Genomic DNA, 60,948 nt, shown 5'->3' with positions numbered 1-60,948 from the left:
TCTGTCACCCAGGCTGGAGAGCAGTGGTGCGACCACACCTCCTGGGCTCAATGGGTTCTCCCACCTCAGCCTCCTGAGTAGCTGGGACTATAGGCTTGCACCACCACATCAGGCTAATTTTTTTGTTTTTGCCATGTTGCCCAGGTTGGTCTTGAACTCCTGAGCTCAATTGATCCGCTCATCTCAGCTTCCCAAAGTGCTGGGATTACAGGCATGAGACACCACGCCCAGCCAAGTTTCTTCTTTTTATATTAAAACTTTTAAAAAAATATTTTACTAAATTACCTTTTCTAAAGTCAATTAAGAAGATGTCAACAAATAAGACCATCTAATCTATTATTACATTGTACTACTCCAGTCTTATTCCATACTCAGAGACCATTTCAACTGCCTATAGAATTAAATGTATACTTTTCTCTCTATGGCCTTTAGGACAATAGTTTCTAAACTTTTGGATTTCATGTACTTGTAATATTGTAAAATAAAGTTAGGAAACTCATATATGTTTGCAAATATTTTATTTTCCTAAGTAAGGCCACTAACGAAAACAGATACCATCTAACAGAATTATCATTCCACTTAAACAGTGTTAACTCAAAAAAGTAAGGACTCACTGCTTTAATATTTCTTCAGTTCTAAAATTCTATTTTAAATGCTGATTGTATAGAAGTGATAGTTGCCTCTCCACATTCCTCTATAGTAATTGCTACCATATTTAGCAGAGTGCTAAATACATAGGTAGTGCCCACAAAATATTTTGAAACTGATATTCTAGTTGTTTTAGACTCACATGATATTGGATAGGTAGCAGTAGCTATTCAATAAAGGTTTATAGAAATGGTCAGTGAATAAATGAATGAATGTTCATTGTAAGTATATCCAGAGAGCTTGGACACTGATTCCCAGCACTTTGACCAGGTAGATACCATTACCAAAGCATGAAGATTGGATTCTTCTCTATATCTGTCTCTGTGTTGCTGTAAATAAAACAGCCACATTCAATGGAAATACGAATTTTGATTACAAATGGTTGTGTTTCTGCTATTAGCTCATTTTATATAGATAATTTTTAGTAAGTACAGAGATTTTCCAATTAAATTTTTATTCTTGTACTTGAATGTGAACTGACTGGTAAATTTGTAAGCAGTTTTGATATTTTTCATCTATTCCATTCTTTCCCCTAAGTACAATAATCTTTTCTTTTTCCAACACTTTGCCATTAAAAAGTTGATTTAAAAAGGTAACTTCTTAGGGAAATGATCCATGTGTTTAAATGTTTCCCGGTTGTGCTTTGATTTACAGGCTGCATGTTTCTATTGATTGTTACATTGGACACAAGTGACTTAGCTCATTATTCTTTTATTGAAAGCTATAGCAATTAAAAGCAAGAAATTGCAAATGGACCTAGGTCTCAGTCCAATTAAAAAAAAATTGTAACAGTAGTACCAGCTTACTGAGAATATTTTTGTTTGTTTGTTTGGAGACAGGGTCTTGCTTTGCCGCTCAGGCCAGAGTGCAGTGACATGATCATAGCTCACTGTGAGACAGCCAAGTATAAAGTGGTCCACGGAGAACTTTTGACTGGCCTGTGCACCCAGAGAATGGGGTAGAGCCCTGGGATGTTCGTGCCCTTTGCATGGGGGAGGAGTCTGGCCTCTGCTATTCCTGTGTGGTAACCTGGGATTCAGTCTGTGAGGCAGGAAGCCAGCCAGCAGGACTCTTGCTTTTCTGAGAGTCCCTGTTTCCTTTTTTTTTCCTTTTCACCCAATAAATCCTGCCTTTCTCACCCTTCAAAGTGTCTGAGAACCTAATCTTTCCTGGTTGTGTGACAAGAACCCTAAGGAGAAAGTCCTATGACAACTGCAACTTGAACTCCAGGGCTCAAAGGATCATCCCAACTCAGCCTCCTGAGTAGCTGGGATTATAGGCACCAGTCACTGTGCCCATACTTAAAAAACAAAACAAAACAGTCTGTGCAATATGGTGAAACTCATCTCTACAAAAAATACAAAAAATTAGCCAGGCGTGATGGCAGGGTGTCTGTAGCCCCAGCTACTCAAGAGGCTGAGGTGGGAGGATTGCTTGAGCCTGGGAGGTGGCAGTTGCAATGAGCAAAGATTGTGCCACTGCACTTCAGCCTGAGTGACAGAGTGAGACCCTGTCTCAAAAAAACAAAAACAAAAATAAGATCAATCTACGTTCACTTTTAGGTATTTGCTTTTTAAAAAATTTGCTTATATCTGAATACCTTCATGCCTTCCATTTTCTAAAAAAAGTAAAATTTATTTGCTTTCAGTTCCCAACCCATTTTCTGTCATTATAAAAATACTACATTCTCATTAAATGTAAATATAAAATGTTTGGAAAATGTTTGGAAAGTACTGAAAAGTAAGTGTGAAGAACTAGAAAAAATTCACCCACGGTCTCCTCAAACTAGAAGCTACTATTGTTGTCATCATTTCTATTTGGTCTTTTTATTTTTAAATCCAATTTCCTGCCCTCCATTCCTGTTTACATCATAGAGCACATATAATTTTGTATCTTGCCTTTTTCACTTAACATTTCATTAGAAGCATTTTGGCTTGTCATTAAAAAATATTTGTACAAGCCAGGTATGGTGGCTTGTGCCTATAATCCCAGTACTTTGGGAGGCAGAGGTGGAAGGATTGCTTGAATCCAGGAGTTCAAGACCAGCCTGGGCAACATAGCAAGACCTTGTCTCTACAAAAAAATTAAAAACAAAAAAATTTGCCCTGCATGGTGGCATGTAGCTATAGACCTAGCTACTTGGGAGGCTGAGGCAGGAGGATCCTTTGAGCCCAGGAGTTACAGGCTGCAGTGAGCTGTGATCATGTCACTGCACTCCAGCATGAATGACAGAGCGAGACCCTGTCTCTTAAAAAATTATATATCTATAACATATATATATATAATTATGCATGCATTTATATATATATACACAAATATATGTTTTATATATATATATATATATAAATGCATGCATAATTTTTTTTTTTTTTTGAAACGGAGTCTTGCTCTGTTGCCCAGGCTGGAGTCTTACCATGTTGGCCAGGCTGTTCTCGAACTCCTGGCCTCAAGTGACCCACCCACCTCGGCCATCCAAAGTGCTGAGATTACAGGCGTGACCCACCACACCTGGCCAATGCATGCATAATTTTTAATAGCTGCAAAATACTTCATTCTTTGCATTACCATAATTTGCTTTAACATTCCTTTTGTTGGACTTAGATCATTTCTGGCATTTTGCTATTATTAACATCTTTGGCACATTTTTGGGGGTAGTCAGCATTTTGCGTCACTTTCTAAGGATAGACTCCCAGAAGTGGTAGTACTGGGTCAAAGGGTGAGATTGTTCACAAGGCTCTTGATTCATATTAACCATATTGCTTTTGGCTGGGCATAGTGGCTCACATCTGTAATCCTAGCACTTTGGGAGGCCGAGGGAGGTGAGTTGCTCGAACTCAGGAGTTCGAGACCAGCCTGGGTAACATAGCAAGACCTCATCTCTACTTAAGAAAAAAATATATATATATTGGCCGGCTGCGGTGATTCACGCCTGTCATCCCAGCACTTTGGGAGGCTGAGGTGGGTGGATCATCTGGGGTCGGGAGTTCAAGACTAGCCTGGCTAACATGGTGAAACCCCATCTCTACTGAAAATACAAAATTAGCTGGGCATGGTGATCCATGCCTGTAACCCCAGCTACTCAGGATGCTGAGGCAGGAGAATGGCTTGAACCCGGGAGGCGGAGGTTGCAGTGAGCCAAGCTTGTGCCATTGCACTCCAGCCTGGGTGACAGTGTGAGACTCTGTCTCAAAAAAAAAAGAAAAAAATTAGCCAGGCATGGTGGCACACCCCTGTAGTCCCAGCCACTTGGGAGGCTGAAGCAGGAGGATCACTTGTACCCTGGAGGTCGAGACTGCCGTGAGCTGTGATCATGCCACTGCACTCCTGCCTTGGTGACAGAGCAAAACCCTGTCTCAAAACAAACAAATTGCTCTCCAAAAAGTACTAATTTACTTTGCAAAATGAAGTGAATATAAGTGTCCAACTTTTTGCACCATGGCCAGCATTAAGAATTAAAATAAATTTAAATCTGTACTAATTTGAATTTTGGAGATAGTATTTTATCATTTTAAAATATTTTAGGGCCAGGTGCGGTGGCTCATGCCTGTAATCCCAGCACTTTGGGAGGCTGAGGCAGGTGGATCACTTGAGGTCAGGAGTTCGAGACCAGCCTTACCAACATGGTGAAACCCTGTCTCTACTAAAACTACAAAATTAGCTGGGTGTGGTGGCGCATGCCTGTAGTCTCAGCTACTTGGGAGGCTGAGGCAGGAGAATCGCTTGAACCCAGGAGGTGGAGGCTGCAGTGAACCAAGATGGCACCACTGTACTCCAGCCTGGGCAACAAAACGAAACTCTGTGTCCAAAAAAAAAAAAAAAATATATATAGATAGATAGATAGATACACACACACACACACACACACACACACACAGAGATCATTCTCTTCCTCTTTCTGTAGTGACCCATATACTTTATATTTGATTAAGTTCCCTACATAGAATCTAGCACATATAGGAAGAAAGCTAACAGATTTAGCATCTGAGGTCTTTGAATGCAAATAGTTTGTCTAACCGTGAGATATGTAGTTGGCTTATAGTAATGGTGGTAATTTTGTAGCTAGAATAGAGTTCTCACCTATGAGATTGCAAACATTGCTAAATTATATCAATTTAGTATCTCTCTAGTTCTGTCTCTATGAAACAGAAATGGGAATATAGGGGTTTACAAATGTAAAAGTAATCTGAAATGGTACTACCAGGAAAATCTTGCATAAACTCCTACAATACAGAAGCTAGCAAAAGAAAGCTTCATTGTGAAGTAAAGAACAAGGAGTTTTATTTAAATGGTTGAAAAACATTTCCATTCAATTTTAATGTCTTAAATGATACATCCTACTGTTAATAGCAGTAATCCCCCTGGTGAGTAATATTCTTGTTAAAGTCATAATAGATCTCCATTCACTAATTTAACAGCTTGAAGGTACACTTTTCAGACAGTAGAATGGTAATTAATCTTTGCAGCAATATTTCTTCAATAACTTCCGAGAAAGCAGGATTTTTTTTTTTTTTGACACGGAGTCTCACTCTGTCGCTCAGGCTGGAGTGCAGTGGCGCAATTGCGGATCACTGCAACCTCCGTCTCCCGGGTTCAAGCGATTCTCCTGCCTTAGACTCCCGAGTAGCTGGGACTAAAGGCACGTGCCACCATGCCTAGCTGATTTTTTTTTTTTTTTTGTATTTTTAGTAGAGACGGGGTTTCACCGTGTTAGCCAGGATGGTCTCGATCTCCTGACCTCATGATCTGCCCGCCTCGGCCTCCCAAAGTGCTGGGATTACAGGTGTGAGCCACCGTGCCCAGCCTGGATTTTTTTTTTGAGACGGAGTTTCACTCTTTTTGCCCAGGCTGGAGTGCAATGGCGTGATCTCGGCTCACCGCGACCTCCACCTCCCGGGTTCAAGCGATTCTCCTGCCTCAGCCTCCCGCGTAGCTAGGATTACAGGCATGCACCACCACCCCGGCTAATTTTGTATTTTTAGTAGAGACGGGGTTTCTCCCTGTTGGTCAGGCTGGTCTCGAACTCCCGACCTCAGGTGATTCACCCGCCTCAGCTTCCCAAAGTGCTGCGATTACAGGCGTGAGCCACCGCACCCAGTGAAAGCAGGATTTTTATTAATTTACCATTACAGCTGGTGAATATGTTAAACTATTTAGAATAAGTTAATTTAATTTAATTAATTTATTTTAGAAATGGGGTCTTGCCATGTTGCCCAGGTTGGTCTCAAACTCCTGGCTTCAAGCTATCCTTCTACCCTGGCCTCCCAAAGTGCTGGGATTACAGGTGTGAGGCACTGTGCCTGGCTGATTTACTTATTTTTTTAGAGATGGGGTTTCACTATGTTGCTCAGGTTGGACTCAAGTGATCTTCCTGCCTCAGCATCCTGAGTAGCTGAGAATGCAGGCACATACCACCATGTCTGGCCTAGAAGAACTTTAACATTAATTTTATTTTATTTTATTTTTATTTTTTATTCTTTTTAGTCTTAGCATTTACTTTCCCCACCCCCCATTCTTGGAATACCCTTTAGTTCTATGGGAAATGGCACTGATGGAGAGAAGGCGGGCATTACCTTCATGAAAGGGCTGTAAGAGCTGCCTGGGAAGAAGGCGTGCCTTGGGGAACTAGGAAGATGCCGTCAGTGTGGGTGGGCAAGAGGACAGCCGGTCGTCCCGCCGTCAGCCCAGTAGCTTCCAGAGGCAGGTGCCCAGGTGCTACTGGAGCCCCTCATAGGGGTAGGGGTAGGGACTGCACCTCCTCCAGGCACTTGTCGTAGGCCTCCTGGTACTCCTTGTGGGGCTTGACCATTATCACACAGGTGGGGCACTTGGAGCCTGCGGCTGCACCCAGGTTCATCTTAGAGGGATAGAGACATAGGCCAGATTTCGGTCCTCACACATGACTGGAAGATGGCAGTATACCTCAATGGGCAGTGTGTCTTCTGCCAAAACCATGATCCCTTTTTCTCCTTTGTTGACAAATTTCTGAACCTCTTTCACCCCGCGCCGAAGCTGCTTCTGCTTCATGGCTTTCTTGATGCATTTGTAGAGGTTCCGCGTGAGGCGGCGAGAAGCCAGGGGCTGCACGATGGGGTTCTGGTTAACCAGCAGCTCCTGGTAGGTGCGCTCCCCGGAGCACGCCTCCTCCTGAGCCTCGGGCCCATCGAATCTACCTTTATTTTGGTCATCGCAGCAGCCGCGGAAACCTAGTCCCAAGGAGGCCGAAGAACTTTAACATTTCTATAAAGAAATTATTTTCTCTATAATGGTAAATTCTAACTTTGGCCCATGGAAATTATATGTTTTCTACATGTCATACTATGCCTTTCATTGAAAATTTGTCAAAATGTTGTTCTGATATTTAGCAAAGTTTTATTTATTTATTTATTTTGAGATGGAGTTTCGCTCTTGTTGCCCAGGCTGGATGGAGTGCGATGGCGCCATCTCAGCTTACTGCAACCTCTGCCTCGCAGGGTGAAGCGATTTTCCTGCCTCAGCCTCCCGAGTAGCTGGGATTACAGGCATGCGCCACCAAGGCCGGCTAATTTTTTGTATTTGGTAGAGTCAGGGTTTCACCATGTTGGCCAGGCTGGTCTCGAACTCCTGATCTCAGGTGATCCACCCGCCTCAGCTTCCCAAACTGCTGGGATTACAGGCGTGAGCCACCACGCCCGGCCCAAAGTGTTTTAATATAATAACAATCTAACTTAAATTCCATAGTCAGTAATCTCAGTTACAATCTAAGAACACATTTTTATCAAATAAAAATTTCATGTATTAGACCAGGCACGGTGGTTCATGCCTGTAATCCAAGCACTTTGAGAGGCTGAGGCAGGTGGATCACCTGAGGACTTGAGTTCGAAACCAGCCTGGCTAACAGGGTGAAACCCTGTCTCTACTAAAAATACAAAAAAATTAGCCGGGTATGGTGGCGGGCGCTTGTAGTCCCAGCTACTCAGGAGGCTGACTCAGGAGAATGGCTTGAACCCGGGAGGCAGAGGTTGGAATGAGCCGAGATTGCACCACTGCACTTCAGCTTGTGTGACAAAGTGAGACTCTGTCTCAAAAAAAAAAAACCCAAAAAACAAAAGAAACAAAAAAAAAAAAAAAGAAAAAAAATTCATGTGTTAGACTACAGAAGTACATTATCTGAACTGGGTCTTTATGAGTTTACATTCATTTCTCATTTTCACTGAAAGGTCTTAATATAAATATAGTCTATAGATATTTTCCGAATTCAGCAATTGTTGTTATTCCTTTTGAAAGAGAAACAGAGGTTAAGTGCCTTGCTAGGGTCATAGAGCTAAGAGGAAGTTACCAAGATTGCTGATTCAATCCTTAGTCATTAGACCAACTGTTAGTATATAATGATATATAACAATTGTTAACCTTTTGCAGCCTTTGAAAAACACACATGTGCATAGGAAAGGGAGCATGTTCTAAAATCAATACAAAGCTAAACCAAGATTTGATTAAGGAAGAGCTCATTAAAAAGGAAGCATTGATAACTACAGTATTTTTCATTGTTATCCCAGTGTGCTTACAAAGTATTACCTTATGATAAATACATATCATAATTTTCTTTTCCTTTTCAAAATGCAAAATGGATTTTTTTTCCTTTTATTTTAAGTTCAGGGGTACATGTGCAGGTTTGTTATATAGGTAAATGTGTGTCATGTGGGTTTGTTGTGCAGATTATTTCATCACCCAGGTGATTAAGCCTATTACCCTAAGTTATTTTTCCTGATCCTCTCCCTCCTCCCACCCTCTACCCTCTGATAGGCCCCAGTGTGTGTTGTTCCCCACAATGTGTCCATGTGTTTTCATCATTTAGCTCCAACTTATAAGCGAGAACATGCAGTATTTGGTTTTCTGTTCCTGTGTTAGTTTGCTAAGGATAATGGCCTCCAGCTTCATCCATGTCCCTGCAAAGGACATGATCTTTTTTTTATGGCTGCATAGTATTCCATGGTGTATATATACCACATTTTCTTTATCCAGTCTATCACTGATGAGCATTTAGGTTGATTCCATGTCTTTGCTATTGTGAATAGTGTTGCAATAAACATACACACACATGTGTCTTTGTAATAGAATGACTTGTATTACTTTGGGTATATTCCCAGTAATGGGATTGCTGGGTCAAATGGTATTTCTGTCTTTTTTTTTTTAAATGTTTCTTTTTATTTATTTATTTATTTATTTATTTATTTATTTATTTTTATTGATTATTCTTGGGTGTTTCTCGCAGAGGGGGATTTGGCAGGGTCATAGGACAATAGTGGAGGGAAGGTCAGCAGATAAACAAGTGAACAAAGGTCTCTGGTTTTCCTAGGCAGAGGACCCTGCGGCCTTCCGCCGTGTTTGTGTCCCTGGGTACTTGAGATTAGGGAGTGGTGATGACTCTTAATGAGCATGCTGCCTTCAAGCATCTGTTTAACAAAGCACATCTTGCACCGCCCTTAATCCATTTAACCCTGAGTGGACACAGCACATGATTCAGAGAGCACAGGGTTGGGGGTAAGGTCACAGATCAACAGGATAAGAATTTTTCTTAGTACAGAACAAAATGAAAAGTCTCCCATGTCTACCTCTTTCTACACAGACACAGCAACCATCCGATTCCTCAATCTTTTCCCCACCTTTCCCCCTTTCTATTCCACAAAACCGCCATTGTCATCATGGCCCGTTCTCAATGAGCTGTTGGGTACACCTCCCAGACGGGGTGGTGGCCGGGCAGAGGGGCTCCTCACTTCCCAGTAGGGGCGGCTGGGCAGAGGCGCCCCTCACCTCCCGGATGGGGCGGCTGGCCGGGCAGGGGGCTGACCCCCCCACCTCCCTCCCGGACGGGCGGCTGGCCGGGCAGAGGGGCTCCTCACTTCCCAGTAGGGGCGGCCGGGCAGAGGCACCCCTCACCTCCCGGACGGGGCAGCTGGCCGGGCGGCGGGCTGACCCCCCCCACCTCCCTCCCGGACGGAGCGGCTGGCCGGGCAGGGGGCTGATCCCCCCACCTCCCTCCCGGACGGGGTGGCTGGCCGGGTGGGGGGCTGACCCCCCCACCTCCCTCCCGGACGGGGCGGCTGGCCAGGCAGAGGGGTTCCTCACTTCCCAGTAGGGGCGGCCGGGCAGAGGCGCCCCTCGCCTCCCAGAAGGGGCAGCTGGCCGGGCGGGGGGGCTGACCCCCCCACCTCCCTCCCAGACGGGGTGGCTGGCCGGGCAGGGGGCTGACCCCCCCACCTCCCTCCCTGACGGGGCGGCTGGCCGGGCAGAGGGGCTCCTCACTTCCCAGTAGAGGCGGCAGGGCAGAGGCGCCCCTCACCTCCCGGATGGGGCGGCTGGCCGGGCGGGGGGCTGACCCCCCCACCTCCCTCCTGGACGGGGCGGCTGGTCTGGCGGGGGCTGACCCCCACCTCCCTCCCGGACGGGGTGGCTGCTGGGCGGAGACGCTCCTCACTTCCCAGACGGGGTGACTGCCGGGCGGAGGGGCTCCTCACTTCTCAGATGGGCGGTTGCCAGGCGGAGGGTCTCCTCACTTCTCAGACGGGGCGGCCGGGCAGAGACGCTCCTCACCTCCCAGACGGGGTCGCGGCCGGGTAGAGGCGCTCCTCACATCCCAGGCGGGGCGGCGGGGCAGAGGCTCTCCCCACATCTCAGACGATGGGCGGCCGGGCAGAGACGCTCCTCACTTCCTAGATGGGATGGCGACCGGGAAGAGGCGCTCGTCACTTCCTAGATGGGATGGCGGCCGGGCAGAGACGCTCCTCACTTTCCAGACTGGGCAGCCAGGCAGAGGGGCTCCTCACGTCCCAGGTGATGGGCGGCCAGGCAGAGACGCTCCTCCCTTCCCAGACGGGGTGGCGGCCGGGCAGAGGCTGCAATCTCGGCACTTTGGGAGGCCAAGGCAGGCGGCTGGGAGGTGGAGGTTGTAGCGAGCCGAGATCACGCCACTGCACTCCAGCCTGGGCACCATTGAGCATTGAGTGAACCAGACTCCGTCTGCAATCCCGGCACCCCGGGAGGCCGAGGCTGGCGGATCACTCGCGGCTAGGAGCTGGAGACCAGCCCGGCCAACACAGCGAAACCCCGTCTCCACCAAAAAAATACGAAAACCAGTGAGGCGTGGCGTCGCGTGCCTGCAATTGCAGGCACTGGGCAGGCTGAGGCAGGAGAATCAGGCAGGGAGGTTGCAGTGAGCCGAGATGGCAGCAGTACAGTCCAGCTTCGGCTCGGCATCGGGAGAGGGAGAGGGAGAGGGAGAGGGAGAGGGAGAGGGTTTTCTATGTTTCTTACAGCGGTATTTCTGTCTTTAAGTCTTTGAGGAACACTGTCTTCCACAATAGTTGAACTAATTTACACTCCCACTAACAGTGTGTAAACATTTCTTTTTCTCCACAACCTCACCAGCATCAGTTATTTTTTGACTTTTTAATAATAGCCACTGACTGGTATGAGGGGTATCTCATTGTGGTTTTGATTTGCATTTCTCTAATGATCAGTGATGTTGAGCTTTTTTCATATGATTGTTGGCCACATGTATGTCTTCTTTTGAAAAGTGTCTGTTGATGTCCTTTGCCCACTTTTTTATGGGTTTTTTTTCTTGTAAATTTGTTTAAGTTCCTTGTAGATGCTAGATATTAGACCTTTCTCAGATGCATAGTTTGCAAAAATTTTCTCCCATTCTGTAAGTTGTCTGTTTACTCTGTTGATAGTTTCTTTTGCTGTGCATAAGCTCTTTATTTTAATTAGATCTCACAACATGGATATTTTTTAAAAAAGAAAACAACTCCAAAATTACATTACTCTAACTTAACTATTCACTTGTTTATGAAATATATTGCTGTTTGTGGATTGCTTTTTAGACTTTGCTCACACCCATGATTTTTTCTTTACACAATTGCAATTATAATGTACATACAACTTTTTCTATGGAATTTTGTTATTTTATTTTACATTGAGATTTAAGTAATTTCCTAAGGACCCATATGAATTGAAAATTTGCAAACTCATAAACAAAGTCTAGGCATTCTCATAATCTATCACATACTGAGACCATTTTGCAACACAGACACTTTGTTAAACTTTGTTGTTTTCATACAGAGAACCTGCTGGAATAATGAAATTAATTCATTAGATATAGTTGTGAAAGGAGAACAGCAATACAAAAATTCTCAGTGACATTTCAGAATAGAGTCAAGTATGAACAGGCCACTTGGTGCAGAACTGGCAGAATGGGAAGGAATAAGACTGTAATTGACCTGAGGTCTTTGAAATGATCATTATCATGAGAGACTCTGGGTAAATTAAGAGAGAAAGTCCATGCTCATGGGCACTCCATGGTAGGTATATGGGGTGGAAGATATTCCAGTAAAATGTCGTGTATCTCGAAAGTCCCATGTGGCGATAATGGTCCTCAACAGGCATGCAAAACATAGGTACAGAGAACCCAGAAGCTTGTGATATTTGAAAACCAGCATGGTCAGGTTGGCAAACCCTTGGTTCAGGACTTATGATCTGCTGCAGGATTCTCTTCCCTGCGAGGGGCCTGACAAGTGTATGGGAGGGTCCCAATCCCCAAGGACTGAAGTACCAATTTAAGTTCAGGGAATGAGACCATCAAGGATTTACTTACTGTAATTGGAAATTTGGATGGACACTGATGATCTATGGAATAAGACCAAAGTGCTCTAGATAGAACTGGGCTATTTGAGCCAGGGATAAATTGAGCTTGGTTCCATAGTATTGAGTGAAAACTCATTAAATCACTATTGTCTAAGGTCAGAATTGATGGTAGACACAGGGGTCAGAGTTGAGCTCAAGGGTGGGGAAGTAGGGGAAGAGAATGAGGACGGGTGTGGAATGCTGTCAAAATCAAATAGCTTGAACTGTGCGGAGGGGTGAGAAGAATGGGGAACCTGCCAGGAGTAAATTGTCTGGATGTGGCTGAAATATCCTGGTAATTTTTAATATTCTGTAAAGTTTTAATATTCTTTACAACTCAAAATGGAAGTCAGAAAATTTCTTAGTTTCAGGGATACTTAGGGTAAAAATTACCTGAGATCTTTCAGTAAAGAAGGACAAGTATTCAGGCAAAATAGTGTAATTACTGTACCAGTTATGCAAAGCTTCAGTTGCCATTTTTAAGTGGTTTGTCTTAAGTGGTTAAGACACAATCAAACCAGCTTTTATTTTTCCTGGAATAGTCTCTTTTCTTCTAAATAAGTGCTTGAAGTCTTCTTCATTTAGAATAATGCATATTATTCTATGCATATAATAATGCATATTATTAAAATGATATGCATGATTTGCTTTTCCCCCTTTTGACTTTTACTCTCTTGTGCTATTTGATTGACCCAACCCTAACTGTAGATATCAGCAGTACTCTGACCAGGCAGGTAATTTTTTAAAGAATTATAACTGTGGTAACTATATAATTTCTTGTCCAAACTGGTACACTTGCGAGAGTGGAAAGGGGTGCTATTAATAATTAAGCTGAGACAACTAGTATTGGTCAAGACTGTCACAAGCAAACTAGGATATATGGTCACCCTAGTATTGGGACATAACTCTCCTTGGTTCTCAAATATTTATGCATGTCTTGTGAGCAGAGGCACTGCTAGCCTCTTATTCTGGACTTTTTTTCATGAATTTTGGTATAGCAAACAGCCTTGGAAGAGAGAATGTCTTTCTCTGGAGCAAAGGGAAAAGACTGAGGTTTTCTAAGCTCAGGGTTACTCTTCTGTAATACAACCCAGTGTGTGTGCACATGTCTCGTAGCCCTTGTGTCACCCTGTGGGAACTGGGGCTTGGGCTACTGCCACAAGAAAATGAAGATGCTCTGGCTACTGCCATTGCTATTAGTAATAAACTGTCACTTGTCTTTGATCCAGGAGTCTTGTGTCTTCTGTCAGCACCCATGAAACTAGCAGACTAGTTTGCAGACTGGTAAGGTAAAGTCTCAGACCTTCACAGTTCTTGCTACCTGGTATAATTATAAATCACTGTGTAAGTGTAAGGTATTACTACTACTACTATTGTTTTTCTTATTAATTCAGTAGAAATTTTATTCTGTGCATTTAAGAATTTATCTTCCAAAAAATATTTGAAGACTTTAACAGCAGAAAAAAAAAAAACACAGGCATTATTGGATCTGGTCTCACAGATGTCAGATAGGCTCTTTCAACTAATAAGATTAAACATGTAACTATTATGATTAACAATTAAATTATAATAAAATAAATTATAACTTTATCTTAATGCAATGTATACTTTATTTGCTTAGTTCTATTATAGATTGATTTCTTAAAACTATGTAGCATATTTTGAATTCAAAATGTGTGTGACTAAATTTTTTCTTCTAGCATAATGATCTGTAATTTCAAGAAACATGTAATACGATGTAACAAAAAGCATGTAATAAAACATGTCAGATTTTGAATTTCCCTTTCTTCTGCCTTACCTTAGCCTACATGCTTTTTTTCCTCTTGAACTTTCTTTAACCTTTTGTAAATATTCCAAGAGAGAGGCAGCCTTACAAGCCACAGCATTTTAAGGTGGCAGATAATTGCAAAGAGATATACAATGCACACTAATGATAACGTTTAGTACTTAGGCAGTGCTTTAAGACCATTAACCAATTAATTCACATAGCACCCCATATGAAGCAGTAAGTAGTATTATTTCCACTTATATAGAAAATGTGTATATAGAAGCTGGCTTACTTTCCTGAGACATTAGAGCCAGTGAAATCTTGAAAACAAATTAAAATTCTCCTGTGTTCAAACTACTGAAATAGGCTCTGTTCATAATAGAAGTTTATTTGAGAGTCCTTGGAGAAAAGCTTTATTTTTAAGACTATATGTCTTGTATCCATTCATTTTCTTTATTTTGCAAAGCATTTTATTGAAATTCCCTTGTCCAAAAAAAAGAAATCCTTTATTAGCCAAATGTTTTGAATTAAATGACTTTTTATAGCAATCACAAGACATTATCCTCATAAGAACTCTGTGACAAACTTTACAGTTATAATAAAATGATACAGGGTTTCTATATTAGTTTGTATTACTTTAAGGATCAGCAGTTAATGTTATTATTTTACTCTTTTTTTTTCATTTTTTACCTGTTTATTTTACATGTGAGGTTGCTGGATGTTAATTTAAGCTGTGTTAACTTATAATTTTTTTTCACATTTTAATAATTTAACTTTATTTTTTATTGTGGCAAAATATGCATAACATTAAATTTACCATTTAACTATTTAAAATGTACAATTTAGTGTCATACACATTGTTTTGTAACCATTATCTCCAGAACTTTTTATTTTACCCTTATAACCAAATCTCACATACTGAAATATTGGAATTTTTCATATCAAAAGGATGCACAGTTCATTTATTACCTGTTTAATTTCTAAATTATCTGTATTAGAATGGTGATGAATTGTGTTAAACTATTTCTTTCTGCCTCTGCTTGTCTGATTCTCCTTGCAGTCATAGGAGAGATGGCTTGTTGGATGGAACAAGGTATGAAATTGTGACTAGAATAAGGCCAAAAGATCCTTTTGGGAATTGAGTCCTTGACCTCACTTCCTTGCACTAATAAACTGAGCTAATTAGCCACAGTGCCTGTTGCAGTATGGTACAACTTGGCAGTTGCTTTTCAATAAGTCAACTGTGTTGTGGTATCACTGGTTTAACAAACACTTCTTAAGCACTTACAATGTGCAGGCAATGGGCTAGATACTCAGTGTACAAAGGTAAAAGAAATACATTTCTTGGTCCGGCACGGTGGCTTACGCCTGTAATCGCAGCACTTTGGGAGGCTGAGGCAGGCGGATCACCTGAAGTCAGGAGTTCGAGACCAGCCTGACCAACATGGAGAAACCCTGCCTCTACTAAAAATACAAAACTAGCTGGGCGTGGTGGTGCATGCCTGTAATCCCAGCTACTTGGGAGGCTGAGGTAGGAGAATCGCTTGAATCCGGGAGGCAGACGTTACAGTGAGCCGAGATCACACCATTGCATTCCAGCCTGGACCAAAAGAGCAAAACTCCATCTCAATTAAAAAAGGGACATTTCCCGTCCTTGAAAGGACTAATGATCACCTATATGTAGCAAGTAAAATTCTGCATTTGTAAATCAAAATATATGCTTTCATATACTAACCACACTTTAGAAAGGTTTCAGTGAATATCCATAGACAAAATAGTCAAACCATTCTGTACAGATGAACTACCTTCTCAGCTCATCACTGTTTCTCTTATTGGTAAAACATAACATGTATGTGCCAAAGAAATGGTGCATTTTGGCATAATGGGAACTGGTATATTACAGTACATTTTGTTTCTTCTCAAAATAGCATCACTAGCAGCTCTTATCCTTGACCTGATTTGGGCACTTGATAAGGCATTTGGGTCAGTTAGATGTGAGTGAACAAATTCAATACAAAGACATAGTCATAAAATTAACTTGGGAAAGAGCAATGACATAGTCAAATAAGGCAGTTTTTTTATTCAAGTTCTCTAAAAGGAAGATTTGGGTTTGGAAAAAATTTAAAAGTTAGATTTTTTTCTCCTTGGTAAAGACTATTTGCTATGTAAATTAAATCAATATAGATATTACTAGAAAGAGAATGGGAATTGCAAACTCCGGTAAGAGATGTGTTTTAAAAAGTGCATGAAAATTACCAGAAAATGAAAAACAAGTATTTTAATTTTATATTTAAGGTAACACAAAATCATTCACATTTAGAAACATGACTTTATGGAATGAGATTTTCTGACAAGTAGTAGACATTTTCTTTTCTTCCTCTTCTTTTTTTTTTTTGACAGGGTCTTGCTCTGTTACCCAGGCTGGAGTGCAGTGGCACGATCTCAGCTCACTGCAGCCTCTACCTTTTGGGCTCAAACAGTCCTTCCACCTCAGCCTCTTCAGTAACTGAGACTACAGTCACCTGCCACTATGCTTTGCTACTTTTTAAATTGTTTCTTGTAGAGATGAAGTCTCACTATATTGCCCAGGCTGGTCTCAAACTCCTGGGCTCAAGCGATCCACCTGTCTTGGCGTCCCAAAGTGCTGGGATTACAGGGGTGAGTCACCATGCCCCACCCCTCTTCTTTTTGTAAAAAAAATTTCCCCCAGTATGGAAACGTTAAGTACCATTAAGTACATTTGAAAAACTTGTGAACCTTGACATTTGATGATGATCTAGAAAAATGCTTAGGCTTGTTGAACACATGGGCAAATATGATTCTTTCAAACAGAGCAAGTTTACTTAAGAAGGTTAATGTTCAGAAGTGAGTGAAAGAAAAGGTAGCTTTGGATTCTGAAATACTCTTAAAGATAACATTAGCATTTATGACACACCTATAGAGACAGAAGACAGGTTCTTACAGTGAGTGAGAATATATTTGAGTAATAAAAAGGAAAGGAGTGACATTTTTACTCACTGGTTAAAATTATTGAAATTATTTTTAAGTTAGGACCAAAGAAATCTGGTTTAAATTAAATTACATTAAATTATTTATTTTTGATACAGAGTCTCACTCTATCGCCCAGGCTGGAGTGCAGAGGCACCATCTCTGCTCACTGCAACCTCTGCCTCCTGGGTTCAAGTGATTCTCGTGCCTCAGCTTCCCAAGTAACTGGGATTACAGGCGTGCACCACCACACCCAGCTAATTTTTGTATTTTAGTAGAGACGGGGTTTCACCATGTTGGCCAGGCTGGTCTCAAACTCCTGACCTCAAGTGATCCACCCACCTCAGCCTCCCAAAGTGCTGGGATTACAGGTGTGAGCCACCGTGCCTGGCCTAAATTTTATTTTTGTTGTCTAACAAGTACTGCCTGAAGTACAACATAGTCTGATTTAGTTAGTTTATTTTTATTTAAGAAAATGAGCTATCCTAGAGCCTATATAATAGTGAAGTGATGCAATCCAAAGATACAATATTCATAGCTCTTAAATTCATGTATTTATATAGCTTTTTAATTACTGTTGAAAGTTTATCTTTCTTTTTATTATTTGTTTATTTATTTTGTCTTTTTTTGAGGTGGAGTCTCACTCTGTCGCCCAGGCTGGAGTGCAGTGGCACAATCTCAGCTCACTGCAGCCTCCATCTCCCGAGTTCAAGATATTCTCCTGCCTCAGCCTCCTGAGTAGCTGGGAATACAGGTGCGCTGCCACACCTGGCTAATTTTTGTATTTTTAGTAGAGATGGGGTTTTACCATGTTGGCCAGTCTGGTCTCGAACTCCTGACCTCAGATGATCCATCTGCCTCGGCCTCCCAAACTGTTGGGATTACAGGCGTGAGCCACCATGCCCAACCTTATTATTATTATTATTATTATTATTATTATTATTATTATTATTATTTTGAGATGGAGTTTCACTCTTGTTGTCCAAGCAGGAGTGCAATGGCGCGATCTTGGTTCACTGCGACCTCTGCCTCCCTCCCGGGTTCAAGTGATTCTCCTGCCTCAGCCTCCCTAGTAGCTGGGATTACAGGTGCCTGCCATCATGCCTGGCTAATTTTTTTGTATTTTTTTTAGTAGAAATGGGGTTTCACCATGTAAGCCAGGCTGGTCTCGAATCCACCTGCCTCGGCCTCCCAAAGGGCTGGGATTACAGGTATGTGTCACCGCACCCAGCCCTATTTTTTTTTTTTTTCTTGAGATTGAGTCTAGCTCTGTCACCCAGGCTGGAGTGCAGTGGCGTGATTTGGCTCACTGCAACCTCCGCCTCCCGGATTCAAGTAATTCTCCTGCCTCAGCCTCCCAAGTAGCTGGGATTACAGGTGCCCGCCACCATGCCCAGCTAATTTTTGTATTTTTAGTAGAGACGGGTTTTCACTGTGTTGGCCAGGCTGGTCTGGAACTCCTGACCTCATGATCCGCCCTCCTTGCCCTCTCAAAGTGCTGGGATTACAAGCGTGAGTCACCATGCCTGCCCCCTGGTCCTATTTTAAATTTTTTTAAGAGACAAGGTCTCACTCTGTCACCCAGGCCTCAGTGCAGTGGCATAATCATAGCTTGCTGCAGTCTCAAACTCCTGGGTTCAGGCAATCCTCTTGACTCAAGCCTCCGGAGTAGCTGGGACTATAGGCACACACCACCATACCCAGCTAATTAAAAAAAAATTTTGTAGAGACAGGGTCTTGCTGTGTTGCCCAGGCTAGTCTTGAACACCTGACCTCAAGCAATCCTCCTGCCTTGGCCTCCCAAAGTGTTGGGATTACAGGTGTGAGCCACTATGCCTGGAGTCTTTTTATTTTCAAGGTAATGTGTACTTAACAACATTTGGAAAACATAAAATAATATAGAAAAGAAACTACTCATTCTCTTACCTTGGAATAACTTTTATTAGCATTTTAGTGTACTTGCAATCATTTTTTTTTTGGTGAATTGATGTTTCTTTTTTATATATTGTCAAGATAGATGTACAATTTCGATGCTACATTTTTTCTTTTAACACTTCATCTTAAACATTCCTCATTTCTGTAATTATATCATCTCTTAAAATAATGTTTATAATTTAAAAATTATTGTATAATGTTTCATCAAGTCAATATGCAGTAATTTACTTAGCCATTCCCCTTTGTTGGATGTTTAAATTATTTCACATTCATTATTATTAGATGTAATATCTGAACATTGTTGTGCTTAAAATTTTTCCATGTTTACATTTTTTTCCTTAGGATTAAAAACTGGAAGTATAATTAGTGAATAAGAAAAAATAAGACCAGGTGCAGTGTGGCTCATGCCTTTAATCCCAGCACTTTGGGAGGCCTAGGCAGGAGGATCACTTGAGCCCAGGAGTTCAAGACCAGCCTGGGAAACATAGTGAGACCCCATCTCTACAAAAAAATTAAAAAAAAGCCAGGCATGATGGTGCATGCTTATACGCCTAGCTACTCAGGAGGCTGAGGTGGGAGGATTGCTTGAACCCGGGAGTTTGAAGCTGCAGTGAGCTATTATCATACCACTGTACTCCAGCCTGGGTGATAGAGTGAGACCCTGTCTTTTTTTTTTTTTTTTTTTTTGAGACAGAGTCTTGCTCTGTTGCCAGCCTGGAGTGCAGTGGCACGATCTCAGTTCACTGCAACCTCGGCCTCCTGGGTTCAAGCAGTTCTCCTGTCTCAGCCTCCTGAGTAGCTGGGATTACAGGCATGCACCACCACGCCTGGGTGATTTTTGTATTTTTAGTAGAGACAGGGTTTTGCCATGTTGGTCAGGCTGGTCTCAAACTCCTGACCTCAGGAGATCCACCTGCCTCGGCCTCCCAAAGTGCTAGGATTATAGGCGTGAGCCACTGTGTCCGGCTGACCATGTCTCTTAGAAAAAAAGAAAAAAGAAAAAGATTTAAGGCTTTTGATAAACATTGCCAAATTGCTTGCCAAAGAATGTGCTATGGTCTGAATGTTTTTGTTCCCTCACCAAATTCGTATGTTGAAACCTAATCTCCAATGCAATAATATTAAATAGTGGGGCTTTGGGGAGGTGATTAGGTCATGAGGACTCTGCCCTCATGAATAGGATTGGTGCTTTTATAAAAGAGGCTTGAGGGAGCCTTTTTGCTCTTCCACTATGTGAGGACTTAGCAAGAAGACACATCTGTGAAGCAAAAAGCCATCACCAGACACTGAATCTGTCGGCATTTTGATCTTGGACTTCCCAGCTTCTAGAACTATGAGAAATAAATTTCTTTGTATATTACCCAGTCTAAGGTATTTTTAAAAATAATAGACTGAATGGACTAAGACAAATGTGCAGTAGTTTTCAAAAACGCTTTTACATATGTTATCTGATTTGATGGCATAACAAACTCTACTTAGGCAGGGCAGATATTATTAGGCTCACTTGCTAGATGAGGAAATTGAGGTACATAAAGTATGAATGTATTAAGCAGGCTTATTCACCTGACGCTTAACAGAATTTGAACTAGGCATTGTGTGAAATGCAAAATGAATAAACTCAAAGTCGAGTTGACGAGATAGATATAGACACCAGTAAGTATAAAACAAGATGGCCTAAGAGAAGGTACAGAAGAGGTAAGAAGGACAATGAATTAGTGCCCAGATTTCTCTGGGTGCTGAGATCTCTTTCAGCCAGGGCCATGTGAAAACACTCTGGGGTGGCAGATGAGGGTAAGGAGGCATATGGAAGAGGGGGTGCTTCTGAGTTGGGCTGTACAAAACTGAAAAGGATTTCCATAAGGCCTGGTATAGAGATAAGGGAGCAGTGGAGGGGTATAGCAGGTTATTGCAGATAGTGCAAGCAAATGGATGTGGGGAGAATAAAAGAGGATATATATATTTTTTTATTTTTATTTTATTTTTATTTTTGAGACGGAGTCTTGCTCTGTCGCCTAGGCTAGAGTGCAGTGGTGCCATCTCGGATCACTGCAACCTCTGCCTCCCATGTTCAAGAGATTCTCCTGCCTCAGCTTCCCGAGTAGCTAAGATTACAGGCGCCTGACACCACATCTGGCTAATTTTTGTATTTTTAGTAGAGATGGGGTTTCATCATCTTGGCCAGGCTGGTCTTGAACTCCTGACCTTGTGATCCACCTCCCTCGGCCTCCCAAAATGCTGGGATTACAGGCGTGAGCCACCAAACCCGGCCAAAGAGGTAATATTTTAAAAATAATTTTTAGTTAAACAAACAACCACTTTTGTGTTTTAGAAATACACTTATTTTTGGCTGGGCGCGGTGGCTCACCCATGTAATCCCAGCACTTTGGGAGGCCGAGACGGGTGGATCATGAGGTCAGGAGTTCAAGACCAGCCTGGCCAAAATGGTGAAACCCCGACTCTACTAAAAATACAAAAATTAGCTGGGTGTGCTGGCAGGTGCCTGTAATCCCAGCTACTCTGGAGGCTGAGGCAGAGACTTGCTTGAACCCGGGAGGCGGAGGTTGCAGTAAGCCAAAATCATGCCATTGCACTCCAGCCTGGGCGAGAGAGTGAGATTCCGTCTCCAGAAAAAAAAAAGAAAAAAAGAAATACACTTATTTTCTTGGACTGTGGTAGAAGGATTTTGCTAAAAATATTGTTTCATCCTATCCTGTTACTGGCTTTCAGTAAATCACAAAGTGTTCACTTGTAATACTTTTCTTTAAAAATAAACATCCCAGGATTGTTTTCATCCTTTTTATTAATTAACCCCTAAGCATGGTGCTAAAATACTGGGCTTGTTTTTTTTGTACTGCATGACCAAACTCCTATATTTTGAACCACTTAAACACTTCTCATGAGAGCCAGACATCCCTAGTAGTGTGTGCTCACAATAGCTAATGGCTTAACAAGCACTGTCAGGCAGCCTCACATTTCAGCTGCTCGTTTTGCTGAAGGCAGATAATTTATGCTACATCCCACAGCACAGACCAAGTACATAAAACCAGAGAGGAATGTTAATGGAAAAAATTACAAATTCTTAAAGTGACAGGGCTTTTATAGTTAACTCTTTTAATCAGTTTGCAGTGTTATCAGGTTATGTGAAAGTTTGAATGAAATATGGAAAATGATAAATGAAAGAAGTTTGTAAAAGGCAACAAATACAGTATATTTGATTTAAAACATAGGGCAGTGTTTGGCACATAGTAGGCATTCAGAAATGTTTTTTGAATGAATAAGTGAGTGGGTGTATTTTTAATTTCTGATGTACTTAATATACATTTTATTTTGTTACTACTAAATTTTACTGAACTGGCAAACTTTTTAAATATGTGGAATGAATTGTAAGACTGATAAATCTTTAAGCAAATGTAGTTTAATTTTTGCTAGAATTTTTTGAGACATTTGCCTTATTTTATGGCTATGACTTAATTATAAATATGGGCAGAATATTAATCATAGCTGTCAGACAATTCAGATTTTTCAATTACCTCAGATAAATTTTCTGCTTAGTTTAGTTAGAGCACAATAGTAAGAGCAAGATTGTAGGGTGGACCAATCTAAAAGTGTTATGATACCCTGGGTAAATTAGTTCTTCCTAGGAAAGACTGACACATTTTCTTCAAATAGAAAAGTTACTTCTGGTAAGAGCAAGAACTGATTCTCAAAAAACACTATATTTTACTTTCTCTGTTCAGAGAGTTAGGCTTTCAATTTGGTTAACAAATAGCCCTCTGATTTTTTTTTTGTAATAAAGGAAACAGTACCTACTAATTATTAAGTACTTTTCATTGGTAGTGACTGTACTAAGGCCTGTACTGAGACAGGCATTGCCTCATTTATTTTTATCCTTACTCCAACATTATGAGGTATATACTATTATCATCCTCATTTTACAAATGTGGAACAGAGGCATAAAGCCAAGGGCACAGAGCTATTAATAGATGGAGCTGGAATCCAAATAGAGCTCTGATTCTAGTATTTAGTGACTGAGTATTTAGTCATTGTCTTTCTACGTGTATGTTTAACTTATCTAAAATAGTTCATAAGGTTTCATTTGAAACTTATCTCACTTGCCAGTGAATGTGCTACTGTTTGATGCTACAGAAACATTTTCACTTTCTTTCACTTTTAACTTCCTGTTCTCTAGGCCTTAGGAACTAGGTAACCTAATAAACTTGCCTTTTGAAACAATACTGAAATAGCCAGCATTTATTGGCTGCTCACTTTGTACCAGGCACTTCCTAATTGTTTTACAAGCATCTTATTCATTACAACATTCTTCTACTATTCGCCCCTATTTTACAGATCAAAAAATGAAGCTTAGTCAGGTTAAGCAACTTTGCTACCAAAGTTAGGAAATGTTGCTACTAAAGTTAAGCAATTTAGCAAAATTAAGCAACCCTAAATCACATAGGTTAAGTAAGTAAGTAGTGGATTTGGGATTTGAACTCAGGTTGTTTGACTGACAGTTGGCTTACTTAACCACCCTGTTCTACTGCCCTTTTTTTTTTTTTTTTTGAGATGGAGTCTCACTCTGTCGCCTGGGCTGGAGTGCAGTGGCGCGACCTCAGCTCACTGCAACCTCCACCTTCTGGGTTCAAGCGATTCTCCTGCCTCAGCTGCCGAGTAGATGGGATTACAGGCGCCCACCACCATACCCAGCTAATTTTTGTGTATTTTTAGTAGAGGCGGGGTTTCACCATGTTGGCTAGGCTGGTTTTGAACTCCTGACCTCAGGTGATCCGCCCTCCTTGGCCTCCCAAAGTGCTAGGGTTACAGGCGTGAGCCACTGCGCCCGGCCTTCTACTGCCTTCTTAAATTAAGTAGTGGGCCTGTCTCTGAGCAGATTCAGACACCACTTCCCCTCCCTTGTAAAGCACGCCTCTCACTGACATTCCCAGTCCACCAAGTGAGAAGCCTGCAAAACTCAGACTCCCATAGAACATTGCTCTGAGACCTATCAGGCCTGCACATGTTGGAATGTTCCGTATAGATTTTGTGATTCCTCATGGTTAGAACATTGACAGCCTTCAAGATTCCCCTAAGGGAGGACAAACTTTTTTCTGACATGTGAGCCACTCTCTGGTTACAGATGGAGGGCGTGGACTGCATCTGTCTTGGGGCTGCTTCTCTCTCTCACTTACCAGCTGAAATGCCCCAAACACTTGCCTGCTTATTTTTGTTCTTGCACTGTTTCCCACAGTTTTTTTTTTTCCTTACGGCGAAGCACAGATCTTTCTGTTTCATGTGGCACCAGCTGTCTGGTTTGCTCCCTCTGTACCTGTTACCACCAGCTGGAGCAAATGGGAAAGAATACATTTGGTAGAATGGGGCTGACCCATGAGGCCTACCTCTGTTAGCTCAGTGGGTACCCTCCACAGGGGAAACAGTGTGAGTTTTTGTAATGTTGCTACTCTCCCTGGGAGGTCTTTTAAGGGCTGAGTACCTAAAGATGTTTTTCTATCAGACTTTTTTTCCCTCCGCCCCCCGCCTAGGTTCCATCTTGCATTCCACTGCTAAATCAGATTAACACCAAAAAAACTAATACCCGATGGGATGTTACAGTTTACAACAGATTTTATATTCATTCTCTCATTTAACCCTTACAACCACCTGGTGGTAAGTATAATACATATATTTAGGTATGAGAAAACTGGCTTAGCTGGTGGTTGAGGTGGCTCATGCTTGTAATCCCAGCATTTTGGGAGGCTGAGGCAGAGGGATCACTTGAGCCCAGGAGTTTGAAAACAGCCTGGGCAACATAGGAGATCCTATCTCTATAAAAGAAAAAGAATTTAACAAAAAAGAAGAGAAAACTGGCATAGAGTAGTTAAGTAATTTGCCCAAGATCATGCAGCCCAATATACTTTTGCCAGGGAATCCCTGTTCCTTTCTGCTATCTGATACTATAGCAGCTTTTTCTCTTTTTTTTCTTTTCTTTTCTTTTCTTTTCTCTTCTCTTCTCTTTTCTTTTCTTGTTTTTTGAGACGGAGTCTCACCCTGTCACCCAGGCTGGAGTGCAGTGGCACTATCTCGGCTCACTGCAACCTCCTCCTCCCTGGTTCTAGCAATTCTCCTGTCTCAGCCTCCTGAGTAGCTGGGATTACAGGCCTGTGCCACCACACCCGGCTAAATTTTGTATTTTTAGTAGAGACGGGGTTTTACTTGTATTAGTCAGGCTGTCTCAAACTCCTGACCTCATGATCTGCCTGCCTCGGCCTCCCAAAATGCTGGGATTACAGGCATGAGCCACTGTGCCCGGCCTATAGTGGCTTTTAGGTAGCATGATTATCAAGTTGAGTGAAGCTCTTGAGAGGTGTTTTATACCATGTAGACTCTTTGTAGCAGAGAGCATTTAGAATTTGGAGGTCAGCACAAGTGGCCAAGCTGTGGCAGGTGTTCAATAAATTGTTGTCGAACTGAGCTGGTCAGATATTGTCACCAATTTAGCCTCAGGCAACCCTTTTAATCTCATTTGCCTTGTATTCTTTTACTGCCCTAATGGTCTCAAAAGGTTGTTGTAAGGATCAAATGAGATAACCTATATCACTATATAGAGTGATATAGAAATGTAAGGAATTATCTTTATGCCAATGCTTTAAATTCTGAATTTTTCTGGCAAACACCACACTTTCTATTTCCTTTATGAATATTTTTCTTTGAGATGATCTTGTCTCAAAAATGCTGTGGGAGTATTTTAGTGACCGATTGTATCCCTCTTTAAAAAAGAAAAGTAGAAGGAAAATGGAGAAAAAAAAAGAACAAGGGTTAATGGGAAGTGGAAAGGGTAAGTTTTAGGCCTTGGAGGCTGCACTTTTAAAGAAAGACAAACAGCAAAACAGTTGAAGAGCAAGTAAAAGAGCAAACATTTACAGAGTTCTTACTGTGAGCCAGGCGCTGTTCTACATGTTTTGGTGTATTAACTTGATTAATCCTCACAGTGACTTTATGAGGTAGATACTCTTCTTATCGCCACTGTACAGGTGAAGAAACAAAGCACGATGTGGTTAAATAATGTGTACAGGCCATACAGCACCTAAGTGTTAAAGCTGGAACTGAGGCTAGTCAGCATTGCACCAGGGCTCCAGTGCTTGCCTCTTCACCATGCTGCCTTTGTAATCTGGGATGTGAGAGAAGCAGCACATGGGATATCTTTTAGAAAACTGAAGAAAATGCTTAAGGAGAGAGCATTTGATCCTGCTGTAATGTTATTTGTCTTCAAAATACTTTTTGCTCACTGTTAAAACACAGATGAATCAGCAAAGCCATAAGATTGGTAGCTAATGTTTTTGTCTTTTAGCCTGTCCTTCAACCAGAACCAGTCCTAGCTGCTTTTACTGGTGATTTTCTAAATTTTATTTTTCAGTTTCCTGATAATTTATTCTTTCCCCCAAACTATAGTGCCAATAGCCTGAGTAAGAATGAGACTTTCTTACTTAGTGTAGTTCTTCTTTCTTTTAGCCTCCTTGCACTGAATGAAGCTATTATCTCTTTCTTTTTAAATTGAATATTTTGAATAGGCAATATAGTTCAAAAATAAAAAGAATAAGAAGGCATGTCATGAAAATTCTCCTTTCCACTCCTTTCATCATGCTTAGTTCCTAAACACCCCAACCCCAATAATCAGTATTCTTAGTTTGTATTCTATCTTTTCAGAGTTTCTTTTTTTTTTTCAAGACTGAGTCTTGCTCTGTCGCTCAGGCTGGAGTGCAGTGGCGCGATCTCGGCTCACTGCAAGCTCCGCCTCTCGGGTTCAAGCGATTCTCCTGCCACAACCTCTCGAGTAGCTGGGACTATAGGCGCCCGCCACCACAACTGTCTAATTTTTTGTATTTTTAGTAGAGACGGGATTTCACCGTGTTAGCCAGGATGGTCTCGATCTGCTAACCTCGTGATCTGTCCGCCTCGGCCTCCCAAAGTGCTGGGATTACAGGCATGAGCCACTGCTCCTGGCAAGTTTCTTTATGAATATAGAAGCAATTATGATTTTTTTTAAAATACAAAAGGTAATACTATTCTGCATCTTACTTTTTTAACTTATTGTATCTTGGAAATCTTTCCATATTACTACTTAGAGAGCATTTTCATTTTTTCCTTTCTCATTTTTTACAAGGTATAGTAATTCGTTTCGTGGAGTATACTTTATTGGACCAGTCCTTTATTGATGGACATTGGAGTTTTTTAGTCTTTTTAAAGCTACCACTTAAAATGCTTCAGTGAAGGGGCAGGAAAGGTAAAATTAAGACAAGAAGCAACATCTAGAAAATCTCCAGATACGAAGTTGTGATCTAGGAGGCAGGAATGAAGAAGTTCTGGCTCTGTCTTGTGATGGGGCACATCTGGAGTGCCAGAGGCTTGCATTTTGACTACACCTGTTCTAGTTGGAGAAAGAAGGAAAACAACTAGCATGGTGAAACCTCAACACACCTGAGCTTGGTTTACTGCAAAGTCTCGGGGTGAGGACAGATTGACAGCTGGTGTATGAGCTGCCCAAAGGTAAACTCTTGTAATAAAGAAATTGATGGCATGATAGATAGAAGTGAGATAAGTGCTATTAACCACAGGTAAACTTCTTTCAACAGACTGCTACCAATTCTCATATATAACTTGCAGTACAAAAAAATTAGTTCAACAACTCTATTCCTAAACCTTTAAGTAAGCTCTGACACCTTATCAAAGAGCAAAAGAGTAGATTTGTCTTTTTACCTTGGACACATGTCAAATAAAAAACCTCAGCAAAGGGTAAAGAGTTTAAAAAAGAAATTAAATACCTTAAACATGTGATGTTTAGTACTTTATTAAATGCTTCTTTTAATGACAGTATCAAGGAACAGTTTCATCTTAGGCATTCTAAGGTTAATAATCACATATGTAGGATTTTATGTCATAGTTTTGATATGGATTCATGGTTTCATACTGTTGATAAATAAGAAATAGCTTGTAAGCTATCACAGATCATCACTGTACTTTAAAAAATGGAATATAGCTGAAAAACGCAAATATATAATTTACACCAGTGTTACACAAATGTGATTTTAGGGATTGACAGTGAAATGTAAGTTTTTTTTGTTTTGTTTTGTTTTTTGAGATGAGTAGAGTCACACTCTGTTGCCAAGGCTGGAGTGCAGTGGCATCATTATGGCTCACTGTAGCCTCAATTTCCTTGTCTCAAGCGATCCTCCCATCTCAGCGTGCTAAGTAGCTAGGACCATAGTTGCATGCCACCACACCTAGCTAATTTTTTATTTTTTGTAGAAATGGGGTCTCCCTATGTTGCCCAGGCTGGTCTTGAGCTCCTGGGCTTAAGTGATGCTCTCATCTTGGCCTCCCAAAGTGCTGGGATTACAGGCAAGAGCCTCTGTGCTCAGCCTGATATTTTAAAATGTTAATGTTGCAAAAGATTTTCTGATCTGCGTGGTTAAGAAAGAAAACTTAATATTGCTTCTGATATTCAGCTATAAACTCAGGTGTTGTTTTGGAGGGACTGGTTTTTTATATCAGAAAGACAGTTATCAATATTCAGTATCAAAACAGTTGCACTATTGATTTCTCTTTCTCCCAATCGGCCCCAAAGAGACCACATCAAAGGAGAGTACATTTCAAGCCAATAAGCTGCAGGATGTACACCTAACAGACCTCATAGAAACCTTACCAGAAAATGGGGACTGGGTAGGGAAAGAAACTTTAAAAGATCAGCAAACTGCCAGCCCACGGACTGCAGAGGCTGTCACAGCCAGATGGGGGTGGCCAGGGTGCCACAAACCCAAGGAAGCAAAGTTTCAAAATAATACAAAATTTAAAAAAATTTTGTATATAAGGTATTCAAGGTTTCTCCAGCACTGACTGATACAAAGCACAATGAGATGGCACTTTTAGAGATAGCAACTTCAAACCCAGAAAAGGCTAATGAGATGAGTTTCACATGGCTAAATCAGTGGCGAAAACATAATCTTTCTTTCTTTCAAGAAGGTAGGAAAGCAATTAAGTAGTCACCTCAACCTAAGGGGCACGTGATCCATTCTGTAAGCAGTTGGGAGGACAAAAATTTGGTCTCAGAGGTCTTACCATCTTAATTTGGTCACTTCTAATGAAAAAAATTTGAAATAACGTTGTCCAAAGATATCTTTCTTTGTTTTTTTTGAGACAGAGTCTCACTCTGTCGCCCAGGCTGGAGTACAGTACATGATCTAGGCTCACTGAAACTTCCGCCTCCTGGGTTCAAGTGATTCTCCTGCCTCAGCCTCCTGAGTAGCTGGGATTACAGGCACACGCCACCACGCCTGGCTAATTTTTGTATTTTTAGTAGAGACGAGGTTTTACCACGTTGGTCCGGCTGGTCTCAAACTCCTGACCTCGTGATCCACCTGCCTTGGCCTCCCAAACTGGTGGGAATACAGGCGTGAGCCACGGCACCCAGCCAGGTTTTCAGCTTTAAAATATCTTTTTTGTTTTTTTTTTGTTGTTGTTTGGCTAACTCCTCCTGGAATCACCTTTCTGGTTTGGCTGGTATTTTGTACAGAGCAACGAGGTTTCTCATAGTGGAGTCTTTTCCTGGGCTCTGTTTGGCTCTCAGTAAGGCAGGCCTATACTTTTTCCTCTCCTCTATGGAGAGGGCAATATGCATTTAGCTGAAAAGTCACCTTCCGAAAGTGAGAAAGGGATTAGATTGCTGCTTCAGAGCTGTGGAATTATTTGGAATGTTTTGCAAATGGTTGCTACAAAACAACAAAAAAGGTAATTACAAAATGTGCGCATCGTAACATGCTTTTAAAGACACTTGCACATCATAACATGCTTTTAAAGACACTATGCATTGTGCTCACATTCCCTTAAATGTTGTTTCCAAAGGTGCTCAGCCTTTAGCCCAGCTGGAATCTCCAGGAAGAGGCAGAGACAGTTTGGCAAAAAAGAAACAGGGAAGGAGGGGGCTGCGAAAGTAGAAAGCAGCCCCCAAATTAAAGATCAGCCCTCAGTTAAAGATCAGCTTCAGGCAGGCCGGCCTCAGGTGGAGTCAGGGACAAAGGGAGGAGCAGCAGCAGGGTAGGACTGGGGTGTTCTACATCTCATTCAGGTCAAGCAGAGTCTGGTACAGCATCCTTTGTGTACAGAGGTTCTCCTCTTTGTTGCATTTCAGTTTATATTCCAAGTCATCAGTTGTCTTTTCCAGCTTGGCTACCAATCTCTCAGTAAACTCAGCACGGGTCTCTGCCTCCTTGAGTTTGTCAGTGAGAATCTTGATCTCTTCCTCATATATGTCTTCTTTTTGAGAGTATTTTTCTTCAGCATCACTTAGACACTTCAGGTTCTGGTCCATCAGTCTGATCTGCTCATCTGTCTCTTGGCAGCGGGACTCTGCCAGCTCAGCTCGTTCCTCTGTGCATTCCAAGTCTCCTTCAATGATCACCAACTTACGAGGCACCTCTTCATATTTCCTATCTGCCTCTTCTGCAATATGCTTAGCTTCTTTGAGTTGGATTTCCTGGAGTTCCATCTTTTTGTTTGTTTGTTTAAGACAGAGTCTCACTGTCTCGCCAGGCTGGAGTGCGGTGGCGCGATCTCAGCTCACTGCAACCTCCGCCTCCTGGGTTCAAGCGATTCTCCTGCCTCAGCCTCCCGAGTAGCTGGAACTACAGGCGTGTGCCATCACGCCCAGCTAATTTTTTGTATTTTTAGTAGAGACAGGGATTCACCGTGTTGGCCAGGATAGTCTCAAACTCTTGACCTCGTGATTCGCCTGGCTTGGCCTCCCAAAGTGCTGGGATTACAGGTTTGAACCACTGCGCTGGGCCCTTTTCTTCATCTTTTAAGGCCTGGTTTTATTTGTTTGTTTTGAGACGGAGTCTCACTTTGTTGCCCAGGCTGGAGTGCAGTGGCACGATCTCGGCTCACTGCAAGCTCCGCCTCCCGGGGGTCACGCCATTCCCGGGCCTCGGCAAGGCCTGGTTTTCAATAACCTTCATATCTCTTTCACTCTCATCAGCAGCTTTCTCCTCTTCTTCCAGCTTTTGCAGGGCAGTGGTCAGGCGCTCCTGAGCATGGTCCAGCTCCTCTTCAAACCTGCTGGATCCTACGATTCAAGGAGGCCACCTCAGCCTCCTTGTTCCCGGCCCACTTTTCTTCCTCAACTTCTCACTGGAGGCGCTCAGCTCTCTCCTCTGCATCATCTGCCTGCTGCTGCAGAACCTGGATCTTGCACTTCACTTCCTCCATGGTGGCGATCCCAGCCATGGTGCCGACCCAGCTACTGCTCCAGTTCTGGTTCCTGCCTCTTCTGCTCAGCATTGCAGCTGCTTCTCCTTTCTTTTATTTTTCTGTATTAAGTTTTGTTCCCTTTTGTTTTTAAAGCAACAGATGAAAGGAGATAAAAATGTCAAGGAAATACTGACTTGAACTTTATAAATATTGGTTCTGATTGGGGATGATAAAGCAGGTAAAAGAAAGGAGCTGAAGTATGACTGAAGGAATCAGATTTCTCTAACCTTGATATTCAAATTGTATTCTATAGATATGATTATAAATAGCAAGATTCTTTAGCATTTGGAGTTAATTAAATTGTGAGGAAGTTATCAGGGCACATTTTGTGTTCTTCATTACTCTGAGAAACTTTTCTGAGGTTCATTGAGAAAAATATTTTTAAACTCTGTGAAATCCAAGTAACTCTGGAGGAAAAGCAAATTGAGCAATTTGTTCTTTCCTCTTTGAGGTTTGATAAGGTGTAAAAATGTATTTAACAAAACAACTTCTTTTTCCTTAAAAATTTTGATCAATAACCCTGAAAAAGTTTTTTTTAATTCAATTCAGTATGTTAATTTTATGCTTTCCATAAATACATTTTTTGAATATTTAAGGTAACAGTTTCAGAAACATAACTGAATAGCTTGCTTGTTCTTGAACAAAGAGTTTGAATCTATGATGAACTAAATTAAGTTATGTCTTCCCAAGTAGTCCACTTAGACACTGACTTGTTACCCTCTTTCTCAAGTCCAGTTTTTCTGAGACTGGACCAGTTACATTAGGATCACCTTGGGTCTTTAGGTGTGATTATTGTATTGTGATAATGCTAAAAATATTCATTCTTTTTAGAGATACAAACTGAAGTGTTAGTGGATAAAATGTCAAGATATTTGGGATTATTTTAAAAAGAAATTAGGATGAAGGGTAAATGAGTGGCAATGTAGATGAAACAAGACTGGCCATATGTTTATTTATGGAAGGTGAGTGAGGAGTATGCGGGTGATGTTATAGTATTCTCTCTAATTTAGTTTAGGTTTAAAATTTCTATTGCAAATAGTTAAAAGAATCATTTGTGGTCTTGTTAAAAATTCAGATTCCTGGACTCCACCACAGATCTTTTAAGTCAGAGTCTCAAGGATGAAAGATAGAAAATGGCTTTTAAAGTAGTCCACTTGTGCTCACTGAAGTTTGAGGATCACTGGTAAAAAGTTTCCTTATGTACCTCACTCATTGTGTATCCATGTCATCCGTGTGTATTTAGTGTTTTTCATCATTCACCCTATTTTCCCATTTGCGGAATGCAATAGCAAGTTAAAGCAATTATACTGAATTTGGATAATTCAAACTTTAAAATTTTGTTTCAAAGCATTCATAAAGTGAAGCCAAATAAAATTTAAAAAACCTTTATTTTTAACTGAAATAATCAAATAAATACGTTGGCTTTTTTTTCCACTTTCAGCTGGGAATGGATTACTTTTGTGAATGTCTTAAATTTCTTCTCTTACCAGGGCATCAGCATCCTATTCCAGACATCTACTTGCTTTCACCAGTAGTTCCTTGTTCTTTCTCAGATGTACCATATTACCAGGCACCTCTGAGACTTTGCTTATGGGATTCCCTCTAATTGAGACATTCATCAATCCCCTCTTTACCTGGTTAATTTCTATACCTTCTCCCCACCGCTAACACCTCTCACTTATTCAGGGAGGCCATTATTGTATTTGCAAGGTTGGATTGCATTCTATTCTTTTGTGGTTCCATAATATGCTGTAATACAATAGTGCTATAATGCTGAACATGCTATATAGCACTTTACACTTTGTCATAAGACTCTATTTTTCTGCCCTCCTCTCTCTCTTCAGCTAGACTATAAAGTCAGTTGGTTAAAGATTGTGTGTTTTATGATCGTATCTCCACTGCTGTGTACTGTGCCTGGCACATAGGAAATACTTACTGAATACATGACGAACAGCTGAATGAGTTCACAAAGTAGCTATCTAACATGCCCAAGCATCTTAGGAAGTGTTGCAGTCATTCTTTACGGCAAAAAAGAAAGAAAGAAAGAAAAAAAAGCTTCCTGGATATAAGACACACTTCTTGGTCATAAATATAGATCTTGGAAAAAAGTTCCTGAAAGGAGGACTAAACTGTAGCAAGAATTTGTCTTGGGTATAATAATGTTGATAATCACTTTGCTTCTATGCTTAGCCTTTTTCATATATCTTTATTAATTTCTCATAATTAAATTATATCTCTTGACCCGACTTTTTTCGAATATTTTATTGTGAAAAATTTCAAATGTCCAAAAGAGTCCAAAGAATTGTGTAGACTGGGCACAGTGGTTCACATTTGTAATCTCAGCACTTTGGGAGGCTGAGGCAGGCAGATCACTTGAGGCCAAGAGTTTGAAACCAGCCTGGCCAACATAGCTGTATTAGTCTGCTTTAACACTGCTGATAAAGACATACCTGGGACTGGGCAGTTTACAAAAGAAAGAGGTGTAATGGACTCACAGTTCCATGTGGCTGGGGAGGCCTCACAATCATGGCAGAAGGTGAAAGGCACGTCTCACATGGCAGCAGACAAGAGAAGAGAATGACAGCCAAGTGAAAGGGGTTTCCTCTTATAAAACCATCAGCTCTTGTGAGACTTATTTACTACCACGAGAACAGTATGGGGGAAACCACCCCCATGATTCAGTTATCTCCCACTGGGTCTGTCCCACTATACGAGAGAATTATGGGAGCTACAATTCAAGATGAGATTTGGGTGGAGACCCAGCCAAACCATATCAATAGCGAAAACCCATCTCTACTAAAAATACAAAAAAGTAGCCAGGCCTGGTGGCTCATACCTGTAATCCCAGCTACTCGGGAGACTGAGGCACAAGAATCGCTTGAACCCTGAAGGCAGAAGTTGCAGTGAGCCAAGATTGCGCCACTGCACTTCAGCCTGGGCAACTGAGCAACACTCCATCTCAAAAAAAAAAAACAAAACTGTGTAGTTATGTAGTGTACCCATACATCCATGACGGGGATTGTACAGTTAAAACACAGTGTCCCAAAAGTCTTAGTGTAGTTTTAAGTTTTAATAATTTCAGAAGCATAAATGCTACAGACTTATAAAAACACCCTTTAAATACTTATTTAAATGTATTTCATACTTACTTAATTTAGTGAAATTTTTTCCCCAGTGGATGAGATTCTTTTTTAAAAAATCCATCCCTTCAAGCATTTGTTATTTGAGTTACAAACAATACGATACACTTCATACGTTATTTTAAAATATACATTTAAGTTATTATAGACTATAGTCACCCTGTTGTCCTATCAAATAGTAGGTCTTATTCATTTGTTCCATTTTTTTGGCACTCATTAACCATCCTCATCTCCCCCGATTCCCCCACTATCTTTCCCAGCCTCTGGCAACTATTTTTCTACTCTCTGTGTCCATGAGTTCAATTGTTTTGATGTTTAGATCCCACAAGTAAGTGAGAACATACGATGTTTGTCTTTCTGTGCCTGGCTTGTTTTCCTTAACATAATGATCTCCAGTTCCATCCATGTTGCAAATGACTGGTTATCATCCTTCTTTATGGCTGAATAGTACTTCATTGTGTATAAGTATCACATTTTCTTTTTTCTTTCTTTTTTTTTGAGACAGAGTTTCACATTTGTTGCCCAGGCTGCAGTGCAATGGTGTGATCTCAGCTCACCACAACCTCTCCCTCCTGGGTTCAAGCGATTCTCCTGTCTCAGCCTCCCGAGTAGCTGGGATTACAAGCATGAGCCACCATGCCCGGCTACTAATTTTTGTATTTTTAGTAGAGATGGGGTTTCACCATGTTGACCAGGCTGGTCTCGAATTCCTGACCTCGTGATCCACCCGCCTCAGCCTCCCAAAGTGCTGGGATTACAGGTGTGAGCCACTGTTCCCGGCCAAGTACCACATTTTCTTTATCCATTCATCTGTTGATGGACACTTAGGTTGCTTCCAAATCCTAGCTATTGTAAACAGTGCTGCAGCAAACATAGGAGTGGAAATATCTCTTTGATATAATGATTTCCTTTCTTTGGGGGATATACCCAGCAGTGGAATTGCTGGATCCTATGGTAGCTCAATGATCAGTTTTTTGAGGAACCTCCAAATTCTCCCTAGTGATTGTACTAATTTACATTCCTACCAACAGAATACAAGGGTTCCCTTTTATCCACATCCTCACAAACATTTGTTATTGCCTGTCTTTTGTATATAAGCCATTTTAACAGGGGTGAGATGGTATCTCATTGTAGTTTTGATTTGCATTTCTCTGATGATCAGTAATGTTGAGCACCATTTCATATGCTTCTTTGCCATTTGTATGTCTTCTTTTGAGATATGTCTGTTCAAATGTTTTGCCCATTTTTTGATTGGGTTGTTAGATTTTTTTTCCTATAGAGTTGTATGAGTTCCTTATATATTCTGGTTGTTAATCCCCTATCAGAGGAGTATTTTGCAAAGATTTTCTCCCATTCTGTGGGTTGTCTCTTCATTTTGTTGATTGTATTCTTTGCTGTGCAGAAGCTTTTTAACTTGATGTTATCTCATTTGTCCATGTTTGTTTTGGTTGCCTGTACTTGTGGGACTCAAGAAATTTTTGCCCAGACCAATGCCCTAGAGATTTTCTCCAATTTTGACTTGAAGCAGTTTCATAGTTTCAGGTCTTAGATTTAAGTTTTTTTTTTTTTTTTTTTTTTTTTTTTTTGAGACAGAGACTCACTCTGTCACCCAGGCTGGAGTGCAGTGGCACAATCTTGGCTCACCGCAACCTCTGCCTCCTGGGTTCAAGCAATTCTCCTGCCTCAGCCTCCCAAGTAGCTGGGACTACAGGTGCCCACCACCATGCCTAGCTAATTTTTTTGGATTTTTAGTAGAGACAGAGTTTCATCATGTTGGTCAGGCTGGTCTTGAACTCCTGACCTCCAGTGACCCACCTGCCTTGGCCTCCCAAAGTGCTGGGATTATAGGTGTGAGCCACCTTGCCCAGCCAGATTTAAGTCTTTTAATCCACTCTTTTTATTTGATTTTTTTATATGGTGAGAGATAGGGGTCTAGTTTCACTCTTCTGCATATGGATATCCAGTTTTCCCAGTGCCATCTATTGAAGAGACTGTCTTTTCCCCAGTGTATGCTCTTGGTACTTTTGTCAAACATGACTTCACTCTAGGCGTGTGGATCTGTTTCTGGGTTCTCTATTCTGTTCCATAGAGCTATTGTCTTTTTTTGTGCCAGTACCATGCTGTTTTGGTTACTATAGCTCTGTAGTATAATTCAAAGTCAGGTAATGTAATTCCTCCAGTTTTGTTCCTTTTGCTTAGGATAGCTTTGGTTATTCTGGGACTTTTGTGGTTCCATATAAATTTTAGAATTTTTTTGTATTCTGGGGAAGGATATCATTAGTATTTTGATAGGGATTGCATTGAATCTGTAGATTGCTTTGGGTGGTATGGACATTGTAACAATATTGGTTCTTCCAATCCATGAACATGGAATATTTTTCCATTTTTTGGTGTCCCCTTCAATTTCTTTCAGTATTTTGTAGTTTTCATTATAGAGATCTTTCACTTCTTTGGCAAGTAAATTTCCGGGTATTTAATTTTATGTGTATAAGTGGGATTACTTTTTAAATTTCTTTTTCATATTGTTCACCTATGGCATATAGAAATGCTACTGATTTTTGTGTGTTGATTTTGTATCCTGCAAATTTACTGAATTTGTTTCTCAGTTCTAATAGTTTTCTTGTGGAGTCTTTAGTAGGTTTTTCCAATTATAAGATTATATCATCTGCAAACAAGGATAATTTGACTTCTTCCTTTCTAATTTGGGTGCCCTTTATAGCTTTCTCTTGTCTGATTGCTCTAGTTAGGATTTCCAGTACTATGTTAAATAACAGTGGTGACAGTGGGCATCCTTGCCATATTCCAGATCTTAGAGGAAAGGCTTTCAGTTTTTCCCCATTCAGTATGATACCGTGGGTCTGTCATATGTAGCTTTTATTATGTTGAGATATGTTCCTTCTATCCCCAGGTTTTTGAGGGATTTTATCATAACAGGACGTTGAACTTTATCAAATGCTTTTTCAGGATCAATTGAAATAATCCTGTGGTTTTTATCCTTCATTCTGTTGATAAGATGTATCACATTGATTGATTTGCATGTGTTGAACCATTCTTGCATCCAGGGATAAATTCCACTTAGCCATGATGAATGATCTTTCTAACGTATTGTTGAATTCGGTTTGCTAGTATTTTCTTGAGGATTTTTGCATCAATATTCATCAGTGGTTTTTCTTTTTTTGATGTGTCTTTGTCTGGTTTTGGTATCAGGGTAATATTGGCCTTGTAGAATGAATTTGGAAGTATTACTTTTTCTTCTATTTTTTGGAATAATTCGAGAAGGATTGGTATTAGTTCTTCTTTAAATGTTTGGTAGAATTCAGCAGTAAAGCCATCAGGTCCTGGGCTTTTCTTTACTGGAAGACTTTTTATTATGGCTTCGATCTCATTACTTGTTCTTGGTCTGTTTAGGTTTTGAATTTCTTTCTGATTCAGTCTTGGTTGGTTTTATGTATATAGACATTTGTCCATTTCTTCTAGATTTTCCAATTTATTGTCATATAGTTGCTTGTAGTAACCACTGATGATACTTTGAATTTCTGCAGTATCAGTTGTAAATGTCTCCTTTTTCATTTCTGATTTTATTTATTTGGATTTTCTGTCTTTTAGTTTGGCTAGAGGTTTGTCAATTTTGTTTAACTTTTTAAAAAACCAACTTTTTGTTTTATTGATCTTTTGTATTTTTTTCTTCATCTCAATTTCATTTATTTCTGTTCTGGTCCTTAGTATTTCTTTTCTTCTACTAATTTTGGGTTTGGCTTGCTCTTGCTTTTCTATTCCTTTAAGATGCATCACTAGATTGTTTATTTGAGGTTTTTACCCTTTTTTGATGTGGGCACTTACAGCTATAAACTTCCCTCTCAGTACTGCTTTTGCTGTATCCCAGAGGTTTTAGTATTTTGTTTTTCCATTATCATTTGTTTGAAGAAATTTTTCAATTTTTTAAAATGTCTTCATTGACCCACTGGTCATTCAGGAGCACTTTGTTTAATTTCCATGTATTTGTATAGTTTCCAAAATTCCTCTTGTTATTAATTTCTAGTTATATTCCACTGTGGTCAGAGAAGATGCTTGATATTATTTCAATTTTTGAATGTTTTCAGACTTGTTTTGTGACCTAACATATACTCTATCCTTGAGAATGATCCATGTGCTGAGGAAACGAATGCATATTCTACAGCTGTTGGATGAAGTGTTCTGTAAATATCTATTAGATCCACTTGGTCTCTAGTGCAGAGTAAGACTAATGGTGTCTGTTGATTTTTTGTCTGGAAGATCTATCAATGCTGAAAGTGGGGCGTTGAAGTCTCTAGCTATTATTGTGTTGGGGTGTATCTCTCTCTTTACCACTAGTAATATTTTCTTTATATATCTGGGTGCTTCACTGTTGGGTGCATATATATTTAAAATTGTTATATTATTTTGCTGAGTTGACTCCTTTCTCATTGTATAGTGGCTTTCTTTGTCTCTTCTTAGAGTTTTGGTCTTAAAATCTATTTTGTCTGATATAAGTGTAGCAACTCCTGTTCTTTTTTAGTTTCCATTGTCATGGAATATCTTTTTCCATCCCTTTATTTTCAGTCTATGTGTGTTTTTACAGGTGAAGTGTTTTTTGTTGCTGTTGTTTTGTTTTTTTGTAGGCAACAGATCGATGGGTCTTGTTTTTTCATCTAGCCAGTGTACGTATTTTCATAAGACAGTTTAGTCCATTTACATTCAATGTTATTATAATAAGTAAGGACTTACTGCTATCATTTTGCTATTTGTAGTCTGGTTGTTTTGTGGTCTTCTCTTCCTTCTTTCTTTCCTTCCTCTTTTAGTGAAGGTGATTTTCTCTGGTGATATGATTTGGACTCTTACTTTTTATATTTTGTGTATCCATTGTATGTTTTTTGGTTTGAGGTTAAAATGAGGTTTACAAATACTATCTTATAACCCATTTATTTTAGCTTGATAAAAATTTAACAGTGTTTGCATAAATAAGCAGACAAGCAAAAAGAAAACTAATAGGCTGGGTGTGGTGGCTCATGCCTATAATCCCAGCACTTTGGGAGGCTGAGGTGGGCGGATCACTTGAGGTCAGGAGTTTGAGACCAGCCTGGCCAACATGGCGAAACCCCGGCTCTACTAAAAATACAAAAATTAGCCAGGCCTGGTGGTGTGCAGCTGTAATCCCAGCTACTCGGGAGGCTGAGGCAGGAGAATCTCTTGAACCTGGGAGGCGGAGGTTGCAGTGAGCTGAGATCGTGCCACTGCATTCCAGCCTGGGTGACAGAGTGAGACTCCATTTCAAAAAAAAAAAAAAAAGAAAAGAAAAACTCTGTGGCTTAACTTCATCTCCCCACTTTTTAACTTTTTGTTGTTTCTATTTATTTATTTTTTTGAGACAGGGTCTTGCTTTGTTGCCCAGGCTAGAGTGCAATGGCGTGATCTTGACTCACTGCAACCTCTGCCTCCAAGGCTCAAGCAATCCTCCCACCTCATCCTCCCTAGTAGCTGAGACCACACAGGTGCACACCACCACACTCAGCTTATTTCTTAAAATTATTTGGAGAGACAGGGTTTTCCATGTTGCCCAAGCTGGCCTTGAACTCCTGGCCTCAAGTGATCCACCCTCCTTGACCTCCCAAAGTACTGGGATTACAGGCATGAGCCATTGTGCTGAGCCAGTTGTTTCTCTCTCTCTCTCTCTCTCTCTCTCTCTCTCTCTATATATATATATATATATATATATATAAATATATATATATATTTATATACATATATATTTACATATATATAATAGCACTATGTCTTGAAAAGTTGTTGTAGTTACTATTTTTGATTGGTTCATCGTGTAGTCTCTCTACTTAGCATAAGAGTATAACAGTTACAATGTTATAATATTCTGTGTTTTTTTGTGTACTTACTATTACCACTGAGTTTTGTACCTTCTGGTGGTTGCTTATTGTTCATTAATGTCCTTTTCTTTCTGATTTAAGTACTCCCTTTAACATTTCTTGTAGGACAGGTCTGGTGTTGATGAAATTCCTCAGCTTTTGTTTGTCTGGGTAAGTCTTATTTCTCCTTTGTGTTTGAAGGATATTTTAATCAAATATACTATTCTAGGGCAAAAGTTTTTTTTTTTTCTTCAGCACTTTAAATATGTCATGCCACTCTGTCCTGGGTTGTGAGGTTTCCACTGAAAAGTCTGATGCCAGACATATTAGAGCTCCATTTTATTCTATTTGTTTCTCTTCTCTTACTTCTTTTACAATTCTTTCTTTATCCTTGACCTTTGGGAGTTTGACTATTAAATGCCTTGAGGTAGTCTTGGGTTAAATCTGCTTGGTGTTGTATAAGCTTCTTATATGTAGATACTGATATTTTTCTCTAGGTTTGGGAAATTCTCTGTTATTATCTCCTTGAATAAACTTTCTACCCCTATCCCTTTCTCTACCTCCTCTTTAAGGCCAATAACTCATAGATTTTCCCTATTGAAGCTATTTTCTAGGTCCTGTAGGCATGCTTCATTGTTTTTTATTCTTTTTTTCTTTCGTCTCCTCTGTGCATTTTCAAATAGGCTGTCTTCAAGCTCACTAATTCTTTCTTCTGCTTGATCAGTTCTGCTATTAAAGGACTCTAGTGCATTCTTCAGTATGCCAATTGCATTTTTCAGCTCCAGAATTTCTGCTTGGTTCTTTTTTGTTATTTCAATCTCTTTATTAAATTTATCTGATAGAATTTTAAATGTCTTCTCTGTGTTAACTTGAATTTCTTTCCGTTTCCTCAACACAGCTATTTTGAATTCTCTGTCTAAAAGGTCTCATATCTCTGTTTCTCCAGGATTGGCCTCTGGTGCCTTATTTAGTTCATTTGGTGAGGTCATGTTTTCCTGGATGGTATTGATGCTAGTAGATGTTCTTTGGTGTTTGGGCATTGAAGAGTTTAAGTATTTATTGTAGTCTTCACTGTCTGGGGTTATTTGTACCAATCCTTCTTGGGAAGGCTTTCCAGATATTTTAAAGGACTTGAGTGTTGTGATCTAAGCTGTATCTGCTTTAGGGGGCACCCCAAGCCCAGTAACACTGTGGTTCTTGCAGACTTGTAGAGGTACCGCCTTGATGGTCTTGGACAAGATCAGGAGAATTCTCTGGATTACCAGGCAGAGACTCTTGATCTCTTCTCTTACTTTCTCCCAAACATACAGAGTCTCTCTCTCCCTCTCTCTCTCTTTCTCTCTCTCTGTTCTGAGCCCCCTAAAGCTATGGGTGGAGGGACACAAGCACCTCTGTGGCCACCACCATTATGACTGGGCTGGGTCAGGCTTGAAGCCAGCACAGCACTGGGTCTTGCCCAAGGCCCACCACTGTAACTACTTTCTGGAAACTGCCTGTGTTTGCTCAAGGCCCTGGGGCTCTACAATCAGCCAGTGGCAAAGCCAGCCACGCCTGTCTCCTCTCCTTCAGGGCAGCAAGGTCCCCCAAGTTCCTGTGGGTCCAGTGATGCCATCTGGGAGTTAGGGACCAGAGTAAAAAACCTTAGAAGTCTATCTAGTGTTTTATTGTACTGTGGCTGAGCTGGCACTTAAACCACAAGATGCAGTCCTTCCCACTCTTCCTTCCCCTTTCCAAAGGAGGAGCCTCACCCCATAGCCACCACCACCACAGGCCACCAGGAATACTGTCAGACTACTGCTGATGTTCCCTTAAGGACCAAAGGCTCTTAAGTCAGCTTGTGGTGAATGCTGCCTGGTGTGGGACTCACCCTTCAGGGCAATGGACTCTCCGCTGGCCCAGGGCAGATCCAGAAAAGCCATCCAATAATCAAGTCCTGGAATCGGGGACCCCAGGAGCTTCTTTGGTGCTCTACCCCTCATGTTCATGCTGTTACCTGAAGCCAGCAAGTCTCAGAGGCTCATCCAAGGCCCTTGATGTAGTACCTGAGTATCACTACTGGTTATTCAGGGCCCAAGGGTTCTTCAGTTAGCAGGGGATGAATGCTGCCAGGACTGGGTCCTTTCCTTCAAGGAAGCATGTTCCCTTCTGGCCCAGGGTGTATGTAGAAATGTCATCTGGGAGCTAGGGCCTGGAATGGGGACCTCATGACTGACCAGCGCTCTTTCCTACTGTGGCTGAGCTGGTATCCAAGATGCAAGACAAAGTCCTCCCCACTCTTCCCTCTCCTCTCCTCAAGCGGGAGAAAGAGGAGGGTCTCTTTTGAAGCTGTGAGCTGTGCAGCCTGGGGTTAGGGGATGGATGATACCAGTTAGACACTCCCTTGGCTGCCCCAATTGGTGTCTCACTATGATGCATGCCCCTCCACTTTACTATCTCTGGGCCTAGTTCAGCATTAGGACTCATCTAAAAGTTGCAGAAAGGCCTAGACTGCCTTTCAGGTTTATTTGGAGACACAGAGTACTGGTCGGCAGTGCTAAGGTTTGTGGGAACTCAAGCTCTGACCACTGGGATCAGTGATTCTCTTCTGGCTAGGGCTGGTTTAAATGCTTCCTTTGTGGGTGAGTGTCAGTTTGGTCTGGTTTTCCTTTCTGCTCTACCAGGACAGCACTTGAGTTCAGTGTGTCACAATTGCTGTGTTCTCCCTCCCCCAGTGCCCAGAAGTGCTCTCTGTACCACACCTCCATTGCCAGGACTGGAGAGGTGGCATCAGGGATTCAAGACTGTTTTTTCTGTCTCTTCAGTGCCTCTTTCAATGATATGAAGTTAAAACCAGGTACTATGAGTGCTTACCTGATTTTTGGCTTTTATGAAGGTGTTTTTTTTTTTTTTCTGTGTAGATAGTTGTTCAGTTGGTGTTCTTGTGGAGGAGATGATCTGTGGAGCCTTTTATTCCACCATCTTGCTCTACTTCCTCCCTAATTTTGTGAATTTTGAGTTATAATATTTTAATTTTAGTTTTTTGTTTTGGCATCTTCAGAAGGCTGAAAGAAAAAAATAAAATTAACAATTTACTAGTCAAAATTTACAAAACTAAACAAGCTAAACATTTAAATAAACTTTCAAATGATTTTTAAGAAGCTTGTATCATTTATATTTCTGAAATTATTAAAGCTGAAAACTATAGTTAGGATACTATCAACAGAGTGAAAAGGCAACCCACGGAATGGAAGAAAATATTTTCAAACCTTGTATCTGATAAGGGGTTAAATAGCCAGACTACATAAATAACTCCTACAGTTCAACAATTAAAAAACCAAACAACCAGATTAAAAAACGGACAAAGAACTTCAATAAACATTTTTCCAAAGAAAATATACAAATGACCAATAAGCATATGAAATGATGCTCAAAATCTTTAATCATTAGGGAAATGCAAATCAAAACTACAACGAGATACTACTTCATACCTATTAAGATGGCTATAATAATAATAATAATAACAAAATAGAAAATAACAAGTGTTGGCAAATTTGTGGAGATACCTTGGAACCCTTGTGCATTGCTGATGGGAACATAAAATGGTACAGCCACTATGGAAACCAGTATGGTGGTTCTTCAAAAAATTAGAGATAAAATGACCATATGGTCCAGCAATTCTACTTCTGGATATATACTCAAAAGAAACAAAAGCAGGGACTCAAATAGATATTTGTACACTCATGTTTATAGCAGCATTATTTGTAAGAGCTAACCTGTGGAAGCACCTGAACTGTCTATAGACAGATAAATGGATAAACAAGAGGTGGCATATACATACAATGGAATATTGCTCAGCCTTAAAATGGAAATTCTGGTGCATATTACAATATGAATGAACCTTGAAGATATTATGCTAAGTGAAATAAGCCACACAAAAGGACAAATACTGAATTATTTCACTTATACAAGATACCTAGAGTAGTCAAATTCATAGTGATAGAAAGTAGAATGGTTACCAGGGGCTGGAGGAAGGGGTCCTGGGGAGTTATTGTTTAATGGATATGGGATTTAAGTTTGGGAAGATGAAAAAGTTCTGTAGATTGATGGTGGTGATGGTTGCACACTAATATGAATTTATTTAAAACCACTGAACTGTATATCTATAAATGGTTATAAGTAAATTTTATGTATAGATTTTACTACAACTAAAAAATGCTGTTTTTGAAATGTTGAGCAAAATTTTAATAATACAGTAAAGCAAATTTTTCTGTTATAATATTAATATTGAAAAAGAGGAAAACCCTCAAAAATTACAAGGGAAATATACCCATTGGTTCCTCTTAAAGAAGATAGGGAATTGTCAAACAACTGAGTCAGACAACAGTTTAGTTTAGTTCGTGACCGTTTGCTGTGGTAAAGTGCATATGGAAAGAAAGTAATGGAGAATAATTGCTGACTCTGGTAAATTCTTTCTATATATTCCAATTAATTTACCCGTCTCTCTTTTTTATTTCTTTTTTGTCAGTTTGAATGTCTTCAGACATGAATAGCTATTCCATGGATTGCAAGTAACATAGCACTTTCACCAAAGGCAGAATTTGTACATATGGTAATTTAGAAAAGAGACAATTTAGCTTCCTAGTGTAAATTGCCATGACTACCATGGTTATACTTCTTAGAGTTGGGGGCAAATAAGATTGAGATAATTATGAAATCACTGTTTTGGCCTTATTGAGTTAGTTTTTTCTGAAAAGATTTCAAATTGAGCTTATTATTTAAAATCTCACAAAAGTCTTTATGTAGTGTGCAGTAACTGCTACAGTGATGCTGAGCTTAAAGGAAAACAAATTTGGGCATTATAAACATATGGATATATAATGTTCAACCTTTATAAAAATTAAAGATCCAGAAGACTAAAATGCAAATTATGTATATAGATAGTCTTGACGACTCTACCATGAAATAAACACTGCCTTAGAGATCACTATCATGTTTCCTTCAGCTTCAGAACAAATTGATATGATGTGTTATGCTGTCTTCCTTCTACAGGCAGCAATAGGAAATGCAGATATTTTATACTTGTAGGGCTTCCCAAAGACAAAATGAGAAGATACCAGAAGATTAACAGCCATCTCACCTGTAATCCTAGCACTTTGGGAGGCTGAGGCAGGCAGATCACTTGAGATCAGGAGTTCGAGACCAGCCTGGCCAACATGGTGAAACCCCATATCTAATAAAAATACAAAAATTAGCTGGGTGTGGTGGCATGCACCTGTAATCCTAGCTACTTGGGAGGCTGAGGCATGAGAATCACTTGAACTCCGGAGCTGGAGGTTGCAGTGAGCCAAAATCATGCCACTGCTCTCCAGCCTGGGCAACAGAGTGAGACCCTGTCTGTATTAGTTAGGATTCTCTAGAGGGACAGAACTAATGATATATATGTATATATATAAAGGGGAGTTTATTAAGTAGTATTAACTCACACGATCACAAGGTCCCCCAGTAGGCTGTCCGCAAGCTGAGGAGCAAGGAAACCAGTCCAAGTCCCAAAGCTGAACAACTTGGAGTCCGATGTTCGAGGGCAGGAAGCATCCAGCACAGGAGAAAGATGTAGGCTGGGAGGCTAGGCCAGTCCTGTGTTTTCACATTTTTCTGCCTGCTATATATTCTGGCTCTGCTGGCAGCTGAATAGATGGTGCCCAGCCAGATTAAGGGTGGGTCTTCTTTTCCCAGCCCACTGACTCAAATGTTAACCTCCTTTGGTAATACCCTCACAGACAAACCCAGGATCAATACTTTGCATCCTTCAATCCAATCAAGTTGACACTCAGTATTAACCATCACAAGTCTACCTCTTGTCAACTTGAACCCATACACATCTCCTGAGATCATACATAATCTTCAAATAAAGATAATAGTAAGGTCATAATTATGCCTAACATAATACAACTATTCTTCATACAACCGGAAATATATCAATCCCCAACCCAAATGCTATTACATAAAGTTAACAATACTTAGATGCTGATATTAAGTCAATAAATCTTATGTCACATGACAAAGGGAAAAGGAAATAAATTGGAGATATTTTCTTGGTATAAGTGTGTACATGGAGGTAAAATCGGGGTGGTTCCAAGATGGCCGAATAGGAATAGCTCCAGTCTACAGCTCCCAGCGTGAGCAACACAGAAGACAGGTGATTTCTGCATTTCCAACTGAGGTACTGGGTTCATCTCACTGGGGCTTGTTGGACAGTGGGTTCAGGACAGTGGGTGCAGCACACTGAGCGTGAGCCGAAGCAGGGCCAGGCATCACCTCATCCAGGAAGTGCAAGGGGTCAGGGAATTCCCCTTCATAGCCAAGCAAAGCTGTGGCAGATGGCACCTGAAAAATCAGGTCACTCCTACCCTAATACTGTGCTTTTCCAATGGTCTTAGCAAATGGCACACCAGGAGATTATATCCCGTGCCTAGCTCAGAGGGTCCCATGCCCACAGAGCCTTGCTCATTGCTAGCACAGCAGCCTGAGATCGAACTGCAAGGTGGCAGCAAGGCTGGGGGAAGGGTGCCCGCCATTGCTGAGGCTTGAGTAGGTAAATAAAGCAGCCAGGAAGCTTGAACTGGGTGGAGCCCACCACAGCTCAAGAAGGCCTGCTTGCCTCTGTAGACTCCACCTCTGGGAGCAGGGCATAGCCAAACAAAAGGCAGCAGAAACCTCTGTACACTTAAATGTCCCTGTCTGACAGCTTTCAAGAGAGTAGTGGTTTTCCCAGCATGGAGTTTGAGATCTGAGAATGGACAGACTGCCTCCTCAAGTGGGTCCCTGAACCCCAAGTGGCGTATCTGGGAGGCACCACCCAGTAGGGGCAGACTGACACCTCACACGGCTGGATACCCCTCTGAGATGAAACCTCCAGAGGAATGATCAGACAGCAACATTTGCTGTTCAGCAATATTCGCTGTTCTGCAGCCTCTGCTGCTGCTGATACCCAGGCAAACAGGGTCTGGAGTGGACCTCCAGCAAACTCCAACAGACCTGCAGCTGAGGGTCCTGACTGTTAAAAGTAAAACTAACAAACAGAAAGGACATCCACACCAAAACCCCATCTGTACGTCACCATCAACAAAGACCAAAGGTAGATAAAACCACAAAGATGGGGGAAAAACAGAACAGAAAAACTGAAAATTCTAAAAATCAGAGTACCTCTCCTCCTCCAAAGGAACACAGCTCCTCACCAGCAATGGAACAAAGCTGGACAGAGAACGACTTTGACGAGACGAGTTGAGAGAAGAAGGCTTCAGACAATCAAACTTCTCCGAGCTAAAGGAGAAAGTTTGAACCCATTGCAAAGAAGTTAAAAACCTTGAAAAAAGATTAGACGAATGGCTAACTAGAATAACCAATGCAGAGGAGTCCTTAAATGACCTGATGGAGCTGAAAACCAGGGCACGAGAACTACATGACAAATGCACAAGCTTCAGTAGCCGATTTGATCAACTGGAAGAAAAGGTATCAGGGATGGAAGATGAAATGAATGAAATGAAGTGAGAAGAGAAGTTTAGAGAAAAAAGAATGAAAAGAAATGAACAAAGCCTCCGAGAAATATGGGACTATGTGAAAAGACCAAATCTACGTCTGTTTGGTGTACCTGAAAGTGACGGGGAGAATGGAACCAAGTTGGAAAACACTCTGCAGGATATTATCCAGGAGAACTTCCCCAACCTAGCAAGGCAGGCCAACATTCAAATTCAGGAAATACAGAGAACGCCACGAAGATACCCCTCGAGAAGAGCAACTCCAAAACACATAATTGTCAGATTCACCGAAGTCGAAATGAAGGAAAAAATGTTAAGGGCAGCCAGGGAGAAAGGTTGGGTTACCCACAAAGGGAAGTCCATCAGACTAACAGCTGATCTCTCAGCAGAAACTCTACAAGCCAGAAGAGAGTGGGGGCCAATATTCAACATTCTTAAAGAAAGAATTTTCAACCCAGAATTTCATATGCAGCCAAACTAAGCTTCATAAGTGAAGGAGAAATAAAATCCTTTACAGACAAGCAAATGCTGAGAGATTTTGTCACCACCAGGCCTGCCCGACAAGAACTCCTGAAGGAAGCACTAAACATGGAAAGGAACAGCCGGTACCAGCCACTGCAAAAACATGCCAAATTGTAAAGACCATTGAGGCTAGGAAGAAACTGCATCAACTAACGAGCAAAATAACCAGCTAACATCATAATGACAGGGTCAAATTCATACATAACAATATTAACCTTAAATATAAATGGGCTAAATGCTCCAATTAAAAGACACAGACTGGCAAATTGGATAGAGTCAAGACCCATCAGTGTGCTGTATTCAGGAAACCCATCTCATGTGCAGAGACACACATAGGCTCAAAATAAAGGGATGGAGGAAGATCTACCAAGCAAATGGAAAACAAAAAAAGGCAAGGGTTGCAATCCTAGTCTCTGATAAAACAGACTTTAAACCAACAAAGATCAAAAGAGACAAAGAAGGTCATTACATAATGGTAAAGGGATCAATTCAACAAGAAGAGCTAACTATCCTAAATATATATGCACCCAATACAGGAGCACCCAGATTCATAAAGCAAGTCCTTAGAGACCTACAAAGAGACTTAGACTCCCACACAATAATAATGGGAGACTTTAACACCCCACCGTCAACATTAGACAGATCAACGAGACAGAAAGTTAACAAGGATATCCAGGAATTGAATTCAGCTCTGCACCAAGCTAACTTAATAGACATCTACAGAACTCTCCACCCCAAATCAACAGAATATACATTCTTTTCAGCACTACACACACCTATTCCAAAATTGACCACATAGTTGGAATAACGCAATCCTCAGCAAATATAAAAGAACAGAAATTATAACAAACTGTCTCTCAGACCACAGTGCAATCAAACTAGAACTCAGGATTAACAAACTCACTCAAAACCTCTCAATTACATGGAAATTGAACAACCTGCTCCTGAATGACTACTGGGTACATAACAAAATGAAGGTAGAAATAAAGATGTTCTTTGAAACCAATGAGAACAAAGACACAACATACCAGAATCTCTGGGACACATTCAAAGCAGTGTGTAGAGTGAAATTTATAGCACTAAATGCCCACAAGAGAAAGCAGGAAAGATCTAAAATTGACACCCTAACATCACAATTAAAAGAACTAGAGAAGCAAGAGCAAACACATTGAAAAGCTAGCAGAAGGCAAGAAATAACTAAGATCAGAGCAGAACTGAAGGAGGTAGAGACACAAAAAACCCCTTCAAAAAATCAATGAATCCAGGAGCTGCTTATTTGAAAAGATCAACAAAATTGATAGACCGCTAGCAAGACTAATAAAGAAGAAAAGAGAGAAGAATCAAATAGATGCAATAAAAACTGACAAAGGGGATATCACCACCAATCCCACAGAAATACAAACTACCATCAGAGAATACTATAAACACCTCTACGCAAATAAACCAGAAAATCTAGAAGAAATGGATAAATTCCTTGACACATACAACCTCCCAAGGCTAAACCAGGAAGAAGTTGAATCTCTGAATAGACCAATAACAGGCTCTGAAATTGAGGCAATAATTAATAGCTTATCAACCAAAAAAAGTCCAGGACCAGACGGATTCACAGCTGAATTCTACCAGAGGTACAAGGAAGAGCTGGTACCATTCCTTCTGAAACTGTTCCAATCAATAAAAAAAGAGGGAATCCTCCCTAACTCATTTTATGAGGCCAGCATCATCCTGATACCAAAGCCTGGCAGAGACACAACAAAAAGAGAGAATTTTAGACCAATATCCCTGAACATCGATACAAAAATCCTCAATAAAATACTGGCAAACCGAATCTAGCAGCACATCAAAAAGCTTATCCACCATGATCAAGTGGGCTTCATCCCTGGGATGCAAGGCTGGTTCAACATATGCAAATCAATAAATGTAATCCAGCATATAAACAGAACCAAAGACAAAAACCACATGATTATCTCAATAGATGCAGAAAAGGCCTTTGGCAAAATTCAACAGCCTTCATGCTAAAAACTCTCAATAAATTAGGTATTGATGGGACGTATCTAAAAATAATAAGAGCTGTCTATGACAAACCCACAGCCAATATCATACTGAATGGGCAAAAACTGGAAGCATTCACTTTGAAAACTGGCACAAGACATGGATGCCCTCTCTCATCACTCCTATTCAACATAGTGTTGGAAGTTCTGGCCAGGGCAATCAGGCAGGAGAAGGAAATACAGGGTATTCAATTAGGAAAAGAGGAAGTCAAATTGTCCCTGTTTGCAGATGACATGATTGTATATCTAGAAAACCCCATCATCTCAGCCCAATATCTCCTTAAGCTGATAAGCAACTTCAGCAAAGTCTCAGGATACAAAATCAATGTGCAAAAATCACAAACATTCGTATACACTGATAACAGACAGAGAGTCAAATCATGAGTGAACTCCCATTCACAATTGCTTCAAAGAGAATAAAATACCTAGGAATCCAACTTACAAGGGATGTGAAGGACCTCTTCAAGGAGAACTACAAACCACTGCTCAACGAAATAAAAGAGGACACAAACAAATGGAAGAACATTCCATGATCATGGATAAGAAGAATCAATATTGTGAAAATGGCCATATTGCCCAAGGTAATTTATAGATTCAATGCCATCCCCATCAAGCTACCAATGACTTTCTTCACACAATTGGAAAAAACTACTTTAAAGTTCATATGGAACCAAAAAAGAGTCCACATTGCCAAGTCAATCCTAAGCCAAAAGAACAAAGCTGGAGGCATCACACTACCTGACTTGAAACTATACTACAAGGCTACAGTAACCAAAACAGCATGGTACTGGTACCAAAACAGAGATATAGACCAATGGAACAGAACAGAGCCCTCAGAAATAATACCACACATCTACCACTATCTGATCTCTGACAAACCTGACAAAAACGAGAAATGGGGAAAGGATTCCCTATTTAATAAATGGTGCTGGGAAAACTGGCTAGCCATATGTAGAAAGCTGAAACTGGATCCCTTCCTTACACCTTATACAAAAATTAATTCGAGATAGATTAAAGACTTAAATATTAGACCTAAAACCATAAAAACCCTAGAAGAAAACCTAGGCAATACCATTCAGGACATAGGCATGGGCCAGGACTTCATGTCTAAAACACCAAAAGCAATGGCAACAAAAGCCAAAATTGACAAATGGGATCTAATTAAACTAAAGAGCTTCTGCACAGCAAAAGAAACTACCATCAGAGTGAGCAGGCAACCTACAGAATGGGAGAAAAAATTTGCAATCTACTCATCTGACAAAGGGCTAATATCCAGAATCTACAAAGAACTGAAACAAATTTACAAGAAAAAAACAAACAACCCCATCAAAAAGTGGGCGAAGGATATGAACAGACACTTCTCAAAAGAAGACATTTATGCAGCCAACAGTCACATGAAAAAGTGCTCATCACCACTGGCCATCAGAGAAATGCAAATCAAAACCACAATGAGATACCATCTCACACTAGTTAAAATGGCAATCATTAAAAAGTCAGGAAACAACCGGTGCTGGAGAGGATGTGGAGAAATAGGAACACTTTTACACTGTTGGTGGGACCGTAAACTAGTTCAACCATTGTGGAAGTCAGTGTGGTGATTCCTCAGGGATCTAGAACTAGAAATACCATTTGACCCAGCCATCCCATTACTGGGTATATCCCCAGAGGAATATAAATCATGCTGCTATAAAGACACATGCACACGTATGCTTATTGCAGCACGACTCACAATAGCAAAGACTTGGAACTAACCCGAATGTCCAACAATGATAGACTGGATTAAGAAAATGTGGTACATATACACCATGGAATACTATGCAGCCATAAAAAATGATGAGTTCATGTCCTTTGTAGGGACATGGATGAAGATGGAAACCATCATTCTCAGCAAACTATCACAAGGACAAAAAACCAAACACTGCATGTTCTCACTCATAGGTGGGAATTGAACAGTGAGAACACATGGACACAGGAAGGGGAACATCACACACCAGGGCCTGTTGTGGGGTGGGGGGAGTGGGGAGGGATAGCATTAGGAGATATACCTAATGTAAATGACGAGTTAATGGGTGCAGCACACCAACATGGCACACGTATACATATGTAACAAACCTGCATGTTGTGCACATGTACCCTAGAACTTAAAGTATAATAAAAAATATTAAAAAGTGTGTACATGCACAAACATGTTTTTAATAAAAGAAGGAGGAAATACTCATGACAATTACAGTACTTGTTTCTGCAACTGGTCATATGGTAGTAGCTGGTATTGATGACTGCCTTCTTCTACTACCCATTCTGTGTATCTGCTTTGCCTTCAGCAAGTACCTCAGCAGGTTGTGGTATTTTCCATGGTGGGGTGACCCATGCCTTCATTCCGGAAGGGTTTGGGGCCATTTGTTGTAGTCCTGCCTGGACTGGGCTGTTGTAGTTTCCCATTGATCTTAATCACAGGGCATGGTAATACCAAGAGACGCCCTAATGCATCTCCTGTATTCCATGCATACTCTTCTTTATCTCTGCTGTGGAGTAGTAGACTGATTTCATCTTGATAGTCGGGGTCAATCTCCCCAGCCAACACTCTAACTCCCATCTTAGCCTGTTGACTTAAAGGCAGGAGGAGCCCAAAGTGTCCAGATGCAATTGTAACTTTCCAGTTTAATAGAATTGTTATGGTGTTTCCTGGTGGTAGTGTTCCTCCCTCTGGAACTAAGACCTCTAGGCCAGCAGGATGTAATGCTGTGGGAACAGGAAGCAAAAATTTTGCTAGTGGATCACTAGGGGTGGTAGTGAGTGGTGCCACTTCCACTTCCACCCCTTGATTCCTGGACCTGTGAATCCTGGCTATGGGAGAAACAGTACCATATGTTGGACACTGACTCAGAGCATATACAGCCTTCTGGAGAACTTTACCCCAGCCCTTCCAGGTATTGTCACCTAGTTGATGTTGTAATTGTGACTTCAAAAGGCTATTCCACTGTTCTATCAATCCAGCTGCTTCAGGATGATGGGGAGCTTGGTAAGACCAGTGAATTACAGGAGCGTGAGCCCACTGCCACACTTCTTTAGCTGTAAAGTGAGTGCCTTGGTCAGAGGCAATGCTGTATAGAACACCATGATGGTGGATAAAACATTCCATGAGTCCATGGATGGTAGTCTTGGCAGAAGCATTGCATGCAGGATAGGCAAACCCATATCCAGAGTAAGTGTCTCTATTCCAGTGAGGACAAACTTCTGCCATTTCCATGGTGGAAGAGGTCCAATGTAATCAACCTGCCACCAGGTAGCTGGCTGATCACCCTGAGGAATGGTGTCATATCGAGGGCTCAGTGTTGGTCTCCGCTGCTGGCAAATTGGGCACTCAGCAGTCGCCATAGCCAGGTCAGCCTTGGTGAGTGGAAGTCCATGTTGCTGAGCCCATGCTTAACCTCCATCCCTGCCACCATGGCCACTTTGTTCATGGGCCCACTGGACGATGACAGGGTGGCTGGGGAAAGTGGCTGAGTGGTGTTCACAGAACGGGTCGTCCTATCCACTTAATTATTAAAATCCTTCTCTGCTGAGGTCACCCATTGGTGAGCACTCACATGGGATAGAAATATCTTCACAGTTTTTGACCACTCAGAGAGGTCCATACACATACCTCTTCCCCAAATTTCTTTGTCACCAGTTTTCCAATCATGCTTCTTCCAAGTCCCTGGTGATCCAGCCAAACCATTGGCTACAGCCCATGAATCAGCGTATAATCGCACATCTGGTCATTTTTTCTTCCATGCAAAGTGCACAGTCAGGTGCACTGCTCAAAGTTCTAGCCACTGGGAAGATTTCCCTTCACTGCTGTCCTTCAGGGGTGTGCTAGAAAGGGGCTGTAATGCTGCAGCTGTCCCCTTTAGGGTGGTGCCTGCATATCTTGCAGAACCATCTGTGAACCAGGCCCTAGTCTTCTCTTCCGCTGTCAACTGATCGTAGGGAACTCCCCATGAAGCCATCGGTGCAGGCTCGGGGAGAGAAGGCAGAGTGGCAGGAGTGGAGACCATGGGCATTTGAGCCACTTCCTCATGTAACTCACTTGTGCCTTCAGGACCTGCTTGAGCCTGATCCCATATATACCACTTCCATTTGATGATGGAATCCTGCTGTGCATGACCTACTTTATGGCTAGATGGGTCAGAAAGCACCCAGTTCATGATGAGCAGTTCAGGTCACATGGTGACTTGATCATTCGTAGTCAAACATTTAGTTTCCACCAAAGCCCAGTAACAGGCCAATAGCTGTGTCTCAAAAAGAGAGTATCTGCAGAAGACAGCAGGGCCTTGCTCCAAAATCCTAGAGGCCTCTGCTGTGATTCACTTGTGGGGCCTGCCAAATGCTCCAAACAGCATCCCTATCTGCCACTGACACCTCAAGCACCATTGGATCTTCTGAGTTATATGGCCTAAGTGGCAGAGCAGCTTGCACAGCAGCTTGGACCTGTTGCAGAGCCTTCTCCTTTTCTGGACGCCACTCAAAACTGGCAGCATTTCGGGTCACTCGATAAATGAGTTGGAGTAACATTCCCAAAAGAGGAATGTGTTGCTTCCAAAATCCAAATAGGCCCGCTAGGCTTTGTGCCTCTTTCTTGGTTGTAGGAGGGGCCAAATGCAGCAATTTATCCTTCACCCTAGAAAGAATATCTCAACAGGCCCCACACCACTGGACCCCTAGAAATTTTACTGAGGTAGAAGATCCTGCATTTTAGTTGGATTTATTTCCCATCCTCTGGGCACACAAATGTCTCACCAATAAGTCCAGTGTGTTTACTACTTCTTGCTCACTGGATCCAATCAGCATAATGTCATCATGTCTTCAATGTAATGGACCAGTGTGATATCTTGTGGAAGCAAAAAGCGATCAAGGTCTCTCTGAATAAGATTATGACACAAAGCTGGAGAGTTGATATACCCCTGAGGCAAGACAGTAAAGGTATATTGCTGGCCTTGCCAGCTGAAGGCAAATTGCTTCTGGTGGGCCTTATGGACAGGAATGGAGAAAAAGGCATTTGCCAAGTTAGTGGCTGCATATCAGGTACCAGGAGATGTGTTAATTTGCTCAAGCAATGAAACCACATCTGGTACAGCAGCTGCAGTTGGAGTCACCACTTGGTTAAGCTTACGATAATCCACTGTCATTCTCCAAGATCCATCTGTCTTCTGCACAGGCCAAATGGGAGAGTTGAAAGGGGATGTGGTGAGAATCACCCCCCTGCATCTTTCAAGTCCTTTATGGTGACACTAATCTCCACAATCCCTCCAGGATGTGATGTTGTTTCTGATTTACTATTTTTCTAGGTACAGGCAGCTCTAATGGCTTCCATTTGGCCTTTCCCACCATAATAGCCCTCACTCTACCAGTCAAGGAGCCAATGTGGGGGTTCTGCCAGCTGCTAAGTATGTCTATGCCAATTATGCATTCTGGCACTGGTGAAATGACCACAGGATGAGTCCGGGGACCCACTGGACCCACTGTAAGTCAGACCTGAGCTAAAACTCCATTAATTACCTGACCTCCATAAGCCCCTACTTTAACCAGAGGACTACAATGACATTTTGGGTCCCTTGGAATCAACGTCAGCTCAGAGCCAGTGTCCAGTAGTCCCCAAAAAGCCTAATTATTTTCCTTTCCAGAATGCACAGGTACTCTGGTAAAAGTCTGGAGGCCTCCATGGGGAAGGATGGGAGAAAGATTAACAGCATAAATTGTCGGTAGTGTAGTGGGATCCTTCCTCAAGAGGACCCAGCCTCCCCTTCATTCAAGGGGTTCTGGATCTGTAAACTGGGCCAAGTCTGGAAATTGATTGAGGGGCTGTGATTCTCTGTTTTTATAATTCAAATTAGTCTTTTGTCCATTCAATGTAGAAGTTTTCTGCTTATATAAATTAAGTAGGAATGCAGTAGGCTTCCTATCAATTTTACTTCTAGGAACACTGTGATTAATTAGCCGATGCCAGACCTCTACAGAAGTCAGGCTATTCTGATTGCTGCTTTGCCTCTGCTGTCCATTACAGTAGCTTGCCTTTGATGGTTGAGTGCTGCCACTTGGCCCTTGCCACCTCGGGATTTAATTATTCCCATAGTATTTAAATTTTGTAGTTGAGTGACTGTGGTTCCTACTGTTAGATCTGACATACAGAGAAGAGCAATTACAGGGCTCTTCAAAGTTGCAACTGCTGCCCTGAAAAATCTGTTTCACAAAGCATTGTTCAAGGGTATATCTTCTAGACCCTCCCAGCCGGGATGAGTAGGTCTAAAGTGACTAATCCACTCTACCTAAACTCAATCTCCCTAAACCTTTGGATCCCTTCCTCTATATTAAACCAAGGGAGATCAGGCTTTTCCACCTCACTCACAGTGGGCCATCTTTTAATCCATATTTTAGGTAACCAAGCAAATAAACTATTTTAGCCTTTTTTAACTCCATGAGCTGCAACATTAAATGCAGAATCCCTACTTAGTGGGCCCAAATCAATAAATTCAGCCTGATCTAACTCTATGTTCCTTTGACCATTATCCCACACCCTTAATATCCATTCCCATGTCTGTTCTCCAGATTTCTGCGTATATAAATTAGAAAACTCAAGCAGTTCTTTTCGAGTGTAGTGCACCTCCTCATGGGTCACACTCTGAACCTCACCTCTAGGACTTTAATTATGGGTCCAGAAATAAACAGGGGTGTTGGGGGTGGCTCCTGAAGAGAATCAACATTATCTTGCCTGGCAACTGCCTCAGGGGAGGCCATCGCAGTTGCCTCAGGCACTGCAGGGTTTATCTCCTCAGACAAAGGTGGAAAGGATGATGGCAGTGTGGGTCAGGGAGGGGATATTGTCACTACTGGGGATGGGGAAGCTGTTTCTTCTAGCAAAAAAGGTTCATCAGAATTTACAAGCGCAGTGTCCCCACCTTCATCAGGGCCACACGTCCCCATTCCAAGTTGCAGGGTCCCACTCTTTTCCAGTTAATGCCCTCACTTTAACAGTAGACACCTGGTGAGGTTATGCCTGCACCTTTCTTTGCAAGTCAGCCACTTGCTTGATAAGAGCTATCTGTTTTTCCACAATTTCTGCTCTTTCTCTACAGGAGATAAAACTCCCACTCAGGGCAATCTTAGCGGATTTGAGGCTCAGTATCTGCTTCTGAAGCCACGAGTTAGAATCTTTGAGTTCATCATTTTCTTTCATCACTGTCCAGTGATCTTAGGAGCAACCAACCAACTTCATTATGTTCACTGGTTCTCCATATATAGTCAAAGGTATTATGTACAGAGTCACTAAACTCCTTGTCTCTCATGAGTGGCAAATCAGGAGTGTCAAATGCATTTATTTTGTATAACTCTCTAAACAGTTCACACCAAAGACTATCAGTGTTTTCCATACTATTAGAAGTACAGTCCTTAGCATTTTTGGGTCTAACCATATTAAGCAGTCAACTGCAGAAACCCCAAAACCAACAAAAGAACTCCATCCTTAATATTCTGTTTCTCTAGGACCACTCCTGATACCAAAATCTGTATTAGGGTTCTCTAGAGGGACAGAACTAATAGGATATATATGTATAAAAAGGAGAGTTTATCAAGTAGTATTAACCCACATGGTCACAAGGTCCCACAATAGGCTGCAAGCTGAGGAGCAAGGAAGCCAGCCTGAGTCCCAAAGCTGAAGAACTTGGAGTCTGATGTTCAAGGGCAGGAAGCATCCTGCACAGGAGGAAGATGTAGGCTGGGGGCTAGGCCAGTCTAGCCTTTTCACATTTTTCTGCCTGCTTTATATTCTGGCTGTGCTGGCAGCTGATTAGATGGTGCCCACCCAGATTAAGGATTTAAGCATTTTCCAGCCCACTGACTCAAATGTTAATGCTTAAGGGTTAAGCATTTCCCAGCCCACTGACTCAGATGTTAATCTCCTTTGGCAACACCCTCACAGACAAACCCAGGATCAATACTTTGCATCCTTCAATCCAATCAAGTTGACACTCAGTATTAATCATCACACTGTCTCAAACAACAACAACAACAAAAACCTTAGCCATCTTGGCCTTAAGATTTGAATATTGTGTTTTTTATGGAGAAGGGAGTGAAGAAAGGGAATTGGGTGAGAATTTGAAAAAGGGGTGGAAGAGGACATGTTTTCCTGCCTGTGGAAATCCATAGATAACAAATTCATATTGTGGAAAGTTTATTTTTAAAAATACTTTGAAATTAGCTTTTAATGTATATCTGTAAACTCAAAGGTATTCACTTTGTTTTTATGTGTTTCTGAATTGATTTGCCACCTGCCTTGGGCCCAGGATACATGAGATTGTTTGAGTCATCATTTGTCCAACAGGCTGCATTCTGAATTAGGGATTCAAACCATTTTCTTGCCTCCCAGAGAAACATTTGAGATTTCATTCACGTCTTTCTTGTTACCAAAACAAAAATTTGAACTCAAAATCCTTTTGAGTGGTAAGGCTCTTTCAAATAAAAAGTATGACTATCATAATATTGTATATATACTAGCACGCACACAATATGTATACCTACACACATATATAATTTTTAAGACTCACTATTTAAAACAAAATCTGAAATAATGTGTCCCTCTAGATCCCTTTTGGAATCACTAACTATAGATTTCCTTCAGTTATGGGCTACAGTGCCTGAATGTGCTGAACCCTCTTAGGAGAGCACGGTGGTAAACTCTTCTGAGTGTCACTGTTCCTGTTATTGATGTTGATGGCAGAGCCTTCTAATTCTAACCCCTGCTGAGCCTTTAGAAACCTGGTAGATTGTTAACATGATTAGCAGGAGTTCATGAACTCTGCTCTGTATAAATGCAAAATCCTAACCTTTGATATGGAATTGGCATTAAAAGATTTCTCCTCATATTCAAAAATATTTTAATAGCTTAAATTTAAAAAGGACAAACTTATAGAAGCTTGTTGGGTTTTAATATTATGGTTTCTACTATATAAATATTGCATTTTCAAACATAATATACTAAGAGAATTGTTATAGAATTTTATTTGGCAATATGCTTATAATCCTCCCATGACCATTTACAAATAAATAACAAATGTTTTTCTATACATTAATGGAAGCAATTTAGAAATATTTATTTATTTACATAAAGGAAATGTATGGTAGCAGCACACTGGAAATCAGTCATTTGGAAATGATTAGAACTGATAGTCCTTAAAGGGTGTATTTATCACTCATTAAATTAAGGAAATGTCCAAAGGAACAATGGTTACATTCGATTTACAGTTTAGATACTCAGTTGCATATGTTGTAGTTGTAAATCAAGTGTGTTTTTAAGAGGTTATTTGGATATAGAGGCTAGAAAAATTTCCTGGTGCCACTTTAATTTTTCTCTGCTTGTTGGACATGAAGAGAGGGAGACAAAGGCTCTCAGAAAGAGAAAGACGGGCTGGTGAAGGACAAACTAAGGTGAGTGAGATGCTGAGTTCCTTATTTCTAGTACAAATTTCCCACCAACTGGAGAGCATTCACCTGTATACTTAAAGAACACTTGAATAAATAAATAAATAAATAAATAAATTCAAGTGCTCTTTAAGTATCCTCTAAATACAGAGCATTGTGGGAAGGTTCTATTTCTTTTCCAATTTTGTGATCAAGGAACAAGGTTCCTTTTTCTAGGGGGGAAAAGTGCACTGAATTATCAAAGGAGTGGTCGTCTATCTCTTCCTCCTTCCTTCTGTCTTTCTGTCTCTCTGCCCTGTTCCCATCGGTCTCTCTTTTAAGCTGAAGGAATATATTCTGCCCTTATTCTAGCTATGGGCTAAGTCACAGGGCAAGACTACATGGGCCTAAAGAGTTCTCTCTGGGAAAGGGTGGCACTTTCTGGAGGGTCCTGGGGTTCTTTCTTTGTGTGGAAAGCTGAATTCTCTTGACATCATTAACATTTCTTGAGTATTTGGTAAACAGCTGGGAACATCAAAAGGAATAAGAGCCAATGCCTATCTTTTACAAGCTCACAATGTCAGTCTCATTTGTTCAGGGAGAAAAATACATAAACCAGTACTTGCAGTGTATCTTTAAAGGTTCCCCAATAGAGGTAAGGACTAATAATCCCACAGGTAGGTATAAGTAATCTATTGGGCAGTGAGGGAAAGCTTTACAGAGGAGTGACATTGGAGCTTAATCTTAGAGTATGAAGGAGCTCACCAGGCAGGGAACAACATTTCATATAGAGGAAACAAAACGTGCAAGGAATCATGAAGAAACATGCTGTGCTTGGGGAGTGGCACATAACCGGTTGTGGCCAAACTGCAGGGTTTGAAATAAGGTTTGTGAGTGCAGAGGGGGAAATTGTAAGAGATGAGGATGTCAAGGAACACTTCATCAATGTTATAAAAAACCTTGTTTGGATTTGGATTTTTATTTTGAGAATCAGAGGGAACCCATTAAAGGTTATTAAAGTTAGTAAAAAAGAAAATATTAGATTTATGCTTTAGAAAGTTCACTTTGGTACAAAGATTGGCCAGAAAAAAAGATCAGAAATGAAAGTTAGGAATCCAGGGAGGAGAT

The 60,948-nt window shown here is 41.0% G+C and overlaps 2 pseudogenes, besides 1 other annotated feature; both read right to left on the bottom strand.

Moving 5' to 3' along the window:
* On the bottom strand, positions 6,124-6,867 carry NHP2P2 (NHP2 ribonucleoprotein pseudogene 2; annotated as a pseudogene).
* Positions 24,009-24,714: an enhancer, noted in NCBI's record as "OCT4-NANOG-H3K4me1 hESC enhancer chr7:27069907-27070612 (GRCh37/hg19 assembly coordinates)". NCBI's record gives its function as "activates a minimal SCP1, AML or CMV promoter by ChIP-STARR-seq in naive H9 embryonic stem cells {active_cell/tissue: H9 hESC(naive)}" and the evidence as "EXISTENCE:reporter gene assay evidence [ECO:0000049][PMID:30033119]".
* On the bottom strand, positions 28,512-31,339 carry TPM3P4 (tropomyosin 3 pseudogene 4; annotated as a pseudogene).

This window comes from Homo sapiens, chromosome 7, assembly GCF_000001405.40.
Source record: "Homo sapiens chromosome 7, GRCh38.p14 Primary Assembly".
NCBI lineage: Eukaryota > Metazoa > Chordata > Mammalia > Primates > Hominidae > Homo > Homo sapiens.
The sequence above is the reverse complement of the archived record's forward strand: the minus strand, read 5'-3'. Positions and strand labels throughout refer to the sequence as shown.